Below are 66,931 nucleotides of genomic sequence, written 5' to 3' on the forward strand. Positions count from 1 at the left end.
AAGAAAAAAAGAAAAAAGTGATTCTGGGCTATATGGAGCAGAATCCCTCTCCCCCATTCTCACAGAAGTAGTCTCCACGTAAGCCTGTCAGAATGAAGAACTAACCTTTCTTTAGGCCCCTTCCTAAGATCTAGAATTCCATATTTCCAGGTGATTTTACCTCTTTTCCCAAGAATATAACCAACCAGGTCTATCTAGAAAATGGAAATTTGACAGAATGGGCAGCAGTGGGCAAAGCCTGTCCTGAGCAGACTAAGGTCAACGGAAAGGAATGGGCTCAGTGCAGAACCAGGAAGTTAAAGATTTGTGTTGAAAGACTGTGGCCAGGGTTTGGGAAAGAGGTGTGGCAAGAAGTCTGACCTGGTGGCGATGTCATCATCCTCACCACCCCAGCCCCAATATTCATTGGGGAAGCCATTCATCTTCAGGTACTGGTCAGGAGTGAGGGCCGAAACCCCACCGAAGTACTGGGGGTACGGGAGGCTAAGGAGAAAAAGATCCTTGTAGTTCACAAATTTGAAGCATCAACCCTACCCACAATCCCCTTAGCTCTCATCCTCCTGCAAGGTTGGTCTCCCTGCTTTCTAGTACCCTTCTATGCCCTCTACCTGTATCCAAACTTGTTCATGGCAACAGCAACATGGCGAGGTCCCCGGGGGTCGCACACATACAGGTTATGATCGTTTTCTGGAAGGAGGTCCACATCATGTAAGAACAAGCAGTCCCATTCTTCATCACGCAGGGCTTCCCGCACCCCAACATTCAGAAGCTTGGCTCTGTTAAACGTTCCATTCCCAGCCTGGAAGATAACGAAGGGGACCAGGCTACGCATGGAGAAAGTAGGTAGCATGCATGCTGAAGTAAAAAGAAGAACATCGAAGCCGCATATGGGGCCCAGAGAAGGGAGAACAAGATAAACAGCTGAGTACGTTGGTACCTGACTAATTCTAGCACTCAGGAGACTGAGGCAGGAAGATCTTGAGTAGACTATAAACAAAACAGGGGCTAGAGATGGGGCTCAGTCGGTAGAAGCTTATCCAGCAATCATTAAGGCCTGGGCACAGTCCCCAGCACCACACAAAACCAAGTACGGTAGCATGTGCCTGTAATCCCAGCAGTGGGAAGGTGGATGCAGGAGGAGCTGAAGTTAAAGGCCATCCTCAGCTACACAGTAAATTCTGAGGCCAGCCTGGGCTACATGAGATCCTACCTCAAAAAATAAAACAAATACATACTTGTTTTGCACATACATATATGCAGGCAAAATACACATAAATAAATTATTTTAAAAAAATTGCAGAACTAGTATTTTAGCTCATCCTTGGCCAATTCCAAATTTGCATAAGCCACAACAAAAGAAAAATCATAGAAAAATATAGGAGAGTAGGAATACCCTACCAGAATAGGGAAACAGACCTAACAGAATAAGCATGGAACTAACAAAGTTGACGAGCAAGGCTTCTCCATTATCTATTGTCTGATCCTCTTAACAATTATCCCACAGACCCATTAGATGAGAGAAAAGGCATTTATTTGAGGCTTCCTTAACATCAAAGAAAGAGTAAGGAACTAGGCAGTGGTGGCTCACATCTTTAATCCCAGTACTTGGGGGGCAGAGGCAGGTGGATTTCTGTGAATTTGAGGCCAGTGTGGTCTACAGAGTAAATTCCAGGAAAGCCAGAGAAACCCTGTCTCAAAAAACAAACAAAAAAAAAAAAAAAAAAAAGAAAGAAAAAGAAAGAATAAGCTGGAAAGTGGGGTTACCTGGTGGATGACATAGATGCCATATGCAAGCTGCTGGCGCTGTAGGAAGGGGTGCAGGTGATAGAGCAGCAGCCGCAGGTGGTGCTCCCTGGCACGATGGGGCACAATTATGGCCGTCCGGGAGCGTGGCTCACATTCTGCAGGACGGTACCGGCCCCCTGGTTCCACCCGGGGATTCCGCTCCACAATCTCTGCTAGTGATGGCACTGGGCTAAACGATACTGATACAGGACCCACTGTTGGTAGGAAATGGCAAGTTCAGCAATCGGAGGCACAAGGAGAAAATGGGTATCAGAATCTGAGAACACCTCTGGCCAAAAAGCCTGATTCTGGGCTCACTTCCCCAAGGGCTCACTCATAAATCTACCAAGCCTTGGATTTCCCTCATTAAGCCAGCTCCACAAAGCCTAAAGCCGCAGGCAGGCTCCTTACCTTAAACTACTTACTTTCTTATTTTAGGGTTCTAGATAACTCTCTCTTGTCCCACACTGAAGCTACAGGAGAAGAGCACAAGGACTTCTACCTAATAAAGCCAAGACTCATCTACAAGAGAAGTTATTCCTACCCTGGGGCATGATGAGCTCATAAAACGGGCAGGCGTTGGAAAGCTTGCGACTCAAGAGCCTAATCTGCCCTCTGAATTCACAGGCCACTCTCTCAACATCAGCCCACCTTAGAGCGCATTAATCTAAGTCTCAACCCATGCCAACCCAAGACTCCCTGCCCCCACACCTTGTTCTCTTCTTCACCTTCTTCCCTCTGTACTCACCTAAGAAAGGAGATCTCTCTGGACAGTAAGGCAGAGCTTGAGCTGAGAGAGGCCCTGCAGGGGCCCCAGGCAGGTGACTGAGGTTAGTATAGACATCATGGGGATGAGAATAATCAAACGTTGGGCCCTGGTCCCGACCAAAGAGGGCACTAAGGCTTCGGAAGCCCCCTAGTGACAGATACATCATAACCGCCAGCTGGGAGCCCACAAGCAGGGCCAATGTGCAGGGTCTCTCCAGCAGCCTCCGCAACATCCTGCCGAGGGCTAGGGAGAGAGTGAAGGGATTTCTGGAAGCAAACAGGGAGGGTCAGAGCAAGCCAGCAGAGACATCAGCAGGGAGAAAAGTGGTGCCGGGGAGAGGAAGAAAAACAGGCAGAGAACAAAGTCACAATAAGGAACACTGCTGTAATCAAACAAGGAGGGGGAAAAAAACAACAGAAGGTAACCAACCACGAGCAGTCCGTATACAAATCACTAAAGCTCAGGTTTCATTTTCATCCACTTCACCCGCTTTCAGTCTCCACCCTCAAGAAAGCTTACATCATTCAAGTCCCAAGTCCATTTCAGAAGTTTTTAAAGTCCCTCCAGTCTTATAAAAGAACAGACACACACACCTGTGTTCAAGCTGTCTTCTTCCGGATCATGGGGGCTCCAGGAGGTCCCCGGGGAGCAGAGATGTGAGGCATTATCTAAAATTGGAACTGTCACGGAAGACAGAAAAAAGGCATTCCAACAGCCAATCTGGGACCAGCGGGAACAGAAGTGATCAAGGAGAACCAGTCACCTGTACAGCAGAGATCAAGATCAGGAAGAAACAACTTTCCCATCACCGGAAGTGCGGGGAAAGTGATTGGAAAAAGAGTCGATGCCAGGTCAAGTCTCTCTCAGGCTACCTGCAGTAGAGTAGCAAGTGTCAGGTCTGTACCTAACCCTCTACTTACTCCAACAAAACGAGTTTGTTCGGGGGCAGTGGGGGACAGGGAAATGAATGGAGGCCAAACTATTCAAGAGTCAAGGCAGTTGTGACAGTACCTTGGAGTGGCCTAGAAAACAGAGTAAAACAGGAAACGGGTTCTTTCTGTTCTTCACGTCCCAGGGAGCGCCTCCGCAGGTGCAGGGTGCATGACCACCTGGGAGCTGCGTGCAAGCAAGCAACCCGGGAGCGTGGCCCAGAGAAGGGTGGGGTGGTGTCCTCTACCTTTTCCACCTTTCTCCAAGCCTAGTGGGGGTGGGGAGGAGAGGTCTAGGTGAACTGAGAGGGAGGGCTAGGGCAGAGTCGGCCCAGGACACCGGGGCCGGCTCACCTGGAAGGGCGTGGCCAGCGCTGTGCGCGCGCGGGGGATGGCGATTAGAACCTCATTCTTTGCGGGCACGCCCATCCCACCACCAGTCTCTTGGGTTTATCCCTACCGTGCATCGTGAAGGCAACCGGCCCGCGTCCACATTTCCACCCGAGACCCTGTCTGTGCTCAATCTGGATTTCCAGCCTTTACTCAGAACTTCTCCTCCCCACCCCCCGACCTCCCGAACCTTTCTCCGAGGATTCTCTCTCCAAGGTCCCAAGCCCACAGTACCTGGTCTGCTCCCCGTCGTCACCGCCACTCGGACGGCCGGGCAGGTATCGCCGCCGCCATCTTGGAAGCGGGCGCTGGGGGCGGGGCCCGCGTCACGGGGCGGAGCCTCTGGCGGGCAGGCGCAGGGGCCCGGCACTGCCTAGCCTGCTAGCCCGGTGGCCGGTCACCTGCACCGCCGAGAGGCTCGCTAAGGTCGCAGAGGAGTCCCAGACCCCAGCGCTTCCTCTCCACCTTAGTCTCCTAACGGGGTTCCACTGCTCACCTCAAAGCCCTTGTTTCTCAGTAGGGCGGAGGACCAGTTTCTGATGCATCGGACGACCTCACCCCAGGGTAGGCTGAGCCCTCTTCCCCAGTGTGTCAACGGCGCCCCCTGTAGCCTAGTGCTACTTAGTTTCTCTCTGAGGTTACTGTAACGCATTTGTATCCACATGTTATTATCGCACAGGCCTTGAAATGCAAACTTGGTTAACAATGAAACAGAGCATGTGCAGGGAAAGGCAGAGTCGGCTATGATGTAAACATGCTTTCCTAGGTAGTAGACTAAATTGGATGCTACAACGATGTGCAAGATATTTAATCCTGTGGCTTCTACCAGCCCATAGCTTATTGTTTCTTAGAAGCAAATGTTCAGGCCAAGGAAACAATAAAAGACCAATTATGTACGGTGTTTGCCTCAAAAAGCGCACTGTCTCCTGTGTGTGTTGGGGGGCGGGGGGGACCAACAAATAGTACAGTGATCATGATGACCCAAAAGGACACCTCATTCACATGTGGCTATCCTGGGCAAGCTTCTCATAGTTAGTCATGTCTAACGGGAAGCCTGAAGGACTTGTCTACAGCATACCCGCTTTAAACATTGTTTTCATGAAAGTTATCTTACAACTCCACATAGGTGAGTAACCTGCATGAATTCTGTCTCGTAAACACCACTTGGAGAAAAAAAACAAGTATTTGTCTCTATTTTCTCATTCAATTTTATATTCATCTGTAAACGTGTGTTCTGTAGAGCCAATTCCTTCATGAATTAAACACTATAAACATATGTTCCGTCCCCCCCCCCCCCCCACACACACACACAGGATTTCTCTGTGTAACAATCCTGGCTGTCCTGGAACTCAATTTGTAGATCAGGCTAGCCTCTAACTCATAGAGATCTGCCCACCTCTGCCTCCCAAGTGCTGAGATTAAACGTGTGTGCCACCACCACCCTGCCATGTGTTCCCTTTTTATATGGCTATTAAAAAAGACTTTTTTGGGGGGGTTCGGGACTGGGTTTCTTCGTGTTGCCCTGGCTGTTCTGGAACTCAATCTGTATACCAGGCTAGCTTCAAATTCAAAGATTCACCTGCCTCTGTCTCCTGAGTGCTGAGACTAAAGGCATGCTGCTGCCACCACCACCACCACCACTACCACCACCGGGGACAATTCTCTTCTTAACCAAGAGTTAGACACACTCTGCTAGGCCCTCTTTTTAACTAGATCTTATCTTTGCCCCTATCTTGGTCCTGCCCAAACAGTTTTAGCCAAAAAGAATCCTGCCAAACCAGATAAGCAAGAGTTGTACCACCATCCCCTTGATACCTGATCACCCCCATCTGCCTTCAGCAAGAATCCCGTCAGGTCAGTTTGCCGAGGACCCCTCTATTCGTGATGTCATTTTGAGGCCAAACACAGACTCATTTGACTCACTGTCAAATTCCCACAACTCATGCCGGGCGGTGGTGGCGCACGCCTTTAATCCCAGTACTCGGGAGGCAGAGCCAGGCGGATCTCTGTGAGTTCGAGGCCAGCCTGGACTACCAAGTGAGTTCCAGGAAAGGCGCAAAAGCTACACAGAGAAACCCTGTCTCAAAAAACCAAAAAAAAAAAAAAAAAAAAAAAGGACAAATTCCCACAACTCTGTTCTTCCTGTCTCCCTCATCTTTTCCCTCTTACAGCCATCCTGAATGAAGTCTCTCTTACTGCTTTCAGTGTCAGAACATAGCAAGTATGGACGCTGAGATTGGCGACTGGAGCACTCAGCAGGTGGTAAAATATTCTAAGCACGGGAAAGTAAGAAGACAGGCGACAGGTAAAAGCACTTGATGCCAAACCTGAAGACCTGAATTCGATTCCCGAAAACCACTGATGGGGAGAACTGACTCCCACAGGATATCCTCTGACTCCACACATATACACACACTTACACACATGTGCTCACACATATATACACAATCAGTCAATCAATCAATCAATGTGAAAGAAAACAAAATGGAAAGACTGTAAACCACTTAAAAAGAGTGCAGAGCTGAGGATGTAGGTCAATGGTGGATCACCACAATTCTTAAGGCCATGGTTTTATCTGAAGGGCAAGAAAAAGGCATAAAATTGCTCTGCTCAGAATGTTTCTCTGATGGAGATGTGGAGCATTTTTTTGTTTGTTTGTTTGTTTTGGTTTTTTTTGAGACAGGGTTTCTCTGTGTAGTTTTGGTGCCTGTCCTGGATCTCGCTCTGTAGACCAGACCAGGCTGGCCTCAAACTCAGAGATCCACCTGGCTCTTACTCTTGAGTGCTAGGATTAAAGGCATGTGCCGCCACCGCCCTGCTGATGTGGAGCATTATTAAAGTGGTCAAGGTTGGAACTAGATCTCCATCTCAGTGGTTATTTGTTTAGCCTTGGCAAAAAGTAGAAAGACAAGAGTCAAGAAGGCCACGTAGGCAGTTACTGTAGAAATCAACAGTGAGATAAAGCTTATGCAAATAATGTATTATTAGAGCTAGAGAGAAGGCTCAGTGGTTAAGAGCACTCATTGCTCTTGTAGGGGACCCGGGCTTGATGCTCAGCAGCTTTACACAGCAGCTCACAATCTTCTGTAATTCTAGTACCAGGGATCCAATGCCCTCTTCTGGCTCCCAAGGACACTAGACGTATATGTGGTACACGTATATACGTGCAAGCAAAACACTCACACACATAGTTCAATCTTTTTGTTAAAAATAATGTAAGTGACTGGGTGTTGTGGTACATCCTTGGCTAGCCTGGTGCTTACTTATGTAGACCAGGCTGGCCTCATCTGCCTCTGCCTCCTTAGCACTGGTGTGTTTTGTCTTTTTGAAACAGATAGTGCCATCTGGTCTGGTACTCATGGCAATCCAATTTATTTATTTTTATTTTATGAGCTTTAGTATTTTGCCTGCATGAATGGATGTGTAAGGGTGTCAGGTTCCCTGGAGTTACAGACAGTTGTGAGCTGCCATGTGGGTACTGGGAATTGAACCCCAATCCTCTGGAAGAGGAGTCAGTGCTCTTAACCGCTGAGCCATCTCTCCAGCTTTGGGTTCTATTCTTTCAAAAACTGACCTTCATGTTCTTTCCTTTTAAATTTTCTTGCTTTTTTGGGGTGTGTGAGTGTATAGTGGTACACGTGTGTGCATGTATGTGGAAGCTGTAAGTCAGCTTTGGACATTGTTCTTTGGGAACTTTCACCTTGCTGTTCTTTTAGATATGTTTATTTCTTTCTCATTCTTTAGATTCATTTATTTTATTTTGTGCGTATGAATATTTTGTCTTTATGTATGTATGTGTACCACATGCATGCCTGGTACCCACAGCAAACCAGTAGAGGGTGTTGGGACCCCTGGAACTGGAGTTACAGGTGGTTGTGAGTTGCAGTGTTGGGGGGCTGAGAGCCAAACCTGGTCTTCTTCAAGACTGGCAAGTATTTTAAACTACTGAGCCATCTCTTCAGCCCTTCAGATCTAGAACCTGAGATTTGCTGCTGTTTTTTTTTTTTAATATTTTTTTAAGGTTTATTTATTTATTATGCATACAGAAGAGGGTGCCAGATCTCATTACAGATAGTTATGAGCTACCATGTGGATGCTGGGAATTGAACTCAGGACCTCTGGAAGAGCAGCCAGTGCTCTTAACCTCTGAGCCATTTCTCCAGCCCTGAGATTTGCCGCTTAGGCTAGGTAGTCTGGCTAGCTACTCTCAGAGAACCTGTTCCCACCTCTGTTCTAGGGTTACAAGTACACTGTGGCATGCACTTTACCAACGGAACTGCTTCGGATCCGTTTCTACTTTTTGAGGCAGAGTCTTCTTTTTTCTTTCTTTCTTTCTTTTCTTCTTCTTTTTGTTTGTTTGTTTGTTTGTTTTTTGTTTTTGGAAGCAGAGTTTTTCTCTGTAGCCCTGGCCATCCTGGAACTCACTTTGTAGATTAGGCTGGCCTCAAACCCAGAGATCTGCCTGCCTCTGCCTCCTGAGTGCTGGGATTAAGGGCATGCACCACCACGCCTGGCCTGGGGCAGAGTCTTCTTACATAGCCTAGGCTGGCCTCGAATTCCTGGCAAGTCTCCTGCCTCAACTTTCTGAGTGCAAGAATTATAGTAATGTACCACCACACCCAGCAGGATTTTTTTAAAGACTTATTTATTTTATGTATATGAGTGCTTTATCTGCATGTATGCCTTAATGACAGAAGAGGGCATCAGATCCCATTATAGATGGTTGTTAGCCACCCTGTGGTTGCTGGGAATTGAACTCAGGACCTCTAGAAGAACATCCAGTCCTCTTAACCCCTGAGCCATCCCTCCAGCCCTGCCCCCCCACCCCCGCCCCAAGCAGGAATTTTTACCTTATTCTTGAGACTCATTTCCTGATCTCTCTCTCCTCTCCTCTTCCTCCTCCTTCTCTTCATCCTCCTCCTCTTCTTCTCCCCCCTCCACCTCTCTCATTCTTGTGAATATTTGCATATACATTATTAAGAGAATGTGCCTAACATGTTTCTGTCAGGGTGTGTGTGTGTGTGTGTGTGTGTGTGTGTGTGTGTGTGTGTAAGATGTGTGTCACTGTTTTTGAGAGTTCATGAGGCCTTTTGTTAGTTGAAGACTATAAAGGATGCTTAAATATACTTCCACCCTCCTCTTCTTCCCGAGGCTAATTAAGTACTCGGAGCCTGTCCCCATATAAGGCCCTGTCTGGGGTGTTGTTGAGTATTGTTGCTCCCCCAGCTCCTCTGGCTCCCCTCTTTCTAAGCATATTTAGAAGTGGTGGTTTCCTCCAGCTGTCAGCTGGTTACTCTCACTGCCAAAGATTTTGGCTTCCCCCCAGCAACAGTTAATGGGGAAGGTATTCAATTGGCTCCGAAGCGTCATTCTCTTAGCCAATAAAATGTTAATCCTTTGAATCCACCCTCTTGCCCCTTCCTGACCAGCTCTGACCAATGAGATACTGCTTTATCGCTGTCAACCTACTATTTTAGAGAGAGAGAGAAAAAGTACTGTATGGAGAGGAAAGAAGTGGGGCAAGAGTTCATGTAGGAAAATAAATACCCATTCCACAGCACTCCAGAAACCCTGGCTCTCCCACCACCACCACCAAAATAGGGATTGGACAAAAGCCCAGATTTCCTCTGCTCTAACCACAGAAGCGAGACTGTCAGGGCCAGGCAGGAGGGGTTTGAAGAAAGTGGTCATTCCCGGTTCAAATGAGTCTTTATGTATAGCATTTGCCATCTCATGAAATGAGATAGTCCGAACTCTGTTTGAACTTGTTTAAGGAATACACCCCTTGTCGATCACTACCTCTTCTTTTTCAAGTCTCTCACTGCTCCCTTTTTACCTTTACAAATAGATACTTGAGCAGTTTCAGTGCCTCTTTCTACTCCTACTTCTTTTTTTTTTTTTTTTTTTTTAAGATTTGTTTATTTTTATATACACAGTATTCTGCCTGCAGGCCAGAAGAGGGCACCAGGTCTCATTATAGATGGTTGTGAGCCACCATATGGTTGCTGGGAATTGAACTCAGGACCTCTGGAAGAGCAGCCAGTATTCTTAACCACTGAGCCATCTCTCTAGCCGCTCAACTAGTTCTATATCACATCATAGTTCAAACCTACAGAGGTCATACTTAGACTGGGGAGCTTAAGCTCATCTTGGCCCATATATGTAAAGGTACATTCCCTCACCTCCATTTCTAGCAAGAGATTGTTGGACTCAACTTCAGGATAGGTATTATGTGAAGCTTATATTCTGGGGTGGAGTATGGAAGATTATTCTTAAAAGGGGTCAAGGGTTGACTGACATTGAGGGCTGGGATCCTTATTTTTTTTTGAAGGGCTAGCTCTTTCTGACCCCCTTTCACTATACAAGTCCACCAACTCACTCAATCACAGAAGTAGCCTTTAAACTCAATAGTTTCTAAATTTTATTTGTTTTTACTTATTTATTTTTATTTTATGGATATCAGTGTTTTGTCTACATGTATGTCTGTGCACCACATGCATGCCTAGTACCCACAGAGATCATGTTGTGGGATATTTTGATCGCACTCCTACACTCATGAGACTGCCCAATAAAGTTTTACCTTGAACTAGGAGGCAGAGCCAGCAACTGGTTGACTGGAATTGGCCATGGAGAAGCCAGCAATTTGGATAGAGAAGATGCACAGGAAGGAAAGATTAAGGACTGGAGTTTGAGCTTCCTCTTGGTTCTGGCACCAAAGAGCAAGATCAGCTAGTTGCTACTCAGCCTCTCTGAGCTAGCAGGTTTTTACCCCAGCCTTTGACCCCTGAGTCTTATTGATACATAGAATGATAGAGTCTTAATTTAAACCACATACCACAGCTGTGGCAGAACCGGGGCTGAGGGACTGGAAGACCACTGAGTGGCCGGTGGGTCGCTGACTGAGGGGCTGTGGGGCCACAGACGATAATTAAGATATCAGTAGATTCATGTGCAGCTGCTAAGCTGACAGAAAAACATCAAGACCAGAAGAAAGTATTGGATTATGTGGAGCTGGAGTTATAGATTTTGTGAACTGCCATGTGGGTGCTAGGACTCAAATTCAGGTCCTCTGTAACACCAGCTAGTGGTCTTAACTGCTCAGCCATCTCTCTAGCCTTTAATACATTTTTGGAAAAATAAATCTCTCTCTCTCTCTCTCTCTCTCTCTCTCTGTCTCTCTCTGTCTCTGTCTCTCTCTGTCTCTCTCTTTCTCTCTCTGTCTCTCTCTGTCTCTCTCTGTCTCTGTCTCTCTGTCTCTCTCTCTGTCTCTGTCTCTCTGTCTCTCTCTGTCTCTCTGTCTCTGTCTGTCTCTCTCTGTCTCTCTCTCTCTCTCTGTCTCTCTCTCTCTCTCTCTCTCTCTCGTGACAGGGTTTCTCTGTGTAGCCCTGGTTGTCCTGAAACTCTCTATAGACCAGGCTGGCCTTGAACTCATTGATCTGCCTGCCTTTGCCCCCTGAGTGCTGTGATTAAAGGCCTGAGCCACGATCACCCAGCCCTCCTCTTCTTTTGAAATACGATTCCATGTAGCCAGGCTGGCCTTAAATTTACTATGATGTAGCAGCAGAAGCCGGCCTTGAAGTCCTGATCCTCCTTTTTCCACTTTCCAAGGTGAAAACTTCTTTGTGTCAATCTAGTGAGCAAAGTGGTTTTTAAAAATAGCTTATGTGGGGCCTGGAGAGATGGCTCAGTGGTTAAGAGCACTGGCTGCTCTTCCAGAGGTCCTGGGTTCAATTTCCAGCACCCACATGGTGGCTCACAACCATCTCTAGTGGGATCTGATGCCCTCTTCTGGCATAAAGTTGTCCATACAGATAGAGTGCTCATACATAAAATAAATAAATCTTAAAATAAATAAATAACTTATGTGGAAGTGATTTACAAAGAAATGTGAGAAGGGCTATCATAATGACCTACCTTCCAAAGCCCAACCAAGTCTCCGCCTTCCTGAATGCTCATGGTGCTCAGGTTCCAGGCTCGATCTCTGCAAAGTCCATTTTGCCCTTATCTTATAGTTCCTCTCACTGTCCCATTGTTTCTCTTTGTGCACATGCAATGCACAACCTCCTCCCCAGGATGCAGTGTGAGCTCTTTAAGGACAGGGTCCTACATCATTGGTGTTTTTATTTTGACTTCACTTGAACAGAGAGCTCTGCTTGTACCATGACTTCATAGTATTAAGTTCCATAAACATATGGTCCAATTTTACCAGCTAGACAAAGCAACTGGAGATCACTAGTTTCATCCCACTCTCCTGTCCCTGTCTCCTCCTTCCTGGTTGGTCCAAGGACCGAAAGACCCACCAGAGAACAAGAACAGCAATGGGAGCCATGCTTGTTAGAGAGAGGAGTGTAGCCAGGCCTTCCCTCACTGCTGCAGAGTGAGCAGGCACTGTGCTGGGTGGCGTAAAGAACAGGACACTGTGTCAAGCTCTGCCTCATAGAGAACCTGATCAGCAGAGCCTAGCTCTGTGCGGTAGAGTAACCCTTCTCTACACTGTGTGAATATATGTCACTATGATTGATTTAGTAAACAAGCTGATTGGTCAGTAGCTGAGCAGGATAAAGTTAGGTGGGAAAGCCAAACTGAGAATGATGGGATGAAGGAGGGCCGAGTCAGAGGAGATGCCAGCCAGCCACCAAGGAAGCAGGACGTGTAGAAAATGAGGTAACAAGCCTTGAGCCATGTGGCAAACAAAGCACAGTTAAGAAATATGGGTTAATTTAAAGTATAGCAGTTAGCTAATAACAAGCCTGAGCTATTGGCCAAGCATTTATAATTAATATTAAGCCTCTATGTCGGTGATTTGGGAGCAGGCCATTGGGACAGGAAAACTCCACCAACAGCTCTGTAGCAGGCTTTTTTTGGACTGCCAGCCCCCAAATCATGACACGGAGACTTATTATTAATTATGAATGCTCAGCCTTAGCTTACTTAGGCTTGTTTCTAACTAGCTTTTTTTTAAAACTTAAATTAACCCATTTCTATTAATCTATGTGCTTCCCAGAGGCTCATTTACCTCATCTATATTGGCCATCCTGCTTTTCTGATTCTTCCATGTCTGGCTGGCTGGGCCCCTAGGTGGCTGGCTACTGTGGGATGGTCTTTCTGTATGCTGTGAATATGTGCTGCTACCATTGGTTAATAAAGAAGCTGCTTTGGCCTATGGCAAGACAAGTTATAGCCAGGTGGGAAATCGAAGCAAAGATCCTGGGAGAAGAAAGGCGTGGCCAAGAGAGATATCAGCCAGCTGCCCAAGGAGCAACATGCCAGCAGACTGGTAATGCCACAGCCATATGGCAAAACATAGATTAATAGAAATGGGTTAATTTAAGATGGAAGAGCTAACTAGCAATAGGCCTCAGCCATAGACCAGTTTGTAATTTATATATACACACATATATATATATTGCGTGCACCACCACCGCCCGGTGCCACTTTTTTTTCTTCCTTCTTCTTCTTCTTCTTCTTCTTCTTCTTCTTCTTCTTCTTCTTCTTCTTCTTCTTTTTTTAAAGATTTATTTATTTATTATGTATACAGTATTCTGCCTGCATGTGTCCCTGCAGGCCAGAAGAGGGCACCAGATCTCATTACAGATGGTTGTGAAGAGCAGCCGGTGCTCTTAACCACTGAGCCATCTCTCCAGCCCCCTTTTTTTGGTTTTTTGAGACAGGGTTTCTCTGTGTAGTTTTGTGCCTTTCCTGGAACTCACTTTGTAGACCAGGCTGGCCTCGAACTCACAGAGATCCTCCTGCCTCTGCCTCCCAAGTGCTGGGATTAAAGGCATGCGCCACCACTGCCCGGTGCCTTTCTTTCTTTCTTTCTTTCTTTCTTTCTTTCTTTCTTTCTTTCTTTCTTTCTTTCTTCTCCTTCTTCTTCTTCTTCTTCTTCTTCTTCTTCTTCTTCTTCTTCTTCTTCTTCTTCTTCTTCTTTTTTTTTTTGACTTATTTATTTGTTATGTATACAGTATTCTGCCTGCAGGCCAGAAGAGGGCACCAGATCTCATTGTAGATGGTTGTGAGCCACCATGTGGTTACTGGGAATTGAACTCAGGACCTCTGGAAGAACTGCCAGTGCTCTTAACCTCTGAGCCATCTCTCCAGCCCCTGTAATTAATATTAAGCCTCTGAGTGATTATTTTATAAAGACTAGCTGCTTTATAAAAGGGCTGGGAGGGACCAGAAAACTTTAGTCTACAGCTGGCCCCTTTTCTATCTGCCCACCAGCCCTATGCCTCCTATCCTGCCTATCACTCCTCTGCCTAGCTATTGACCATTCAGCTTTTTATTAGATCAATCAGATGCCTTAGGCAGGCAAGGTGAAACAGCAATACATCTATACATAGTTAAACTAATATTCCACTATAAATAGAAGCAGAGTTTTTTGTCCCAACCACCTTGTCCCAAATAAACATACAGAAGCTTATATTAATTACAAAATGCTCGGCTGATAGCTCAGGCTTATTATTAACTAGCTCTTACATTTAAATTAACCTATTTCTATTCATCTATGTATTGTCATGTGGCATGTGGCTTTACCTATCCTCTAGCATTTTGCTTCTTGGGTGGCTCACTGGCATCTCCTGCAACTGCCTTGACTCTGCCCTTCTCTCCCAGCATTCTCCCTGTGTCAGGCTGTCTTGCCCAATCTCTCTCTGCCCTGCTATTGGCCAATCAGCTTTATTATTAACAATGAGCATAATCCACAGCATTCCACAACGTAGCTCCACTAAATAGAGTACAGACTTACAGCCACAACCTCTGTGCCTGCCTCTCAACCTCAGAGCCCTTGCCCTGCATCTCAAGTCATATCTGGCAGTTCCCACTGAAGGTGGTATGGCAGAGCAAGATGCCTTTGGTTTTACCACGGTCCACCCTGACCTCAGGGTCTTCTTTAACTAGAGCTCCTTCCCACCTCAGCATTCAGTTCCTTCTCCAATCCCTAGCAGTTCTGCACTTGCCACTTAATATTCAAAATTCTCCACCACACCTTTGCCCACCCCTGTCCCATCTGTAACAGACCCAAGACTGACCAGGTTATTCCTCAAGGAAAGGAGATCCAGCACAGTGCTGCTCCTCACATCCTGCCACCACTGAACAGATGGTTCCACTCTTCTTAGTGTCTTCTCCATGCCTTTTTTTTTCTTGCTTTGCTGTCTACTGCGTACCAGACCACATCCTGTCCCTCTCATTGAATTCCATTCTAACCTCACATCTTCCAAGAAGTCGATTGGGTTTACACTGATTGATTCTGGAGTCACTGTCCCAGTCAGTCATCACAAAGGTCACCTCATGTTACCACAGCCTTTACTGTTTGAAAGTCCTTGAGTGCAGAGCATTGCTGTGGGATCAGTTACTATTGACCCACTTCCATATACTTGTCATCCAAGGTCGTGTAAGTGACTTGCCCAGCATCACCCAGGTAAAAAGATGCTGAATCCTAGCTCAAGTTCAGATACATCAACTCCTGGAGTACCAGGATGCTACCGTAACATCCCTTCTCCACCCCTTCAACCATCACCCTTACAATGATCGCTCTAGTCTCATCCCAGCCCTTGTTGGTGTGGAGTGAGTTGGGCTGGTTTTGGTTTTGTAGCTTCACATTCTTGTTGGCTATAGTTGCCAAGTGTTTATTGTGTCTGCTTCAGGTGACTATGTGCCTACAGAAGCGATGGACAGGATGGGCTTTTCTGACATCTCTCCCAATCTTAAGTAGAGCATTACCAACCAACCAGAGCCTGGGGATAAAGATGGGCAGAAGTGACATGGATCCTTGTTGGCTTTAAGTGCCTTGCAGACCCTCCACAGAGGGTGAGTGTGGACAGACAAGGATGACCGTAACAGCAGTTGGCATTTGTTGAGCACCCGTTGAGGGTAAGGCAATATGCTAGTTCTTTATTTACATTACTTAACCCTTATAACACATTTCTAAGGGAGGAATTATTACTGGCAAACAAGAAAACAAACGCTCAAAGATGTGGAGCCAAGGTGCAACCCACATTTGTCTGACCCCAAAAGGAGCATATAAATAGCAGACTTCAATATGTACATTTAAAAATATGATAATCCCTCACTCCCTGAAGGCCAATCCTACCTTTGGCTCTCCCTTTCCCGGTCTCCCACCCCCACCCCCAAAAAAACCAGGGAGAGGAAAGCAGGGCAGGTTGTACCTCATACATAAACACACACACACACACACACACACACACACACACACACACACACACATCACTTATATTCATCACCACCACCCTGGATTTCATAGCTAGGGTGGGGCTGTAAGGGTTGAGTTTCTCCAAGGCCCTAGTCCCCTTCCCTGGTGCTAAATAAAAGTGAATAAATACTAAATAAATACAACTGGGATCCAGGAGTCATCCTGCCTTCCCCTCTCCCTCCTGTGACCTGCAGGGCAGAGGGGGCAGTTTACATAGGGGCTTGTCTCCTAGCCCCTTTCCATTCACCTATGTATCACTGCCTCCCAGGGCAGGAAGCCAGGGCAGGGCCAGCCTGCAGTTTAGGGCAGAGAGACAGGGCAGGTCTCACCCTCTACGGCACTTCCCTACTGTGTTTGAGCATGAGGCAGCTGCAGAAATCCCCTCATTCTCCAAGGTGAGTCCGAGGCCCGGCACCCCAAAAGGGCAGCCGGGACAGTGAGGTTATTTCCTGCCTGCCCAGGGCCGCTTCCGAAGGATCTGCAGAATCTGTGCCCGGCGATGCAGCCAGTCTTGGGGAGGAGGGCGCGGTGTTGAAGGGACTGGCCTTGGGACGAAGAAGCTGTACCGCAGACGTGCATTCTGGGGGTCGCCAGCCACCAGGACTTGCAGCGTCAAGGGCTGGGTCAGTGGCCCATGTCCAGACAGTGTCTCTGAGGCGGCCGTGGCTCCACTATAGCGCAAGCTGACTGCCCCAGGAAGTACCACATCTGTGGGGGAGGGCATCAGCGTGTATTCACCGTTGAGGGCGTAGGAACCATCTAGAAGCTTCAGGGCCAGGTAGATGCTCCTGGGGCCGGAACCCCCCTGCTGCCGTACAAGGATATGGGTGGCCCCAGCAGGGATAGTGACCACATCGCTGTATCCGTACCTGTGAGGAAAAAGTAGTTGAAGAACTTAGCGTCTCCCGAATCCCTTCAGCTCGCCCTACGGTGTTTGTCTGAGTGTGTATGTGTGTGTCAGGAGCTGCCTCTGCAGGTTTACATGAGGTATGTGTACACCTGAGAACAGAGCTACCAGCTGGAGTGCCTTCCTCTCTCTTATCTCTGGACACTTCCTACTGCGCCTTCTTTTTCAAGCGTCTCTCCAGCCTTGGCCTCCTTGGGGCCTGTCCAGGTCCCTACTCTTAGCTCAGAGCTCACCACCCGGGGCAGCCTTCCCTGATGCCGTCAGAGGCTCTCACAGCATCCTGGGTCCTCTCTGTTCAGCGTGTGTCTGCTCAGCTGTCTCCCACTTAGACTCCAGAAAGTGTTGAGTCACCAGGGAAGCCTTGAGCTCCAAGAACAGCGCCCGGGAAAACAGAGGGGGAAACGGAGATCGTGAAAGGACCTGAATTTTTTGAAGGAGCCCGATTGCTTGCTGCAGCTAGAACCATTCCCACCGCACACCATACACTTGTCAAACTTCTTTCTGGAGCCAATAACCCGGTCACAGCCAGCGTGGATACAGCGCCCCTGGACACAGACCGAGGAGCTGTCTGGGGAACAGGGAGTTCCATCTGCCACCTAGAGAACAGAAGAGGGAAACTGTTCAGGGTTCTTGCTAAGTCAGCAGGGGTTTGTAAGCTAAACATCTGGAAAGTGGTATCAGAAAAAAAAAAAAAAAAAAAAAAAAACGGGTAAGGAAGGGGATGTAGAGTGAGCCTTCTTCGCCCATATGATATGATGACGACGACAGTGATACAGTCATTTTTCCAGCATTGACTGTCAATCAGGCGATGTGCAAAATGCTTTATAAACATAAACCTAAGTCCCACAATCGCTGCATGAGATTTCTAAGGGTGAATTTCTGAGGTTTAGAAAGATCACAAACTGAGAAGGCAAGGGTTTTCAGTCTCAGCAACAAACTCTAAACTGAGTGGTACGGCCTCCAGATAGACACTAGAGGGCAACAAACCTGTAGGAATTTTCTGTAGACTACTGGGGAAGGGAGGAGGCCAAAGCTTGTAGGGCTTGTTTTGCCTTGAACAGGTCACTCTATAAGACAAAGGGAGTGTCCAGACGTCAGTGATTTCTGGGAAGTCTGTCCATTGAGGGACTGACTCTCCAAGAGTCAATACTTTGACAGAGGATTCCACGGAAAGGAGAGTCAAGGACCTCTCCAAAAGGCCACATGCCTCCATTCTCACCAGATGTGGAGTAAAAGGATGGAGAAGGAGGGAAGGAAAGAGATATGACAAGCCAGAGCAGCTTCACCGGCCGCATATCCAGAGTCAGGCATCTGTTCTCCTAATGCTGGACACCCAGGGACAGACAAGACCGAGTAAACCTGTAGGCTGGCACAGCGTGATGAACGCCAGCAATGGTCTGGAGGGACTTTTTAAAAATGTATTTATCAGAAATCAGAAGGGTCACTGAGAGGTGTGTAAGCCCTGACTGGGCCTGAGGGTTTCTGGTCCTCACCCGTGGCTCCAGTACATAGTAGTAACCCAGTGCCCGGGCCTGGCAGGTGAGTTTGCACTGGTCTCGAGGGGCTACACCTGTGTAGCGTGGGACCCAGTCCATGGGTCCTGGAAAGCTCTTGAAGAGGTCAGTCCTGTGGTTGTAGGCAGCACACTGCTCCTCACGGAAGGTCAATGCTATAGGGATGAAATGGACAGGCTGAGCTGCTCTCCCCTCAGACTATCCCACACACCCTTCCACCTAGCCCCTCAGAACTTCAGCCAGCATGGCATCTCTCTGCCTCACAGATTGCTAGGGACAGTTCTGGGAAGAGAAAGAAACCTCCCCCCCAGCAGCAGAGTCAACCAGCACCTTCGTTCAGCCCTCAAGGGACAGTCCTTCTTGTCTACCACCCCTTCCCGGGGTCTCCCAGCCTTCCCAACCCTCACCTGAGCCACTTGGGCAGTCCTCAATGTTGCAGGAGCGGAAGCGGGTTCGGCGACCCTCGCAGTACTTGCCGCCGTTCCGGGGGACGGGCCTCGTGCAGTCCCGGGAGGAGAACTGGACACCACCCCCACAGCTCCTCGAGCAGTCACCCCACGGTCCCCAGGGACCCCAGCCTCCAGCCTGTGGAATCTGCAGAGGCACAGAACGGAAGTGGGGTAAGCCCACTCGCCCCTAGGTTTGAGGGCCAGTCTCCTTCCAGCAGGCCTTTTTCCCGAGCCGTGCCCTGAGGTCTCACATTGAAGTCCTTGAGCTGGTCCACGTGAAGACAGCGGCCGCCCATGCAGGCCTGTGTGGGTCCGCAGGGAGTACCATCAGCCCAGGGTGAGTGCTTAGTCTGGCACATAGCATGGCCATTGAGGTGGCCGGAGCACCAGAGGGCAGCGCAGGGGGGTGGCAGCTGTGGACAATGGCGTGAGTCAGGCCCGAAGGTCAGTTGGCACTGGCGGTCAGCATCATAGTCCTTGCCAGGGAAAGTCACGGGCAGATGCAGGGGAGCCTCTGGTTTGTCTAAGAGACAGTGCCCTGAAAGGGGGTTAAGGTACAAAGTTAGCAAGGGCCCGAGGTGGGCACTGAGGATTGCCAGCTGAAAGCTTGGGCTCTGTGGTGGCTAAGGTACCCTCAGCTACACTGCATTGGATGTTCATTATGCCATCAGACTGGCAAAGCCCCGATCCATACTAGCTCATTGACTAGTCACAGTTCTGTGAGGTACTGGCTCTTAGTATATCTAATTTATCTATTGGCTAACTACAAACACAGAGAAGTGATTTTTCCAGACATGTCTGCATGTAGCAGAGAACTCAATCAGCATAGGAACCAAAGGCACGTCTACCTGATCTTACCATAGAATTTATTATTATTATTATTATTATTATTATTATTATTATTATTATTTCTAGTATTTGGGCTTTTACAACTTTTTTCTTATCATAGTCACTTATCTCAGGGGTATGGAGTCTGCACATACCACAGCACATGAATGGAGGTCGGAGGACAACTTGCAGAGGTCATCAGGTCCAGGCTTGGCAGCAAGTACCTTAACCCTTGGAGCCATCTTGCTGGGCCTATTTGTGAACTCCAGGGCAGAGTTTCACTCTATAGCATTAGATAGCCTGGAAGTCACTGTTACCAAGCTTGCCTGGGAGTCATGTGGTAATCCTTCTGCCTTAGTTTCCCCAATACTAGGATTATAGGCATGTTATCATGCCTAGCTCCACTATACATTTTTTTTTCTTAATAGATGTGGTCTCTTTATATAGTCCTGGCTGTCCTGGAATTCGCTACATAGACCAGGCTGGCCTCAAACTCACAGAGATCCACCTGCTTCTGAGTGCTGGGATTAATGGCGCGTGCTACCACACCCATCTATAGAGTTCTTAAGAATGGTTCTAATCAGCAACTTTGGGGAGCTGGAAATACGGCTCCACAGTTAAGAGCATTTGGAGAGGTCAGGAGTTCAGTTCCCAGCACCTGCATCAAGTGACTCACAAACTGCCTCCAGCTCCAGGGGATCCAAGACCCTTTTTGGCCTCCATGGGCACCTGCAAGCATGTACACACATACATATGCATAAATAAAAATAAAATAGAGTAAAAGAGCTTTGTCTGAGCCGGGCAGTGGTGGCGCACGCCTTTAATCCCAGCACTTGGGAGGCAGAGCCAGGCGGATCTCTGTGAGTTCGAGGCCAGCCTGGTCTACAGAGCGAGATCCAGGACAGGCATCAAAACAACACAGAGAGGGGGCTGGAGAGATGGCTCAGAGATTAAGAGCACTGACTGCTCTTCCAGAGGTCCTGAGTTCAATTCCCAGCAACCACATGGTGGCTCACAACCATCTGTAATGAGATCTGGTGCCCTCTTCTGGCCTGCAGTCATACATGCTGTATACCTAATAAATAAAAAAAAAAAAAAAAAAAAAAAAAACACAGAGAAACCCTGTCTCGAAAAACCAAAAAAAAAAAAAAAAAAAAAAAAAAATTTGTCTGGAGAAAGTCATTCTGTTGTCTTGTGTACTTTATCAAATGACAAGGTAATTACATGATTTATAGCCAGTCCATTTTAACATTGGACAGTTCTAGTCCTTAAAAGGTCAATTCTTTTTGTTTGTTTGTTGGTTTGGTTTGGTTTCGGTTTTTAGTTTTTTCGAGACAGGGTTTTTCTGTGTAGCCTTGGCTGTCCTGGAACTCACTCTACAGACCAGGCTGGCCTCTAACTCTGAGACGGCCCCTGCCTCTGCCTCCTGAGCGCTGGGATCACAGGTGTGCGGCACCACCGCCCAGCTTAAAAAGGTCGATTCTAATTGTGTGGAGCCAACAGCTGCCTCCCTTATCTATGCCGTTTGTTTTCCTAGGAAGTGGGAACCACACCAATACAGCAGCATCTCTCACCCCACCACACACGGCAGAGGCAGCACACATGGAGGAGTCAGGGGGACCCATAGAGAACGTTCCAGAAGTGAGAGTACGGTGGGAGAGGGCGGGAACTGAGTCCCACTTTGCTTACCGTAGCCATTGTCCAGGAAGTCCGTGATGAAGCGGGCACTGCACGGGGACCAGGGCTCCTCGGGATCCACGTGAGCCATGACAGGAGCCATGACATGGCGAGAGGAGCCCCCCTGCCCATTCAGATTAACACACGGCTTGGAGTTATCGTGGAGCATGTTGAAGACATGGCCTGTAAGAGAAGAGGTCCCACTAGTGCCCAAGGGTTCCATCCTGTGTCCGCAGGGGGCGTCCCTGCTGGTGATGATCAGCGCCACCTCCCCTCCCCCGTCTCAGATCCCCGGATGGTTCTCTGAAGGGTCCACGTGTAGCTCCTATTGCTCTGTCTTCTCTTCCCCAAAGGAAAGGCACCTTCTGCTTACTTTCCATTGTAGCTAACATTCCCAATCCTCAATCCCCATTCTCTTACTCCCTCCCCTTCCAAACATGTATAGTCGTGCACATATACACAGTCCAAAGTAGTTCCCACTTGCTGCTTTATATAATAGAAAGATCTGTTTGTCTGCACCCAGAACAGAGGAGGATATTGACCTTGGACATAGACCTGGGAGGAGGAGAATACCCCCATTTGCACTCTAGTGAGCCCCTTATCTCCTAGCATCCTCAGTACCCCTCACATCCCCTTCAGGTGCCACACTGCCCCAGCACTTCCTTACCCAGTTCGTGAGCAGCGGTGAAGGCTGACTGGAGTCCATCGTCCTCCACGATAGCACAGCTCCGTGCTGGGTCACACACTGTGCCCACATCTGCCATACCCAGGGTGTCACAAGTCGAGACCCCACACAGGTCCTGTAGAGAAGGGGCACAGAAGATGCTTGGGGCTGAATACTCAGATTAGTGAGGACCTAGATGCTGAGCACCCAGCGTGGTCAAGCCAACCCATGGCAGAATGGCTGGGGCCAGGTACATGTTGCACAACTCTAGGGATAGCCTTTCCGTCATGGTTTGTGCATTGGCGGTGTCTCTTTGGGTTGTGGTTCTTCGCAGGCGGGGCTGACCGGGGCCTTACCTGACGGGTGAACAGAATGGCGGTGTCAAAATGGTCAGGATCTGAGTCCTCAGGGGTGTTGAGGCCCCGCTGCCAGGTGCAGAAGCTGCGTAGGGTCTGGGCCGCACTTGGCTCCACTTGGGGCCCTTCCTGGCCTGACCCCAGGATCACTAGCCGAGTCACCACCAAGCTGACCGGGTTTCGGATGCTTGGGTGCTTAAAGGCCTTGGCTGCTGCTGCCATAACTGTCAGCAGGTAGCGCTTTAGCCCTGTCCCATGAAATGCCGCCATCTTGTCGTCGGCCACCACCAGTGTCTCCACGAATCTACTCAGAGAAGCAAAGCGCTGAAGAGAGAAAAAAAAAAAAAAGAGAGAGAGAGAGAGAGGAGGGTCCTGAAATAGCCTCCCAGATCCATGGATCCCTTCTCCTCTCCCTCTCTTCCTGGGTCTAGAACTCAGCAGAGTCAGCTGGCCCTCACACACCCCACAGGATTCCTGAAGTGACTGCTTTGGACCTTCCCCCTAACCCCAAATCCCAGGGCTTTTGTGGCAATGTTGAAGAATCAGCTGTTGTTCTGAAAGAGGAGAAGGCTTGCCCCGTTTCAGGGCTGGGTGGGCCCCAGAGGTGAAGAGCAGCTGGAAGTGCTTTGGGGAGGGGCGCTAGGGTCTCTGAGGGTGGCAGGGGCTGTGGGACGAGAGCTAGAGGGCCGGGCTGCGACGACAGCACCGACGTGTCTGCCCTGTGTGGTTGGAGGAACAATTCAGTCAGCAGCTAGGGCCACAGCCAGATCTCAGCGTGGCGGGTGTGGAAGGAGCGTCTGGTCTGGATTAAAGCTACAGAGAAGGGGTGGGAGAGAAAAAAGGGGGAGACCCAGGAGTGGGAGGGAAGTGAGGATGGTGCCTCAGGCAGCCTTGCCGTCAGCCCACAGTGTGGGAAGAGGACTGACCCAGAGGTATGGGATGCCTCTCCTCGGCCTGCCTAGCTTGCAGTTCGCCAGAACAATTTTAAAGGCAACGTCAGAAGCCAAAAAAACCAATCCCTCAGGCCTCAAACTTCACTCCTCTAGCTGGGGGTGAGGGTAAAAATCACTGGGGCAGAGAAAAGAGCCTAGGCCAACCGGCTGCTAGGAGAGCTGTACTGCTGGGAACTGTGTCAGCAGGAGACTCCATGACCAGGAAGGGGCGGGGGAGGGAGGGGGAGAGGTCATTCCGGCCCAGAGAATCTGACTGACTTACCTCAGGGAATCCTCAGAGCAAAGCAAATGGCTGAGGCAGGGAGAAGCCAACACTTTCCCAAAGTAGGGGTAGTAGAGATAGGAAAGGCAGAGAAGAGAAAAGCTGGAAAGCGAGAAGTGGAAGTGAGAGGAGAGAGGGCAAATAGGGGTCAGTAGGACAGACATGGCGGGAGGGTGACACAGGACAAAAACCCCCGGGGCTGCCTACCTTGGTTCTCCGGGGAATGGGATTGGGGCTCCCAGAAGGAGCCTTGACGTTGCACATGGGACCTTGGCTGCTGGCAGGACTCTTCCGGCGGAGAATGTGAGCCCCTGGTCCCCCAGCAGAGTTCAGGGTGCCTCCCTCCAGCGGTTGGAGGTGGAGTTCAGCCCCCCGGTACTGCAACACCCCTAGTAGGGCTCCCCCGTCCCAGTGCAGAGATGCCACCGACTCCGGATCTCCGTTGATGGTGCCAGTCAGGTAGGTACCTGGCTCTGCCCCACCCAGCATCTCAGGTGCCTGGCCCAGGTACTGCACCGTCAGCCCCTCTACCTGCACCCCAGGGTCCTGCTCTAGTTCCAGGAGTAGCACCTCCCCAAAGGCTGGCAAGCGGCACAGTAGCCTGGCCGGGGTACCGGAGCCGGGCAAGATGCTGCCATTGAGCTTCTCTGGAAACACGATTTCCTCCTCCCGGGGGAGGGGGTGGGCTGACCAGGCAGAGGGCAGGAGGGAAGCCAGCAGCAGCAGCAGCCACCACACCGGACCAGAGAAAGGCACACTGTGAAGCTGCGAGCAGAGTTGGACTCTTCGCAGCCAGTGCCCAGTCAAGCCCCTCCCGGGATGCAAGCCCATCTGGGACATGGTACCGGTGCGGCAGCTGGGATGGATTGAGGCCATCTGAGGCACCAGATCCTCCACACCCTAACTGTGGAAAGCTCCTCGTTAAAGCCGGAGGGGCTCGGACTTGTGCCAAAATCTGAGGCGAAGTTTTTAGAGGGGCTAGAGACGTTCAGAGACGATGAAGAAAACAGCCCCTGGGCTCAGGAAAAGTGCCTAGGGACCTCTCTCCTCCAAAACTTCCTCCTGTGCCCTTCTCTCCTGGGTCTTTGTCTCTCCCTGTCTGTGTCTTCTTCAGCTTCTCTGGCTTCACCCTCTGCCCAGCTGTGTGGCTCTGTCTCAGTGCCTGCTCTGTCTCTGCCTCCTTTGGCTGTCTCTTTGTCTCTGTCTCTCTCCTCCTCCGTCTCTTTCCTTTCTGTGTATCAGTGGGTCTCCCCCGGGTTCTCCCCAGCCTCTCTCCCCGCCAGCTCTTTTAAGCATCCAGAGCCTCCCTCTGTGTGTGATTGGCTGTTTTGTAAGCCACTCAGCAGAAGCTCGGTCAGTGGGACTCAGATGGATGGATGTATCATTGCTTCCCTTAAAAAAAGACAGGGAAAAAAATAGGAGGGACTTGCCCAGGGGAAGGGAATCTCTAGCAGCCAGATGCATTATAGGCACGGAGCCAGTGGATGACACATCCTTTTCCCAAATCCCACCACCAGCCCTCAGCTGTCTCTTTCCCTTTTTGGTGGGACAGAGCCCCAAGGGAAGTAGGGACTCGGGGAAAGGGCCTGGGCAACACACACACACACACACACACACACACACACACACACACGGATGAGATTACGTCCTGGGAGAATTTATGTCCCTACTGTCCAGTCTGGAACAGCCTATATTCCGTCAGGTGTCACTTATGCTGCCCTCTATCTCAGAGGCTGGTTTCTAGGGCCAAGCTGTCTGGTTTTAAAAGGAAGCGGGGAACAGGTAAGGAAGAATGAAGAGAGAAGAGAGGATGGGACCAAGAAGAAGGAAGGGCCAGGAGAGACAAGAAGGCAGGAGACAGCTGTCAGGACCTTTCTGTTGGAATGGAAATAAGAAATAATCAGACGACAAAGGAGAAGTCAACTACTTTTCTTTTTATAGGAGGAAGACACAGAGTATATCTTTTCTTCTCTCTCTCTCTCTCTCTCTCTCTCTCTCTCTCTCTCTCTCTCTCTCTGCTATGCATTCCTGAGTTACCCTTACCCTATCCAAAGAAATGAAACAGCCATTCCATCCTAGGCCTCCTCCTCCCCGACTGACTTCCTGACTGCCCATTCCCCTGGCTCAGCTCCCAGTAGCTTCCCCCAGGCTTTTGGCTCTGTTCCTACCTACTCCCAACTACCCCAAACCCTCCCCCTTCCTCAAGCCAGCCAGCCTTTCACCTAGACAAGACCTGCTCTCTTGGGAACAGAGTCACTCAGTCAATCCTTGTTCCCTGCCACCCCCATCTTTCGAATCCAATAGTTCCTGGAATATCTAGTAATCGTTGACTCCTCATTCTCTATGGGGCAGAGTGAGAGGGTGCAAATAGCATTTGAGGATACTAAGAGGAACAGGAGCCTAGAACCTGGGATGGGGATAGTGATTGGTGGGTGCAAGTGTGGGGGTGTTAGAGAAGGGAGCTAATTAATGACTTCTCTGATTCAGAACTGGAGGGGACTAAGGAGATAAAAAGCAGTCTGTAGAGGCAAGGGAGCAAAGAGTTCAGAAGTGGGGCAATTTCTGTTCACTCCACCCTGTGGTCACTTGTTTCCCCAGGAAATCCCCAGGAAGGAGAGTACACTCAGCAGTCCCTTCCCTTTCCCAGAGAAGCACCCCCTCTCCTACCCCATCCCCTTCATTCATTCTCTGCCTTGTCACCTCCTGTGCCCAACATTGCATTCATCAGGGGGCTTCCTCTCCCCATCCCTTCCTGCTCCAGTCACTAATACCTGCCCTGGTGCCTATCACTTCCTGAATGACCCACCCTGTTGTGACTCCCAGTCTCACCTCTTGACCTCATCACATGCCCTGACCCTCCCTGGTCCTGAGCGGAGGGGCTGAGGCTGGAGGAGTCACACAAGGGGTGAGGGACCAGAAGGGACAGGGGCAAGAGGAGCCATCACCAGGGTACTCTTATTGCTCCTTTCCATCCCCCCACCCGAGATGAGAACAAAGAGGGTGACTAAGCCGTGGAAGACAAAGGGCCATAGAATGGCAGCAACAGCATGTGGGGGGTGTCGGCAGAAGGGAGAAGGCACAAAAGATGCAGTGTCCTAGGCAGCCCCCCAAGAGCCTTCCTCCCAGTCTCAGCTCAAACTACCCCCAGGGCTAAGCAAGCTAGAGTCTATCTTGACTTCTCATAGGCTGCATTAACACAAAAATGAGTAATCCGCCTCCTCTCATTAGCACATTTAGCGTTTAAACTATATTGCAGGGAAGAAGGCCTAGAAAAGGGAGGGATATATAGAGGGACCAAGCCTCTGCCCTGGCTTTCTGGGGTTTGCCATGTCTACACCAGGTCTTGGTCAGTTCCCACAGCCAAGGGATCTCTGGCCCCACCCTTTGGTATGGTTCCCATTAGGTCAATTTTCAGCCTAGAAATCTGCAGCCTCTTCTTCTGCAGCTAAGAATTCCCAGTGCCACTCCCCTGTCTGTCTGCTCCACCCAGCTGCACCGCTGGTGGGCTATGTCCCAGGGACCCTGTCTGGGGGAGATGTGGGGGAGGCCTCTTTCCAATGAGAAAATTGTAGAACCTCAAAGAGTGGGTGGCCCAGCTGGAGCTGGGCTGGGAGAGAGAGAGAGAGAGAGAGAGAGAGAGAGAGAGAGAAGCAGGAAAACTTTGTCCATACAGAATTAGGCTCAGAGTCCTGGTGTTACTACATTTCTATGTTGTTGTATCCTTCTGAGGACTGTGGCAGGGTGAGACTGTCTTGAATGGAGGTGGGGTGCCAGGTATCACTAAGAATGCTTCCTGAATCTGTGATTCTGTAGGTTCAGGAATCACAGGGATAGAAGGGTCACTGATAGAGGATCTCCATTTGTAAAACGGTAGCTCCACACCCTTGCACCGATTCTGCCAGTGCTGGTGGTCTTGGCCTTCTATTCCTTTTTGTTTTGGCGAGTTCTCAGACTCGCCCAACTGCACTTGAGTCCCTTCCTACAGTCCCGATTCCGGACATCTGGAAATTAACTCTTGGATTCCGTAAAGAAAAGATAGTTATCAAAACCCGAGCCTTCAGTCGGAAAGCAGGAAGGACTACCACAGGAGGATGACCAAGATGGAAAGGAACAGTGAAGGAACACCCATGCAGAGTGTGTGACCGGGCCCTTGTGGGAGGGAAGTTTGTAAGGTAACTTCGAGTGCAGGGAGTGGACTCAGAGCCAAATGTTGGGTTGGGATTCATCGCGGAGTTGCCTCAGGAAAAAGCAGTTAATTTCTCTTTCGCCTAGAAAAGCCGTGGGAGGGACGCCCTTACTAAAGATGACCGCAGTCGTAGTTATTTAAGCCCAAGTGATGCGGAGAAGCGGAATCCGGATGTTGTCGCATTTGCAATGGACCGCACTGCCAGCTTCCAAGATGGTGACCCCCACTGTGCCAATAGCAGAGAAGCCCACAAGGAGGCGCACGGGATTCACTTCCGCCCGGTTCTCCTTCTGACGTTCTGCAGCCTGGGAAAGATGGCGGCACTGAGAGCTGTGTGCTGCCTCCGCGGCGTCGGGGCCCAGGTGCTGCGGCCCGGGTCTGGGATCCGACTGCCGAATCAGCCCAGCAGGTGAGGAGGAGGCCTTTCCTCCATGCGTTCTCTTCAATACTAGAATTTCTCGAGTCTGAGGACATTTCAAGGGCCCAGTGACCCCTTAGGAAAGAATGACCCAGGCCAGTGACCCTCCTTGCGCAGGCCAGATTTCTCAGGTCTCTAGATGCAGTGTGCCTCCTGTAGCGGAGGATGGGGAAAAGGAGGGTGAATTTGTTTTGCCAGAGGCGAAATAGGTGAGGTGGAAGACCCTACCCTTCAAATTAATGATCCGAGCATACCTCCTCTCATCCGAAGAAGGGAGACCCCTCCTCTCTGAGCCCTTTCCCCGAGTTTCTCGCTCTCCCTCATTCGCTCCCATATACGAGTTTGCTCTCTCTCCCCTTCCTCCTTCCCTCTCCCCTGCTCTCTTAGCAATCTTAGGTTTACCATGAACAAATGATGTTCTCAACATTCGTATTCATGCAGGAGCTTGGACCCCAGCTTGTACGTCCAAAACTGCACTATGGTATTGAAGAATACCAGCCCTGCAATACAGGCCATCCTTCCTTGGACCCACCCACATAAGAGTGAATAGATATTTAGGAATATATATATATATATATATATATATATATATGTATACAAATATATGTACGCGTGCAATAACAATTGGTGAAAAAAGGCCATTTATTTGAAGGAGAGCGGGGAGGGGCATATGGGAGGATTTGGAGGGAGGAAAGGGAAGGGAGAAATGTTGTAATTAAATTAAAATCTCAAAAAAAGTTTTGAGAAAAAAAAAAGTGAACGGGAGCACAGGAACCAAGCACACTGTTCATGCTGTTTGTATAGGATCTATCTTTAATTCCTTAGAGGTGCTCGGCAGTGGCAGCCAGATATAGAATGGGCACAGCAGTTTGCAGGAGCTCTCATGTACCCCTCCAAGGAAACAGCCCACTGGAAGCCTCCTCCTTGGAATGGTGAGTTTTCAGAGCTGCTGCCTCAAGTCATCAGAAATCTTTGCTGATTTTTAAGTGCTATTGAGTTCCCTCTGTTTCAGGTAAAAGTGATAATAGCAGGGATTTATTGGTTAGAGACAGAAAGGAATGACAGTCGTCCTCAATTAATACTGAAAGGTCCTTACCATTATTTAACTAATGTCAGCTTTTTCCAGATTCCATACACTTCTATCTCTTTGTGGACAACATCGTTTTCCTAAGAGCATTGGAATGAAACCTACTTAAATACAAGCATCTTTCCCCCATCAAAACTAGGTGTTTTGGGACTAGAGAGATGGCTGAGAGTTAAGAGCACTTGATGCTCTTGCAGAGGACCCAGGTTCAGTTCCCCCGCATCCATATCAGGTGCCTTAGAACCACCTGTAACTCCAGTTTCAGGGATTTACTGGCCTCTTCCGGCAGCTGCATATAGGTGGTAAACATTCATATATAGAGGCAAAGCACTCATACACGTATACACATAAAATAAAATTTAAAGAAGTCTTTAAAAAAGAAGAAGACCCAGAGAGCTGCCTTGCCTTCAAAAACAAAACAATGATGAAACAACACCCAACAAATGGGCTCTTTTGTTTTTCATGTTTTGAAACAGGGTCTTGTGCGGAAGATGTGGCTCAGTGGTTAAGGGCACTTTCTGGTCTTTGAGAGGACCTGAGTTCAGTTTTCAGCACTCACATGGCAGCTCACAACCATGTGTAACTCCAGTTCCAGGGAATCTGATGCTCTCTCTTCTGCCCTCCAAGGGCGGGCACACACACACACACACACACACACACACACACACACACACACCACTCATACACATAAAATAAATAAAATTTTAAAAAGAAAAAAAGCACCAGGGTCTTCCTGTATTGTCCAGGCTGGCCTCAGGATCAAGATCTTTTTTTTTTTTTTTTTTTTAAATCTACATTTCTAGTCAGGACACTTTTTTTTTTTTTTTAAGATTTTATTTTTTTATTATGTATACAGCATATATGACAGCAAGTCAGAAGAGGGCACTAGATCTCATTACAGATGGTTGTGAGCCACCATGTGGTTGCTGGGAATTGAACTCAGGACCTCTGAAAGAGCAGTCAGTGCTCTTAACCGCTGAGCCATCTCTCCAGCCCAGAATTACTCTTCTTGATCTTTCGATTTTGATCAGTGGTACCAAGATTGTCCTTTTTTTGTTGTTTTAGTTTTTTTTTTTTTTTTTTTTTTTGTTTGTTTTTGTGTTTCCCAGACAAGGTTTCTCTGTGTATCTATCCTGGCTGTCCTGGAACTCTGTGTAGACTTGGCTGGCCTTGAACTCAGAGACCCGCCTGCCTCTGCCTCCTGAGGGCTAGGATTAAAGGCATGAACCACCACCACCTGGTTTCCTTTGTTGTTTTTAACAAAATCTCAAAATCTTTCCATTTTTCCTTTGTTGTTTTTAACAAAATCTCAAAATCTTTCCATTTTACCAGTAAAGACTCGGGAGCCAGATTGCTGGGGTGAAAGCCTGCTAGCTCAGAGAGGCGGAGAAAGCACCCAGCTAACCTTCTTCCTCAGCAGACATCCCAGAAGCCTCCTTCCCTCAAACCAAACTCCTCAAACTGAATGTCCCTCTACTTCCTGTGCATCTCTCTCTGTCCTCCTGACTCCTCCTTACTCTCTATGTCTTTTTCTTAATAATCCTATGTTTTCTGTTTGTTTGTTTGTTTTTCCCCTCTGTCAGCTTATCAGCTGCACCTGAATCTACTGATATTTTAACCACTGTCTGCAGCCACACAGCCACCCTCCCCGCCCAAGTCAGTGCCCTACTGGCCACTAAGGCTGCAGCCTGGAGGCATGCAGCAGTGTAGGTTTTAACTAAGTCTCTATTGTTCTATTTTCCAACAAAGACTCGAGAGTCAGATATTGGGGTGAAAACTTGCTAGATCAGAGAGGCTGAGAAGCAACTACCTGACCTCTTTTGGCTGGAGACCCAGCAAGAGAGTGTCTGTCTCCACAGGTCCCTGGTCAAAAAAGACCACAAAGTCTCATAAGTCCCTAGTACTTCCTGTGCATCTTTCTAGCCATCTCCCTCTGTCCTCTGTGCTCTCAATGGCACTGACTCTGTGCTCTACAGCACCCCCCCCCCCCCCATCTAAAGTTAATTTTATTAACACAGTCTTGGAGTTTCACAGTGAGAACAAATATCCCTCAATAGTTCACTTCCTGTCAATTGGTTGCTTGGTCCGCCTCTTGACCTATGGTTGACTTTATTTAATCCTATTTACAGTATTTAAGCAGAAGGGTCTTGGATTAAAGGTGTGTGCTAGGGCTGAGCCACACCACAACTCTTTTTCAGTATGTGACGCAATCTCAGCGTTGACAGTGTGGTCAAATATCCTGCAACTGTCCTTCAAGATGGAAACTTTATAGTTATCTTTGGCTTTGTCTCTCTCTTGCCCTCCATGTCTTTGTCCAATAAGTCATCAAGCCAGGTAGACTTTTTCATCATCTCTTTTAATTAAAAATATTCCAAGATGTATTGTATGCGTCTGAGTGTTTTGCCTATATGCATTTTTTTTTAAAGGCTAAATTCATTCTTTTTTTTTTTTAAAGACTTATTTATTTATTATGTATACAGTATTATGTCTGCAGGCCAGAAGAGGGCACCAGATCTCATTACAGATGGTTGTGAGCCACCATGTGGTTGCTGGGAATTGAACTCAGGACCTCTGGAAGAGCAGTCAGTGCTCTTAACCTCTGAGCCATCTCTCCAGCCCCGCCTATATGCATTTAAATGCGCCACATGTGTGCCTGGCACCCGTGGAGTTCAGAAGAGGGCATCAGATTCTCTATAACTGGAGTTAAAGATGGTTATGAGCCACCATGTAGGTGTTAGGACCTGAACCTGATCATCTGCAAGAGCAACAAGTGCTCTTAATAACTGAGACATCTTTCCAGCTCTCCCTATTAATTTTTTTAGGTTACTTTATACGCATGTGTGAATGCTTGCTTGTCCATATGTGTACCTGGCATTTTTTATTAGGACAGTTGTGTGTGTACAGTGACCTGCAGAGGACATAGGAGACATCATATCCCCTAGAACTGGAGTTATAGGTGGTTGTGAACCAGTCCTGTATGAATCCTGGGAACCAAACCTGAATCCTTTGCAAGAATAGCAAGTATTCCTAACGGCCAAACCATTTCTTCAGCCCATCCTTTTAAAATTTCATTGTCATGGGCAGTGGTGGCACATGCCTTTAATCTGAGCCTTCCTGAGGCAGAGGCAGGTGGGTTTCTGAGTCTGAGGCCAACCTGGTCTACAGAGTTAGTTCTAGGACAGCCAGGGCTATAGAGAGAAACTCTGTCTCAAGAAACAAACAAACAAACAATCACGTAGTCACTTGTTTTTGCTTAATTTTTTTGTTTGCTTGTTTTTCGTTGCCCCCTCTCTTTTGCCATATTGTTTCACTATGTAGCCAAAAAACATAACCAACCAACAAACAAAAAGGGTGTACAGAATTTTTGTCCCATCTCTAAGAATCCTGTATAGTGTCACCCGCTTCTTCTTCCCCAAGCATCATTTTACATGTTATTATTATTTATTTATTTATTATGTATATGGTATTCTACCTGCATGAATCCCTACATGCCAGAAGAGGGCACCAGATCTCATTACAGATGGTTGTGAGCCACCATGTGGTTGCTGCGAATTGAACTCAGGACCTCTGGAAGACCAGGAGTGCTCTTAACCTCTGAGCCATCTCTCCAGCCCCCTTACATGTTATTCTTTTGTTTAAAAACTAAGATACTAACAGTTACCTTTTCAGAAATGCAGTAATGATAGCTGTTTGTCATGGGCTAAAGCAGTCTGTATGCATTATTTTACTTAATCCTCATGCCAACCCTATGGGATATTATCCTAGTTGTGAAGAAATGATGGTACTTGATTAAAACCTGATCCAGGACACAAAGCCAGGTTTCTACTCACATCTGTCAGACCACAAAACACAAACTGAAGACTGTTAGTCCAAAGGGGACTTTGGTTTCAAGTCTTTTGTTTTATGTGCATTGGTATTTTCCCTGCATGTGTTTCTCTGTGAGGATGTCAGATCTTGGAATTACAGACAGTTATGAGGAGCTGCCATGTGGTGCTGGGAACTGAACCCGGGTTCTATGGAAGAGCAGTCAGTGTTCTTACCCACTGAGCCATCTCTCTAGCCCCGGTGTCAAGTCTTAACTCTCCATTTACCAGTGAATTGAGTGCCTACTGCATTTCATGACTTTGTAAGGCAGTGGTTCTCAACCTTCCTAAGACTGTGTCCCTTTAATACAGTTCCTTATGTTATGGTGACCCCCAACCATAAAATCATTTTTGTTGCTACTCCATAACTGTAATTTTGCTGCTTGTAGACGATCTTTCTCATTGGGACTGTCGGCTCACAAATAATGACTTGGAGTCTTACTATTAATTATGAAAACTTGGCCTATAGCTTAGGCTTGTCCCCCTAGCTCTTATAACTTAAATTAACCCATTTCTATTCATCAACATGTTACCATGTGACACATAGCTTCTACCTCTCCTCCTGCATGTCTTGTTCTCTCTCTGAGTCTGGCTGGCAATTCCCTTCTTTTCTTCCCAGAGTTCTCTCTCTGTCCAGAAGTCTGGGCTGTACCTCCCGACTCGTTATTGGCCATGTAGCTTTTTATTAAACCAGTCACAGTGACACATCTTCACACAGTGTAAAGAAATAGTCCACAACAGCTACTGTTATGAATCACTATGTAAATATCTGTTTTCCAATGGTTTTAGGTGACCCCTGTGTAAAGGTCTTTTCACCCCCAAGGAGTTGCAACCCACAGGTTGAGAACCACTGTTGTAAGAATTAAAGGCCTGCGGCCGGGCGGTGGTGGCACACGCCTTTAATCCCAGCACTTGGGAGGCAGAGCCAGGCGGATCTCTGTGAGTTCCAGGCCAGCCTGGGCTACCAAGTGAGTTCCAGCAGGAAAGGCGCAAAGCTACACGGAGAAACCCTGTCTTGAAAAAAAACAAACAAACAAAAAAAAAAAGAATTAAAGGCCTGGCATATGTAAATTCTGCAACTTGTAAGGGCCTAGAATATGTAAATCCTTTGTATATATATATATATCTGTTCACCATGAGCATGCTTTGTGCCCAAGGAAGACAGAAAAGGGCATTATAATTCTCTGGAACTGGAGTTACTAGTTGTGAGCCGACATATGGGTGCTAGGAATTGATCCCAGGTCCTCTGAAAAAGTAGCCATTGCTCTTAACCACTGAGCTATGTCTCCAATCCTGTAAGTCCTATGTAAATATTATTAGCATTACTAATATCGATCCCCCCTAATAATATCCCCCTACTGCCTCCAGTACTGCCTCCAGATATTATTTTTCTGCTACTTAAGAATTCCTTATAAGGGCTGGAGAGATGGCTCAGAGGTTAAGAGCACTGACTGCTTTTCCAAAGGTCCTGAGTTCAATTCCCAGCAACCACATGGTGGCTCACAACCACCTATAATGAGATCTAGTGCCCTCTTCTGGCCTGCAGGGACACATGTAGGCAGAATACTGTATATATAATAAATAAATAAATCTTTTAAAAAAAAACAAAAAACAAAAAAAAACAATTCCTTATAAACAGTTTCTTTGATACTTGCTTCTAAGACTTGGCCTGTACTGATTGTAGAGCCTGGGGTGTTTCATCCCTCTTTTTTTTTTTTTTTTTTTTTTTTGAGACAGGGTCTCTCTGTGTAGCTTTGTGCCTTTCCTGGATCTTGCTCTGTAGACCAGGCTGGCCTCAAACTCACAGAGATCCACCTACCTCTGCCTCCCAGTGCTGGGATTAAAGGCGTGTGCCACCACCGCCCGGCTCATCCCTCTATTTTAAGTTTTCATGCATAATAAGTTTCTCTGTTCTACCAGCCAGCTCCCAAATAACAACATGGAGACTTACTATTAATTTTAAAAGCTTGGTTTTAGTTTAGGCTTGCCCACTACCTCTTATAACCTAAATTAACCCATATATTTAGTCTGTATTCTGTTGTGTGGCTTATTATCTCACCTCTCCGTTCTGTTCATGCTGCTTTTTCCACTTCTGTCTGGCTCCCTGCCTTTCTTCTTCTCTGTCCCCAGAAGTCTCGCTTAACCTCTTCCTGCCTAGCTATTGGCCATTTAACTCTTTATTAAACCAATCACAGTGACACATCTTCACACAGTGTAAAGGAATATTCCGAAACATTCATGATGATCTTTAAATAGTTGACAGCTAAGTCAGCTACCTGGTAACATAAATTCGACCTCATTACTACTTTTCACTTGTAATTGTTTCCCAAGTTAAAGTACGTTTCTCTTTTTTCTTTCTTTCTTTCTTTTTTTTTTTTTTTTTTTGAGATAGGGTCTCACCATGTATCCTTGATTGGTCTGGAGCTTACTTTGTGAACCAAGCTGGCCCCAAACTCAGTGGTCTGCTTGCCTCCACCTCCTGAGCATTAAGATTATACTAACCATGCCTGGCCCCAAAGTGTAAGTTTCTTGAGGGTAAAAAACTGCCATTTGGAGGACAGGCATGGTGTCATATGCCTTTAATTTCGGCACCAGGGAGGCAGAGTAAGTTCAAGACCAGCCTAATATACATATTGAGTTCCAGAGCAGCCAGGACTCTGTAGAGAGACCCTGTCTCCAAAATCAAAACAAAAAACTGCCATTTGGGCTGGGAATGTAGCTCAGTTGATAGAGTGCCAGCTTAGCAATCACAGGGTCCTGGGTTCACTATCCAGCATGGCATAAACCAGAAGTGATTGTAGACTCCTACAATCTCAACATTTAGGAAGTAGGGACAGAAGGTCTCAGAATTTCAAGGTTACTACCTTCAACTGAATAGTGATAGTGAGTTTGAGGCCAGTCTGAGCTGAGACCCAGTCTCAAAAACAATGTCATTTAATAGTAAGTATTAAACACATTTCTCTCTTTTTCCCCCCTTGAGGAAGGGTCTCACTATGTAGTCCTGGTTGGTCTTGAACTCACAGATCTACCTGCCTCTGCCTTCTTTGTGCTGACATTAAAGGCATGCACCCCCTCGCTAAACTGAAGTATGTATTTCAAACTGCTTGTTCATTCCTCATACACATTGAGATGTATCATGTGTTACAGATAAGAAGCCAAGGCTCATTGGTTAAAGGTTCTTCCAGAAGACTTAGGTTCACTTCCCAGTTCCCATACTGATTGGTTCACAGTCATCTATAACTCCACTTCCAGAGATCTGATACCTTCTGACCCCTGTGGGCTCCTGCAAACAGGTGCTGCACATATGTACACTCAGGCACACACATACTCATAAAAAGATAATAAATATCTGTCAGCTGTGTTAGCATGTCTCTTTAATTCCAGCACTTAGGCAGAGGCGGGCAGATCTCTGAATTCAAAGTCATCCTGGTCTACAAAGTGGGTTCCAGACCAGTTGGGGCTACAAAAGTGAAATTCCATCAAAAAAAAAAAAAAAGAATAGTAGCCAAGTCTCATGACACAAGCTTATAAGCCCAACTCTTCAGGAGGCTGAAGCAGGAGGATCATTAAGGGTTCGGTACTAGCCTGGACTACTAGGTGAGTTCAAGGCCATCCTGGGTGAGATCCTGTCTAAAAATTAAAAGGAGGTGGGAGTATAGCTCAGTGGTAGAGTACTTGCCTAGGACAAGCAGTGCCCTAGGTTTAATCCTTAGCACGACAACAAAATAAAAGGTGTTCTAGGGCAGCGGTTCCAACCTTCCTAACACTGCGACCCTTTAACACAGTTCCTCCTGTTGTGGTGAGCCCCCCAGCCATAACATTATTTTATTACTACTTCATAACTGTCATTTTGCTACTGTTATGAATTGTAATGTAGATATCTGTGTTTTCCAGTGGTCTTAGGTGACCCCTGTGAAAGGGTCTTTCAGTTCCTAAAGGGGTCGTGACACACATGTTGAGAACCACTGTTCAGGAGCTATAAACGGACTTCATGATCCCTCATTGGAAAATTTGAGCTTCCTTCCCTTTTCCCCATTTCTTGGCCATCTTCCTAGTTATATTGGAATGAGGGTGGGATGGTGAGCCAGAAGATATGTAGAGAGAACTAATTCCTTGCTGTGTCTTGGGGGTGCCCAAGGGAATTACCATTTGGCTCAGAACTATTTCCCACTTCTCAGATTTGGACATTTTGAAGGACAAAGTAGTCACCAATGTGACCCTGAACTTTGGGCCCCAGCACCCAGCGGCCCATGGAGTCCTGAGACTGGTGATGGAGTTGAGTGGAGAGATGGTGCGGAAGTGTGACCCTCACATCGGGCTCCTGCACCGGGGCACTGAGAAGCTCATTGAGTACAAGACCTATCTGCAGGTGTGGAGGTGAACAGGGGCCTGTTGGTGGGGTCTGAGCTGTAGCTTCAGACTGACGGTTTTGCTGCCCCCAAGCTTCAGGGCAGGAGGGTGGCAAGGGTTAGTCTGTGGTGTACTATCATTTTAAGATATGTTACATTTGTTTATGCTGTGGAATATTTGCTTAATGAATCAAAGATGTGTTGCATTCTTTTATGTTGAATTTGTTTAACTCTGTGAAGCTGTGTTGCTTTGCCTGTCTGTGACACCTGATTAGTCTAATAAAGAACTGAACAGCCAGTAGCTAGGCAAGAGAGGGATAGGCGGGCCTGGCAGGCTGAGAGAGTAACTAGGAGGAGAAGTCTGGGACGAGAGATTGAGGAACGGAAAAAGAAGGCGGGGAGGAGGGTGTCGGGGGCCAGGCACACAGTCAGCCATGGATTAAGAAGTAAAGAAAGGTGTGTAGAATAGAGAAAGATAAAAGCCCAGAGGCAAAAGGTAGATGGGATAATTTAAGAAAAGCTGGCTAGAAATAAACCAAACTAAGGTTATGTATTCATAAGTAAGAGTAATACTCGGTTTATTTATTGGGGAGCTGGGTGGCGGGTCCCCCAAAGAGCTAGGAGTAAGTAACAACCAACTGCATCAGTCCTTTGAGGTCATTGTTGGATAGGAGCTTGGAGAAAGTGCTGAAGGATGCAGGAATCTTTGGAGTTCCTCCAGCATCAGTACTTTATAGCTGGACCACACTTCCAGCTTTTCTCTGTCTGATTTTGGGATGGCCCTTTTATCATTACTTCAGTGCCTCAGTTTCCCTCTTAAGTGAGTGCGTCAAAGCTAGCGTCCCCACAGGCAGAGGAAGAGGAATGAGACGTCAGCTCTTCAGGATTAACAGCGGATTCTTGTGTCTTCCCACTCTCTTAAATCTGTTTTCAAAACACTCAGTGAGTCAGAGTGACCGGAGGAGGTTTGTGACAGAATTTGCCGTGTTTAGAAGAACTGTGTGACCTAAATAGTTGAAGGTCGGATTTGAAGGAGTTGGATCTGGAATACAGTTCCAGATGTTGTTTTTCTGGTTAGGTTTTTTTTTTTTTTTTTTTTTTTTTCTTTTCTTACTGTTATAAAGAAAGGGCCCTGAACAGAATAGTGGAATTAGGGCTTAGACCCAGCCCTGTGACTATAATGTGCTTCCTCCAGGGAGCCTAAGCAGTGGTGGCTTCTGTTCACACTTTTGTGGGTTAACCCCTGTAGCATCATCCTGCGTCACAAATGACATCAGGACCAGAACAGGCTGTCCCCGTGAGAAGCAGTTTAACTCCGCCTTCTTCCTGGAAGCTGGAACTGGCTTGGTAGGCAGCTGGGACTTTGCTTTCCTGACATTCTGGGGGAAAGCTGCTGTAAAACTGACTTTTCTCCTTCAAAATCTCAGTTTTAAGGGACTAAGAGGAAAAAGACATAGAAGTCCAGGGCACACTTTGAGAAAGGTTACAGTGCTGAAGAGCCTTGTAAGAGCCTGAGTTTTAAGTTTTTAGAAATTTTATGACTTAGTTACTGAAGTTATTATTAAAATTAGATTATACATTTTGTGTGTGTGTTTATTTGTTTTGTTTTGTTTTGTTTTGTTTTGTTTGAGACAGGGTCTCACTGTATAGCTCTGGCTGTCCTTGAACTCTCTATGTAGACTCACAGATTTTTGATCTGTATCATAAAGATACTGTATAATGTTGTGCCATGTCCCTCAAGGGTACATTTAGTTACATTTTGATAGCTTAAAATTGACCATGGTGGGAGTATTATCACCATGGAAATTGTCAAACACGATAAAAAAAAGACAAAGGTCTTTTCATCATTTTAGAGAGCCAGTTTTTAAACATTTGATGCTAGTTTTAAATAAGCATGTTATGGGAGTTTTCATTCTGCTTTGCTGGGACTCCTGAGTCTCTAAAGGTAAGTACTGACTTCCAGTACCTGACAAGAAGAAGGTTTCCTGCCTCAGACAGTGCACTCCTGGGCCTGTTAGATGTGACCTTCCTTCTTCCCTTTCAACAGGCCCTTCCATACTTTGACCGGTTAGACTATGTGTCCATGATGTGTAATGAGCAGGCCTATTCTCTAGCCGTGGAGAAGCTGCTAAACATCCAGCCTCCTCCCCGGGCACAGTGGATCCGAGGTATGTTCTGCTCCTTATTTCTGCTGTCCACTGTGAGCACAGGACATCTAAGTGCATTGAACTCAACTTTGATATTTAGATTCCAGATTCCACTCACACGGGTTGAGCCCTGGGCTCCTATGTCCTTCTTTCTAAACACACACACAATATGTATAATTATTCACTTTGGATATTTATTGTGTATGTGGATGCATGTGAAATGGCATGTGTCAAGGCATATGTGGGGAGGTCAGAGGATAGCTTTTGGGAGTCAGTTCCTGCCATGTGGGCTTCCGACTTGTCAGCAAGCCTTTACCCACTGAGCCATCCTTCCAGCCCCGTCCATCACTTCTTGTCTTTCCATCTCACAGTGCTGTTTGGAGAGATCACACGGATTTTGAACCATATCATGGCTGTGACCACACATGCCCTGGACATTGGTGCCATGACTCCTTTCTTTTGGATGTTTGAAGAAAGAGAGAAGGTATAAGGGAGGCATGGGTAGGAATAGGGGAGGAAGTACATGAAGTAAAGAGGGCAGAGAGGGAGACAAATGGAAACAGGGGAAGGGAGCAGTATATTTTGTTGGATTGTATTTGTGGGAATCTTGTCTCATGAGGCGTTTGGCTAGCCACAAGAAGTCAGAGGTAGGGCAGTGGGCTACTGTGTTGCTGGACTTGGGGGTCCCTGGACTTTATTTCTCACCCCTAGTGCATTCTGTCTAGATGTTTGAGTTCTATGAGCGGGTGTCTGGAGCCCGAATGCACGCTGCTTATATCCGACCAGGAGGAGTGCACCAGGTGAGTGGCTCGCCTGCCTCCACACTTCCCGTCCAGGCCGCTTTCCTCTTTGACCACTGGAGGGCAGTGTGGGCTGATGGACCAGGACTCCGGCCCCGTGGGAAGGGGTGCTATGACAAGAATCACCACTTGGTTTCTAGGACCTACCTCTTGGGCTTATGGATGACATTTATGAGTTTTCTAAGAACTTCTCTCTTCGGATCGATGAGGTGGAGGAGGTAAGATAGAAATCAATGGGGAAAAAATATCTTTATCCCCCGAAAGGGCTTGTGGAATTTTAGTGTCCAGTGTTATATAAGTACAGAGGCTTTTGAAGATTGTCATGAAGAATATTAGCACACTGGATTTCTCTATCCATAGATGCTGACCAACAATAGGATCTGGCGGAATAGGACAACGGATATCGGGGTTGTTTCGGCAGAAGACGCACTTAACTATGGATTCAGGTAGGAGAACAACTTCTTTCCGTGGGGGTGGGAGGGGCTGTAGAGAGTTACAGCCCAGTGTCTCGGTTTTAAGCACGTCTGGTACTCTCCTGTCCATGCCTTGAGTTTGTGTTCCATAACCAAAGTGTTGGGGAGGGAGAGGGAAATAGGAAGCATGTGTGTCCTTTCCTGTTTTTGTGGAGGGTGGCCCTTATGCCCATTGTACCCTCCAGTGGGGTGATGCTCCGAGGCTCAGGCATCCAGTGGGACTTGCGGAAGACCCAGCCCTATGATGTGTATGACCAGGTCGAGTTTGATGTTCCTATTGGTTCTCGAGGGGACTGCTATGATAGGTAAGACCCAAATCCTTGCTCAGCTCTTTGTCCTGCTGATTTCTTTGCTCTGTTCCCTAGTGTCTGTAGGAGCCTGTATAATGTGTTAAACTTGGTAGAGTTGTGCTTAGCATCCACAATCCTCAGTATTCTCCTCCAACACACACACACCAAATAATAGAGCTATTTATTTTTTACCCTTATCCTGCCATCCTGCCTTAGATAAAACTAGTTTCCTTGTTTTTGTAGCTGAGAAAGCTGAAGCATAAGTTAGGGATTAGCCTGTTAGTGATTGAGATTGGAATCCTCCTGACCCAGCGCTCTTCCCTCTTGATTCTAAGCTACACAGTCCATTCCTGTTTACTGACCCTGAGTAAGATTAGCTACTGTTGTTCTCTTTGTTTATCTTTCCATTCGACTCTCGGACTCTGCAGTCCAGACTGGGTTTAAGAGGGTAAAAGGAGAAAAACTACAGGCCACGTGCTGGAAAAGAGAGAGAGAGAGAGAGAGAGAGAGAGAGAGAGATTTGGAGAAAGACTCAATGGTCCTTCAAAACACTGCAGGGTTTGTATGGGCAGCCAAAGCAAGCAGAGATTCTGTACGAGGAGAAACAGGAACATTTACCAAACACTTTTCATGTCTCCCAAAGGGCGTCTGTCCAGATTCCTGCTTCTTACTCCTCTCTCTGCTTTCTCTTGTTCTAAGTCTGTCTCATCTACTTCAGGTACCTGTGTCGTGTGGAGGAGATGCGCCAGTCCCTTCGAATCATTTTACAGTGTCTGAACAAGATGCCTCCAGGGGAGATCAAGGTTGATGATGCCAAAGTGTCTCCACCTAAACGAGCAGAGATGAAGGTTGGCTGCGGGGAGAGGGAAGAGAGATTGGGTGTGGGAAAGGGACCAGTGGCCACGGAGAAATGTCCTTGGATTAGATCCTGCCTTTCAGTTTAACTTGTGAAGACTCTGATCCTTTCACCACACTCGTCTTTTATTCCGTCTACTGCTTCCTGATTTACATGTGTGTTGTTAGTCTCCCAAAGGGCAGAGATTGCTATGTGTGCTGGGGGAAAGCCCAAGGGCAGAACTCGGATCTGGCTTCTTCCTTTTTCTTTTATTGGTTTTTCAAGACGAGGTTTCTCTGTGTAACAGCCCCGGTTGTCCTAGAACTCACTTTGTAGACCAGGCTGGCGTCGAACTCCCAGAGATCCACCTGTCTCTGTCTCCTGAGTGCTGGGATTAAAGGCGTGCGCCACCACTGCCTGACTGGATCTGGTTTTCTGATGCTCCCTTTTTCCTCCCCTCAGACGTCCATGGAGTCACTAATTCATCACTTTAAGCTGTACACTGAGGGCTACCAAGTTCCTCCAGGAGCCACATACACTGCTATTGAAGCCCCTAAGGTGAGGGAGGAAGGGAAGGAAAGTGTGTGGAGTGGGGGCTGGAGGTAGAAGTGAACAGAGTGCTCCCTCACTAGTGACCAGAGAGGCTTTGGTAGAAGAGAAGAAGGTTCTTCCTACTAAGGAGGCATCCAATTTTCTTCCTTGGACAGGGAGAGTTTGGGGTATACCTGGTGTCTGATGGCAGCAGCCGCCCTTACCGGTGCAAGATCAAGGCTCCTGGTTTTGCCCACCTGGTAAGACAATCTCAGTGGTTCTAACTGCAGTACATTAATAATTTATTGACCTTGATTGAGGATTTTTGTTTATTTTCAGCAACTTAAAAAATTATTTATTTTTAGCTTTTATATATGTATGTATGTGTGTATATGTTTGGTACATGAGGGCAGGTGCCTTCAGAGGCCAAAGAGGGCATCAGATCCCTGGAGCTGGAGTTACAGGCAGTTGTGAACTGCCTGTTGTTGGTTTCGGGAGCCAATCTCAGGGCCGCTGCAAGAGCAGTACATACTCTTAGCAGCTGAACCACCTCTCCAGGCCTTGCTTTTTGAGGTAGGGCTTTGCTATACAGCCCTGGCCTGTCTAGAGCTCCCTATGTAGCTAAGGCTGGTCTCAAACTTACTATGTCTTTGGACTTTAGCCTCCCAGGTACGAGGATTACAGGAATACACCTCTACACCCAACTCTTGGAGGAGATTTTGTTTTGTTCCATTTGTTTGTTTAAGATAGAATTTTGCTGCAAACCCAAATTAGCCTGGAGATTACTGTATGTGTGTGGGCTTTCCTTGGATTCACAGTGACCCTCCTGCCTTAGACTTTCAAGTGCTAGAATTACAGATAGACGCTCCTGTGCCTGGCTGGATGAGGCTTTGGGCTTGGGGTTTTTGTCATTGCTGTTTTGTTTTTGAGGTGAGGTCTCAGTATGTAGCTCTGGCTGGCCTAGAATGTAGACTAGTCTGGCTTCAAACTCATCAACATCCTCCCATGTGCTGAGATTAGCTGTATATACTACCACACCCTGCCTTTGGATGGGATTTTAAAGAGCTCTCCTGTGCAAACTTGTATTAACGTGCTTCTATCTCCTCTCCACAGGCTGGTTTGGACAAGATGTCTAAGGGACACATGTTGGCAGATGTCGTAGCCATCATAGGTACGAGACCTATTATGCAGTAAGGTGTCAAGACAAGGGGTTTGGGATTCCATTTAGGAACAAAACCAAATACTCAATGTTCAGTATAGACTGTGTCCTGGACTCTAGGCCAGAGTGTCTTGGACACAGTCATGTGCTCTGAACCTCTGGCAATAACCTTCATCCTCTAACCCTCTAGGTACTCAGGATATTGTGTTTGGAGAAATAGACCGATGAGCAAAGGCACAGCCTTTGAGCTCCCGTGCCTGGTAGCTTCCTCTGCAAGGCCTGTCCCTCACAGGAAATGAGGCTGTGTGTCTCCGTGTGTATAAACAAACATACATGTACACGCTGACTTAGCTGTACAGACTTTCTGTGCATGTACTAGAAAAAGAGAAATTATATTAGCCGCCTTGCGGCCCCTACGCTCAAGCTTCTAATGAGTCTTTCTTGGTGTCTTACTGTCTTTCACTTTGTATTTCTCTGTTCGATTTTCCCAGCTGAATCTCCACCCCGTCTCTGACTCTTGCCCTTTCCACTTCTCCATTCCCCATTTCCCCTTTCCCCTCAGTTCCTCCTGCCCAAACCCTCTTAGCATCTGTGCAAACTGTTAAACTCGAGTGAAGACTGGGTATATAAAGTTCCAGATAGGAAGGTAAGGGCTATGGTGGGATCTAAGGGAGTCTCGGGCAGTTTGCCTCATGTATACGACCTATGTCTGAATGGTGGATGAGGGGTTGTTAAACATGGCGGGTATAGACAGCCTTTCCCAAGCATGAAAGAGTCTGCTCATTCTGTGGCTTAGGAGGTTGGTCCCTGAAAGGGCTGAGGCTTAGAGGCCAGATCTTCCAGCTCCCCTAGTTGGCCCTTCCGGGAGCCGCCTGGTCTATAGTGCAGGAAGGGGAAGGGGCCAAAGTGTGGGGGGAAGGCGGGGCAGGAAGGGGGAGCTGTGGTCAGGGAACTGCTCATGGGCACAGCTGCGCAGTTCTGTCAGGGCGTCTGATCGCCGGTTCCCAGCTCCGAAGCCCCTGTCCAAGATGATGCCAGCCGTGGTCTTGCTCTTGCTCCTTCTGGTCGAACAAGCAGGTAGGTGAGAGGGTGTGGTGAGGACCATTAGCTGTACTTGGGTGGGAATCTAGGGCATGAATTGGGGATGGAAAGAAGAAGGCTGGGGCTGGGCCGGTGGGCACAGGGCTTAGGCAGATTCTGAAGTTAGCCCTGTTGGGTCCCCTCCCAGGCACTGGTCATCATTTCCATTTTTATTGTCCCTTTCTTACCTTCCGAGTGACTTCAGGACCAATATGAAGGGTTCGTTTGTCAGGGGTGGGGACTGCACAGCATGAAGAGCTGCTCTGGGAAAGTTCCATCTCTTGATCAGCAATACCATGGATGCTCTCCGTCTCTGTTGGGAGCCGATCTCTAGATAGTTATATATAAAGCCCTCTAAATAGGCTAGGGCCTGTCTGTGAGCTTGGGGGTAAGGCAAGGGAGTCCAAAGAGACATGCGTACTGTTTCTGGGGATGGTCAGGGCCACACCATTTGGTCAGCTGACATCAGTAGGCAGCAGAGTGCTGAGTCCTGTGTTCTCAATCATCAGCTGAGAAGTAACAGCAAAAGCCCTAAGACCCAGCGGCTCTAAGGTTCTAGGCTGCCCAAGAACTCCCCTCAGCTTTTGCTTATTTTGCATTCTATCAGTGTGAGGTGTTTGTCTTGTGGGGAGACAGGGTATTATGTAGCCCAGGCTAGTCTGGAAACTCCCTAACCTTGATTTCCTAACCTCGTGCCTCCACCTCCCAAGTGCTGGGTATTTATAGGCCTGTCCTCCATGCCCAGCAAGGAGTTGAAGAGCACTGCTTGAGGGCTGGCTTGTTACAGATGAGGTTAAACCGTAGGGAACAGAATGCCTGGAAAGGAGGGCCTCCAAATGTGCTTTGGAGGCAGAAAAACTGGGGTCCAGTTCTGTTGCTTAACTCGGGCCCTGAATGTTTCTAAGCTTGTCTGAGTACCTGCATTTCATCATCCGTAAAATGGCGATGTTGATGTTTCTCTCACAAGGTAGTTTTGAGATTTGTGTAATCTCGCCTGGGAGTGTTGTAGAATAAAAAGTACTTTACCAGTCTTGGTAACTTGACTTGTGTGGAAGTGGACAGGGCTACACCGTTTTGTCAACTGGTAAGAGGATGGGTAGCATAAAGTGCCCAATCCTAGAGACGCATGCATCAGATGAGAAATAACGGCAAAAATATCAAAGTCCCAGAGCAGGCTGCCATTCACCGCTTTGGTCCTGATGAAGCTGGGAGCAGTCCCTGGAGCCCAGATCCTGAGTGATCATTGGAGGCAGGATCTCATTATGTAGCCCAGGCTGGCACCATTCATACTCTTCCTGCCTCAGCCACATGAGATTGTGTGCGGCCATCATGTTCAGTTCCTGTGCCCGTCGTTGGTGTGGAGTTTCATTTCTTGGTTTTTTTTTTTTTTGGGAGGGGAGGAGGGGAGGGGGTCATTTGTTGCAAATTATTGTTTGTTTTTCAAGACGGTTTCTCTGTGAAGCCCTGGTTATCCTGGAACTCTGTAGACCACGCTGGTCTCAAACTCAGTTCCACCTACTTCTGCCTCCCAGGCGTGTGCTACCACTACCCAGCCCCCCCCCCCTTTTTTAAATTTATTTTAATTTGACAGGATCTCACTCTATATTCTAGGCTGATCTGGAACACATGGCAGTGCCCTTACCTCAGCCTCCCAAGTGCTGGGATTTTTTTTTTAATATAATTTATTTAATTTTACTTAATGTGCATTGGTGTGAGGGTGTCGGATCCCCTGAAACTGTGGGTGCTGGGAATTGAACCCGAGTCCTCTGGAAGAGCAGCCAGTGCTCTTAACCGCAGAACCATCTCTCCAAGTGCTGGGATTATAGGCATGACCCGCCACTCTCAGCTCCTGTGTGATTTTTTTTTTTTTTTTTTCAGTTGCACAAACTTCCCCTCTTCGAGGCCCAGCATGATTAGCAGGGCAGAGTAGCAGGAGGAAGAATCCATATTTTAGATTTAGTTTGTGGTCATTCCTTTGAGCTGTGGTCACCACCCCGCTTTACAAAGTGCAGAGTCAGCGGTATCTGTAGCGCCTCAAAAAGCAGTCACTTCGGTTTTTGTTTGTTTTTTGATAGAGTTAAGTGCCTTGCGAGGCAAAAAGCAGTGAGTCTGAGAAGATGACCAATACCAGAGTAATTGCCTTCCCCCCTTCACCAGCTCACATCCTTCCTGTCCAGCCCTCAGCCACAGGTCACAGGACCGAGCAGAGACACACTCTTGTGGTTTCTGTGCTGAAATTTGCCACTCTTCTCTCTCCCCTCCCCCTCAGGGCTGAGGTTTTTGTCTCAGCCCAGTAAACGCCGATGGGTCCTTGAGGTAGAAGAAGTGTTCAATGATGCCTGAGGAACCACAATACTGAAAAGGGAGGTCTGGGGCTGACAGGGAAGTCTCTAACCCTCAGTAAAACCAAGTCCTACCACAGCAGAACCCTTCATGGTTCCTATCTGACTCCTACCGTAGGTCTGTGGGGTAAGGGGTAAAGTAAGAGAAACGACAGTCTAAAGACGGAGTTAGTTTCTTCCCTTAGAAGGACCCCCACAAGGCCCTGTCCCACCTCCCTGACCCCTTTCCCTTCCTCTGAGCAACAACCCCCCCTTCCCTGTGCACTGGGTCCCATGGGCACCCTGTATCCCCTCAGCTGCCCTGGGAGAGCCCCAGCTCTGCTATATCCTGGACGCCATCCTGTTTTTGTATGGTATTGTTCTTACCCTGCTCTACTGTCGACTCAAGGTAAGGCGGGCTGGGGCGGTCTAAGAACCGGACCCAGAAGTGGGAGGGTGGTGGCGGGAAGGGGAACCGAAGGGGTTCTCCATGGTTTGGAGGGAAAGGAGATGGGCCTCCAATTTCTCCTTTACTGATTGCCTTTCCCCCACTTCAGATCCAGGTCCGAAAGGCAGCTGTAGCCAGCCATGAGGTACGGAGTCTCCCACACCTGCGCGTCAACACTTTTTTCTAGGCTCTCAACCTTCCTGGGTTGCTAGCCTTAGGTCTGAGGCCTCTGGGAAGGCATGTGTTTTAGGCACTAACCTGCACCCTGCCCCTCACCTCAGGATGGGCAGCAGCCTGCCATCTAGTTGAGCTGCAAATAAAAGGTCTGGACAGGAAAGAATCAAGTAGAGGTAGCAATACATGAGAAAGTTGTGTGCTGTACTGTACTGTGTGTTTGTGGCCATGTGGGCACCCATAGCAGTCATGCAAGTGCTCCTAGCTCAAGGCAGCTAACACTAACCTTGACCCAGATACTCCCTGGGTGGGAAGGAAGCTGATGGGAGGCCCCGAAGAAGGTATTGGTCTCTAATGCCTTGCTCCTTTCATCTCCACAGAAATCAGAGGCTGTTTACACGGTAAGTGACCCTCTTTTCCCTATTTGAGAGGTCAGAAAAGGAGTGACCTGGATAGGAATGGGGTCACCTGTGAGGTGGATGGGGGCCCTGTGGTGAGCTCCAACTCCTGATCATCCTTTGACTCTCCTGCAGGGCCTGAATACCCGGAACCAAGAGACATACGAGACTCTGAAGCATGAGAAACCACCCCAATAGCTTTAAAACATATGTCCTTGGTGGCATTTTTTTTCTGCTTCTAGTTCTGTCTTAGCCTTCATGGTTGACATCACTATGCTACCTCCATGCTTGGGATGCTAGCTGACCTTACTCCCATAATGATGCTAGGCTCTAAATTAATGTACACCAGCAGTTCCTCGTCTCCATTAAAGACTTATTCACCGATGTTTATTGCTTCATTCCTCTTTCCTTCCCTGGTCCCCAACCCTTGCTAAACAGCAGAAAGGGATTACCTTCCAATAAAGCTGTCACAGATCTGACTCCACTCACTTTGTCATTTCTCATATATATTGGTTCAGTTTGTACAAAGCATTAGGGCTGAATGTTGAAGGTGCAGTTTTTGAATAAGGCAAACTCAGCTGCTGAGAGCACAGGACTTCAGGGCTACTTTGCTTTTTTTGTTTGTTTGTTTTTCTTTTTTTTTTTTTTTTTTTGGTTTTTTTTCGAGACAGGGTTTCTCTGTGTAGCTTTGCGCCTTTCCTGGGACTCACTTGGTAGCCCAGGCTGGCCTCGAACTCACAGAGATCCGCCTGGCTCTGCCTCCCGAGTGCTGGGATTAAAGGCGTGCGCCACTACCGCCCGGCGTTTGTTTGTTTTTCAAAACAGGGTTTCCCTGTGTAACCCTGGCTGTCCTGGAACTCGCTCTGTAGACCAGGCTGGCCTCAAACTCACAGAGATCCACCTGCCTCTGCCTCCTAAGTGCTGGGATTAAAGGCGTGCGCCACCACCACCACCACCACCACCACTGACCTGGCTGCTTTGTTCTTCTGGGGTATGAATGCTGACTGTATCTACATGCGTGATAAGACCCTCGGTCTCTTGGTGCTCTGAGATGGAACTAGAGCAGGGAGCATTCTTACACTTTCACTCTGTGTTGGGAGTATAGATGTGTTTGGAGACATTGGAACCTAAAAAATCACACTTCTGTACTCAATGTAGCTTTTTGTGTCTGAAAAATGAATCATGATCGGTTTGTGGAGAAGCCTGTATGTCTAACCCAAAATAGTCACCAATCTAGATAATATCAGTCGAGCTTGTGCATGTTTGAGTTAGCATAGCTGGAAAGCTAAGCATGCAGAAGGAATGTGATGACAAGGATCATGTGACCCTCCTAGTGGAATATTTTATAAGGACAAGGAATTTTCAGGGGATTTGGGAGCAAGAAGAGCCTCAGAGAGAACCTCATAGAGGTTGGGGGTAGGAAAGGTCAAGGGGAACAAGCTGGGTCCAAATGGGAGGTCATTTCCTCCACAGTGGGTAGTCAAGGCATTCCCTGCCAATGACTGTCCTCTCCCCAGACTCCCCAGGAAGCTCTTCCTGGAGATGTTTAAGCCATGTAGGGTGCAGTGAGCTGGTCTCCAACCTGCCTGCCTTCTTCCAGAAAGGGCCAGAGTGTCCAAGCTCACTCCTGGCAATCCCCTGTGCCAGACAACACAGCACAGCATAGTGATTTATATTTTCAAGGTATTTTCCTGTTGTATCTTTTTTTTTTTTTTTTTTTTTTTTTTTTGGTTTTTCAAGACAGGGTTTCTTTGTATAGCTTTGCGCCTTTCCTGGAACTCGCTTTGGAGACCAGGCTGGCCTCGAACTCACAGAGATCCGCCTGGCTCTGCCTCCCGAGTGCTGGGATTAAAGGTGTGCGCCACCACTGCCCGGCCCGTTGTATCGTTTTATCTGCTCACTAATTTGTATACGAAATTCAGACTTCGACATAGTAACTTGTCTAAGGTCACCTTGAAAGTAGAGACACCAACTTTCTTGTCTATATACATTGTTCTACATAAAACAGAAAGTTTTGTTGTTGTTGTTGTTGTTTTTATATTGGTTGTTCAAATGCTGGGGATTGAACCTAGGGCTTCACACATGCTAGGTAAGGGATCTACCATAAACTATATCCTTAGCCGTTTTGTTTTGTTTTCCTTTTCCTTTTGGGTTGGTTTGTTGGCTTGCTTTGTTTTGAGATAGAGTCTATTTTGTGGCGCTGGCTGTCCTGGAACTCCCAGCTCCTGGGATTAAAGGCCACCACACCCAGCTAAATGAGGGGTTTTGAGTGAAGACACTAGAGTGCTCTGGGAGAAAAGGGTTAACCTAACCTTTTTTTTTTTTTTTTTTTTTTTTTTTTTTTTTTTTTTGGTTTTTTCGAGACAGGGTTTCTCTGTGTAGCTTTGCGCCTTTCCTGGAACTCGCTTTGGAGACCAGGCTGGCCTTGGAACTCACAGAGATCCACCTGCCTCTGCCTCCCGGGTGCTGGGATTAAAGGCGTTCGCCACCACCGCCCGGCTTAACCTAACCTTTTATTGTGGGATGACGGAAACACAGTGTTCCCCAGGATCAAAAGGAAAGATGGGCCCTTGAATCACACTGCAGGGTTCTTTTTATTTTTATAATTTTGGTTTTTCGAGGCAGGGTTTCTCTGTGTAGTTTTGGTGCCTGTCCTGGATCTCACTCTGTAGACCAGGCCTGGCCTCGAACTCGCAGAGATCCGCCTGGCTCTGCCTGCTGAGTGCTGGGATTAAAGGCGAGTGCCACCACCTGGCTGCGGGGCTCTTTTTAAACAAAACAAAACAACAACAAGGGGGCTGGAGAGATGGCTCAGTGGTTAAGAGCACTGGCTGCTCTTCCAAAGGTCCTGAGTTCAATTCCCAGCAACCACATGGTGGCTCACAACCATCTGTAATGAGATCTGGTGCCCTCTCCTGGCCTGTAGACATACATGCAGGCAAACACTGTATACATAATAAATAAATAAATCTTTAAAAAAAAAAAAACAAAAAAAAACAAACCCATGATCTTTTCATAGAAAGTTTAAGAAGAAATTCTGAGGGTTACCCTTGTTTCCTATGACCCCCAACTCAAGGGATTTTTGTCTGTGAGTCCTTCATTCCTTTCTTGGGTCCATGTCCTTCACTGATTCTGCAGAGCATCGTGGGGACACTCCTTGGGTTTGGTGACAAATCACAGGCATCTACTCTATCATGTCCATCATCTATTTCTTCAGTCCTTTCTTCCCAGGTCCCACCAAAACTCCCTTTCCCCTTTTAGAAACAGATTGATCTTTTTCTTTCCTCCTCCTCCTCCTCCCCGACTCGCTACTTCTCCCAATCACCCAAAGACACGAGACACAGCTTGATCCTTCTGCATTTATTGTAGAAAACCAGCAGAAGGTAGAGAGATTGGTTCTAGGGCAGGCCAGTAGGGCAGCTGAGGCAGGAGGACTGGTGCCCGGGGACACCTCACTTAGCAGCAGCAGGAGCTGCTTTCTCAAAGTTCATCCATTTGCTGAGGAAGTTCATCAGATCAGTTCCGGCTGTCTTGACCAGGGGGGTCAGCTGCTTCTGTGTCTTATCCAAGTAAGCCCTGGGGAGGGGAAGGACCAGAGGTTAGTGTGAAGGGCCCTAGTCACCGACAGGGTCTTCGTCGGTAGTGAAGGTCAGAGCAGACTGACGTATCCTGGTATATCAAAGTCTGTAAGAGGAGGCGTAGACCTTCCATGCAGCAGGGGATCAGACACTAGAGACGACGGGAGTCCAAGGTCCACTTCCTGCTGCCCCATCTGTCTGAGGAATACACTTAACCTATTGGGTAAGGGGGAATTTTTCTTCCCAGTTTAAACCTAATCTTCTGGAACCCCAGCCGCTGAGTGAAGATTCCCATGAGAATTCCTGTCTTCCTATTTTCTGCAGTCCTGGAGCCCTTGAGCCCTCTCCTGGAGACTTACCTGGCTTGGGTCTGAATCTCCGAGCTCTTGGCCTTTTCCATCAAGTCCTTGCCATAGTCAGCCACGGCCTGAAAATACTGACTGAACATGGTCGTCATATCCGGCTGTCCCGGCTCCTCTGCCTGCCTCCGAACCAAAGCCCCTACACAAACACATTTGCATGAGCTTTTCATTTGGATTTCCAGCAATGAATCTTGGTCTCCCCTCACACCCCACAAGATCCATCCCAGCTTTTAGTTCCTTCCTCACATTGGTGTCCTGCTAGGTATTTGTTTTTTTTTTTTTTTTTTTTCTTTAGAAAGGGAATGGCCGGGCGGTGGTGGCGCACGCCTTTAATCCCAGCACTCGGGAGGCAGAGCCAGGCGGATCTCTGTGAGTTCGAGGCCAGCCTGGGCTACAGAGTGAGTTCCAGGAAAGGCGCAAAGCTACACAGAGAAACCCTGTCTCGAAAAACCAAAAAAAAAAAAAAAAAAAAAAAAAGATAGAAAGGGAATGATCTTCCTCTTGAGTTCTGGTTGGCACACTCAGCTATAGAGGCACAAGAGAGTTGGGCAGCCAAGACCCCCAGCACCTTCTTCGCTTTGGTCTCCTTTCTCCGTGTTATGAACTCACCTTCCAGGCTACAGATGGTGACAAGCAGTGCAACCATTGCAAGCAGCTTCATGATGGCAGCAGTGAGGACGTGGCCTAGGAACCGAGCTGCTGGTGGGAAAGGACACTGAAGTCAGATGGGCTGTAGCCCCTTTCGGGGATCCCCCCACCCCCACCAGGCCAAACCTAAGTCTTTCCTTTTCCACGGTTAAAGTCTCATCCTCTTTACATGTTGCCCACATCTCCCGCTCCCTCATCATACCTGTTCAGTGTCGCTGTCCTTGGCGTCTACACCGGGCCTGACAGGAGGCAGGGGCTATATACACATCCACTTCCCCACCCTGTCAGGTGACACAGAGAAGAGCAAGTCCAGAGGGGGCAGAGATCATGCCGGAGTAAACAAGTTGGAGAGACGGATGGAAGAACAAGCCAAAGGGGTGCTTGGTGTTAGAATGAGAGGCAGGGGGTATAAACTCTCATGAAGACCAAGATCTGCTTATGATTTATTCTTTTGGGGCCGAGGGCTGAAGTTGATGGGTTAATGTGTAGCAGGGACTCAGGATTCTAAGTGGTTTCTCTGGAAAGCTCTGACATGAAGCCCTTAACCCTTGTTATCTTTACCTCATAATGGATGGACTGCATTCCCCCAACCCCACACCCCCTCATAGCAACTTGGCAAAGAGGTATTTGGGAACAAAAGAAAGGAGGAAGAAGCTAGGCATGTGGTGCGTGCCTTTAATCCCAGCACTGGGAAGGCAGAGGCAGACTGATCTCTGTGAATTTGAGGCCAGCCTGGTCTACACAGTGAGTTCTAGGGTTACATAGAGAGATCCTGTCTAAAAAAATTAAAAAATAAAAAAATAAAAAAAAGGAAAGAAAAAGAAAATAAATAAGGGAAAAGGAGTGGTGGGGAATGGGGCTTAGGGGAATACAAGCCAGAACAGGTACAGCTGACTCTGTCCCTTTTTGAGTTAATGTGTAATGAGACAGGAAGAGGGGCATGAGAATGTAGAGTAACACTCCTGGGTTCTTATCGATGAGAATACCCTACCCCCGCAAAAAACAAATTCAGAAAAATAGCCTCTGCCCTCCTGCTCCCAAATGCAATAGTCAAGAGGTTTCTGTCCAGGTCGAAGGTGCCTGGTCATTTGATCACCTTATCAGTGAGGTCCTGGCCCTTGGCCCAGCTCTAATTGTGTGGGAGGACAGAGGCACATTCCCTAGACCCAGAGCTTTCCTGTGGATTAGCTAAGTAGAGACTGAAATCTTTCACCCTTTGCGCGTAAAGCTTACCCTATGTGCACTGGAACATACGGGGTGGAAGTGTGGGAGCTAGTGAGGGGGTGCAAAACCATGACTAAGAAATCGTTCCCCTTTCCAGCTCTCCTCTTGTGAAGCGGTTCTAGGGGCACACTACCGCTTGCCCCTGGCCCCGGGGGGTGGGTGGGTGGGGGAGGAAGAGTGTTAAGTACAGGCTGTAGTCGTCTTCCTGGATTTTATTAGTCCTTTAAGGACTAACTAGAGAGGGCAGCTGCTTCAGAAATTAGTTCTGCCCACAACCCGCCCGCCTCCCTCAAACCTCACAATCATTCCACTTCTAACAAGAAGGCAAGGCATGTGGAATTCCAGAGTCGGGAGGGAGTGGAGGGAGGGTTCTGTTTTCCAGGGGAGAGCTGTGTTTGTGAGCAGCAGTCCTTAGGAGATGTGTGGTGGAGGGCCGTGGGGATTCCCCCAGAGGATTTCAGGAAGGTTGAGAGTAATGGGAACTAGGTTTTCACAATCCCTGAGCGTCTCTTCACAAAATACGTCTCCAAACTCAAACGGTAGTTTCACTTTTCTCGTGTCCGGTTCAAGGAGCTCCAGTGGTGCAAGCGACAAAAATGCTCCCTCTAGTGTCTTGAGTGCTCAAAAGTTTATCTCGACCTTGAAGAGGCTGGGCGATCTCAGTAAGGTGGCCTTCGACTCAACTCTCAAGTACCACCCACAAACTCCCCCTGGCCACTGCAGCGCCGGAGTGAAGCTCTGGGGCTGCCAGGCCTGCCACTCTCCTGTTTCCTCCTCTCCCATTGGTCACTGGGAAATTGAAGCACCTTTTTTCATCATTGGGTGGGTTGGGTCTTGGAGCGCTTCCTTTGCCCATTTCCAAGATGGCGCCCATGGCCATGCTTGAAATGGAGGGTGAAGCTATGGTTCTGCCATTACTCAAGATGGCTGCCCCCATCAAGATGACCGGGGTGTGCCTGGGGGAAAGGGGCAGCAGGATGGTTTGAGATGGTAAGGGCTAGTGTTCCATTGCGGGCAAAACTTTGGGACGTGGGAATGAAGACTAGAGAAACCAGGGAGCTAGTTGAAGCCTGTGGTGGTGGTTAAGAATAGATAATAGGAGAGCGGACAGGGGTGACAGGTGGGGGTGAGGGATCAACGATGGGGCGGGAGTGTGCCTGGGATTCAATTTTCCCATCGGCGCTCTTTCCCCCTACTGTTCCTTGTTGCAGGTCTAGCATTGAACCATATGGAAGTTTCTGAAACTGGGGAGCCTGATGATGGGGGGTGGAGCCCGTGGAGGATAGAGGGAGCAGGAGATTGTTTCCCCAGGCTAACCCCAAACCCTCCCTGTCCCCTGGACTAAAATGGGGAACACCCTGGGCCTGGCACCGATGGGGACTTTACCCCGCCGGGGCCCCCGTCGGGAGGAACCGCTGCCCAACCCCGGGAGCTTCGATGAGCTGCATCGGCTGTGCAAAGGTGAGCACTTGGCATTTGGGTGTCTCAGGTTGAAGGGGTGGGGGGTGGGGGTCTGGAATGTCCAGCTGATGTCCAGTGACGCGAACAGAAAGGAGAGAGCACAGCCGGAACACCCAGCAGTCAAGAAGGATCAGACGTCCACAGCAGAGCGTTTCGTTGCAGGATTTGAAAGGAGGTCATTTCCTCCAGTGCTTCATAAGGGACTGAAAGGGAAGTCTAGCCTCCTTGGTTAGGAGTCCTTATCTGCACTTATTCCTTCCCTTCCCCTCGCTTCTTTCAGATGTATTTCCAGCACAGATGGAGGGCGTGAAGCTGGTTGTCAACAAGGTTCTGAGCAGCCATTTCCAGGTGCTCCCACTTCTCGGGCCCTTCCTTACTTCTCCCCCCTGCCTGTCCCCGGATCCTCTTCTTCACACCCTTTACTCCAGTCTTAGCCAGGCTATGTGGGACAATGAGGGACAAAGGGGTCCCTTCTCCTTTCTTTGCTTGTGGGATTTGTTGCTTAAAATCCAGTGACCCTCTGCATATGCTGGAATAGTTGAGGTTTTTAAAAGAATCTCATGGATGGAAAAAGATCAAGGGTGGGGTAGGGAGTTGAAGTGAAGTAGAATGTCATGCTCTCCATTGTCTCTTCTTTCCTCAGGTAGCTCATACTGTGCACATGAGTGCTCTGGGTTTACCAGGCTATCACCTCCATGCCGCCTATGCAGGAGACTGGCAGCTTAGCCCCACTGAGGTGAGGGCTCCATCACACTTGCGTCAACTCCCTAGAACCCCACAGGGGCGTAGGTCTCGAGAAGGAGGAAATGTGTGTGTTGTCAGCAACTGTGTCCAGCAACTGTGTTCTCTGTGTCTCTTCTGAATGGGAGAGGCTAGAAGAGATTCCTGCGCAAAGATGCCCGAGTTTGTCTTTGACGTCCACCAGGGGGCACTGTGTGATGTTCCTGAAATCCCTTAGTGTTCGAGGTTAGGTGAATAAAACTACCTGCCCATCTCAGCCTTACCGTCTACATTCCTTAACAGGTGTTCCCCACCGTGGTGGGGGATATGGACAGCAGTGGCAGTCTCAACGCCCAGGTCCTGCTTCTGTTGGCAGAGCGGCTGCGAGCTAAGGCTGTCTTCCAGGTGACCCACAGTTCCTGCCTCCATCTACCGAGGCACTCCTCTCTCTTTCATGGGTATCCTGCCTTGGGGGACCCGGGGGGGGGGGTGCAGAGGCAATATTGAACATAAAAAGAGGGAAGGGTATTTTATCTCTTCCTCTCCTCACCAGACGCAGCAGGCCAAGTTCCTGACCTGGCAGTTTGATGGCGAATATCGGGGAGACGACTACACCGCCACTCTGACTCTGGGAAATCCTGACCTGATCGGGGAATCAGGTGGGGGACTGGGACGGAGTTCTTGCTCGTCCATTTGCAAAAAATGTCAATCATGCCGTTTCATCTTCGGTACAGTTTGGGGACTAGAAAAGGAACTTTCTGGGCAGGCTAGAGTGGGGGATGACAGGATGGTAAGGGTGCCAACCTGACTCTTGTCTCCTCGCTCCTCCACAGTGATCATGGTTGCTCACTTCCTGCAGAGCATCACTCATCGGCTGGTGCTAGGAGGAGAGCTAGTTTACCACCGACGACCAGGCGAAGAGGGGGCCATCTTGACTCTGGCTGGGAAGTACTCAGGTACGGCACCAGGGGAGACAGGGGTGAGGAGGAGCGACTCTGGGCTTTTCTGGGGTTCCTTGCCAGGATTTACTACAGTAACTTTCTTTTCCCTCTGTACTTTTCCCCCCAGCTGTACACTGGGTAGCTACGTTGAATGTTGGGTCAGGTGGGGCCCATGCAAGTTACTACCACAGGGCGAATGAACAGGTAAGATTACTGAGCTAATCCGCTATCCTAGTCAGTCAGAAACTCTGCCCCTCAAGTCTCCCCAGGCTGCTGGCCTATTATTCTTCCTACTCTCACATTGGCATATGTTTTCACACACAGAGTTCAGCTTGCTGATGCTCTGTCAGGACTCTTCTGGTAGTCATGGTGACCTCATTTTTGTCCCTGCTTCTCAGGTTCAGGTTGGAGTGGAGTTTGAGGCAAATACAAGGCTACAAGATACAACCTTCTCCTTTGGTTACCACCTGACTCTGCCCCAGGCCAATATGGTGTTTCGAGGTGAGGGTTACTCTGACATTTGGAACTGCGGAGGAATCTGGGGATGCGCAAGGAGAAAGGCTCTACCTTACTTCAGTTGACTCCTTCCTCCAAGTCCTGCAAAACAACCTCATCAGTATTCTTTTCCCTGGCAGGCTTGGTGGATAGTAACTGGTGTGTAGGTGCTGTGTTGGAGAAGAAGATGCCTCCCCTGCCTGTCACTCTGGCCCTCGGAGCCTTCCTCAATCACTGGCGCAACAGATTCCATTGTGGCTTCAGCATCACTGTGGGCTGAAGTTGTCCTGGAGGCAACCTCCACAGCAGCTGGAACCTTTGAGTCCGATGCCCTAGGGCCAGAGACTAACTAGGTCCCACCCCAGAGCCTACCTTGCTGGATGACTTCTAGGTCCCATGGGCAGAGTAGGGGACGGGACCATGTCCTTCTCAGAACTGGAGCCTTGCCACAGGATCACTTTCCAATGAGGCAGTGGTTTGAGGTTCCCAAATCTGCCATCAGCCCCACTATAATTTTCCACAAGCTCTATGGCTCTGGACTGAAGGAGAAGGATTAAGGGATGTATCTGGCTCCCCGCACCCTACTTTCTTCTTTGTTATTTTTGTTTGATTACGATATTAGCTCCTCCTTCAGAGCAGAAAAATCTGCATGGGATCAGCTCCCTGCCCCATTTCTCCCGTTTTCCATCCCTTGGCCTCCCAAGGTTGGGAAAGTAGGGTTAAAGAGCTAAATCTTTGGCCATAGAAAGACAGAAAAATGGGCCCACCCATTCCCAGAAGGAACTTTACCTCCTAGCCCCGAGGCTTCCTTTTTTCCCATCTTCTGTGTCTCTGGAGAACAACTTTGGCCCTATGGTCACCCGAACTCCCCACCCTCTGCCCCCTGCCCTCTCCACGCCCCCTGCCCTCTCCATGCCCCACCGATGACCACACGAAGAGACAGTTACTGTTCAGCATTTCATTGCTGTCACTGAGCTCCTTTAAGCTGGTCCCCATCTTGGGTACAGCAATTTCCCCTTTCCAGTCCAGTGTCTGGGGAGTCTGGGGAAGGAAGCAAGCCTGGGCCTCAGCTGCAGATTTCCCCAAGCAGTGGCATCATAGCAGACAGTCCCTGGATGCGCTGGATTTCATCAGAGTATCCATTGTTTATGCTCCGGAGCTCAGCCAACAGGCCTATCAGCTTTGGGTACAGAAACCTTTGGAGGGAGTAGTAGGGTTACCAGGGAAAGAAGAGGGAAAGGAGGCAGCTGGGAGTCTTGTCCTGAGTCTCCCATCCCCTGAACTGTCCCTCAAGGAGGCTAAGTCTGAACATTGGAGAATCATGCTGTGGATGGCACATACTATATCTGAAAAATTTCAGAAGTCCCCAAGAGGGCTTCTGTCAACATTGTCTTCCTTCTTTGTGCCTAGTTTTTCCTGAGCCCAGGGCTTAGAGGTCAAGTGTAAAGGAATGGCTAGACTTGGCCAGAACTTCAGCTGTATAGAATCTGAAGGTGGGGCCTTCTAGATGGAGTTCTAGGAGGTGGGCGTGTTGTTCGATGGTAAAAGCATCCACCTCTTAGCAAACTGATTTATCAAGGAGTGAGCAGAACAGAAGTGGCATGAACTTCAGAGCCTGGATGACTGAACTAGGGACAGGCTTTGTCCATGAAACTGTGAATGACCGTGACTTCAAACGGAACCGAAAAATTCAAGGAACTGACCCAAGGGAGAGGAGAGGGCCAAAAAGAAGAATGAACAAGACTTTGGAAATTTTGCTTTAGTTTGGAAAAGCTGGAGAGGTGAGGTGATGGATATCACCAATCTCAGGAATGCTATCATACACAGGCCAAGAGCTACTACTTTGCATCTCTACTGAATAAAAAACAAACAAACAAACAAAAAACCTTGGAAAAGTGAGATGGAACAGCAGTATGAATAATTTGGATACTGGAACTATGTGTGATAGGGGTGGCCCAAGGGAAGGCCTGGATTCCTAAGTACTTGGTTTCCCAAAGGAAACAGCAGTAAAATGCATTCATCCTGATCTCAATGTTTCTCAGATCCCTTCCTTCCCCCAAGGCAGCCTCTGAGCCCCCAGTCTCCTTCCTGAGCCCCCAGCCTCCTACCTGAGCCCCAGCCTCCTACCTACCGACTTTGGGGCCTTGACTGCTGTTCCATAATGTAGTTGTTCAAGATCAGTGCCATCTCCTCTTGCCGATGATCAATCTCTTCTCTCTGGGTCAGTCCAGGCCTGTCTGAGATGGAAAACTGGGAAGGACAAGGTGGCAGGGAACACGGGTGGGAACCCTCACATTGTCCAGGGACCGAGAATGGGATAGACCCACTCTCTGGGTTTAGAAGCTAGATGGTCAGGGATTAAAGTTTTGAGTTTTGGTAGAGGTGGCGGGGCCAGAGTCCCTTGGCTTTTGGATGATTCTCACCTGGAGAGAAGAGGGCCATGGCAGCCAGGAGCACGTACTCAGGTTGCTGGAGCTGCAGTCGTTTCAGTGTCCCATGGAAGCGAATGATCAAGTCCAAAAAGTCCCCCTGGAACCCTACTGTGAGAGATGGTGGGGCTTAGGAGCCTCCTGGTCATTGCTTCCTACCGTACACCACAAGGATCCATACCCTGTATGCTCTACCAGCTCACCATAGGCTGCATCTTCCATTTTGTAGCAAAGAGGCCCACAGAAGAAATTCTGTGTTTGAAGACAGAAAGTAGCGTTGAGTGAGATATGCAGTATTTCCACAGCTGCTCCCTTGAGAAGGGAGATCTGGTCCTCCATGGGTAGGGACCTGTGTGGGCAGAAAACAAAGGCACTTCAGACTTAAGTCTGCACGTCAAAAAGGCCTGAATGACAGACTTAAGAGCTGAAAATTTAAGACCCAGTGCTTGGAAAGTTTAAGGGATATGCGACATTATTAAGAGACCGGTATGATTTATGCAGCATTGACTTCCTGAAAGATCATGTGATACTCACCGGAAAAGGGGCAGGTCCTTGGTGAACTTGATAATCTGCTGCACCATGAAAGTGTTAATATCTGCAAAGTGTGTGAGCAGAGGCCTCACGGGGACCAGAGGAGGGAAGGGCCGGTGATGGATGAACAGATAATCTGGAGGCTGTAGAGTTCAGTGCGTGAGTGAGAGATCTCAACCTTGGCTGTCCTTTGGGCCTCACCAGCTTTAGAAGGGATGTTTGGCTGAGGAACCTGCCCACTCTAGGGTTCTGGAGAACTGTCCTCTGTCAGGGCACGGTACATAGCCCTCTCCCTCAGGCCACCTCCTCAGGCACCCAAGGCAGATCCTGTAAGTGCTCACCCTGAACTTCACAAACTGGTCAAACATGGGGACCACGTGGCGAGTATGGGCCCCCAGGAGGGTCCGGACCAGCTCTCTCTGCTCCTGACTCAAAGATGCTTTCTGTGCCCGCCGCTGTGCCTGCCTGGCTCGCCGCAACGCCAAGGCTTCTGCTGACAGTATCACTGCGTCAGGCAAGAGAGAGGACGAAGCTGTTCAGAGCAGCAGAGATACCTTTCTGCCACCCCTTGAGTCGAGGCTACTCAATGTCCCCATGTAAGGAAGGACCGAGGAAGAAAGGAAGGTTTCTGAGGCTTCCTTAGACTTCACTGAACTGGTGTCTTCAGGTGGCAGGGGATCCCTGCACGCTTCTGCCAACTTCATATTTATCTGTGATACACTTCAGCAGAAAACAATGCACCATGGGAAAGAAGGGAAGGGTGGAGAGAAAAGTGGGAAGGGTATAAGAAGTTTGGCTCCTTGGGAACATTGAAGAAGGGTCTTAATATTGAAAATGTCACTATATTTGCATAGCATTGTAATTTCAAAGGTCCTGTGGCTAGATTTCACTGGATACAGCAACTCTAACCTGGGCAGGGCAGGCTTCCTATTTTTCAGAAACGTAGACTCCAGCAACACTTCCACAGTCATAAAATAAGTGGTACAGGCAGAACCCAAATCAATGTCATTTGGCTTGTACAGCATCCTTTCCCCTGCTCCATGTTGAAAGGAGTGTGATATTGTAAAGCAAGAGTTTGAGAGGCAGACAGGCCTGATGCTGAAGTGGGACTCTGCTCTTTAGCTGACTCGAGTTGTGGGAGGCCAGCTTCATTATCTGTTGGGAGCATAGCACGGCTACCTGGCTTAGAGAGAGCAGCAGTGAATAACTAAGAAGTGCCTATGAGATGGCAGGTACTGTGTCCTCAAGAGACGGAAGAGAAAAAGCAAGCCACGTGAATACGAAGGAGAAGGGCATTTCAGGTAGAGAGATTGGCAAATGAGAAAGTCCTGGTGAAGAGTATGCTTGATATGCTCAAGGATAGCATTGAGCCAATGTGGCTGGAATGTATGGAAGGGGCTTAAGAGACAAAGTCTGAAGTGGGATATGGAGGAAATCATTCCCCTTAAAAGAGATTGGAGGGAGAAGACAGACTGGAGAAATGGCTCAGGGTTAAAAAGCACTGGTTCATCTTGCAGAGGACCTGGGTTCAATTCCAAGCACCCACATGGCAACTTAGAGCCATCTGTAACTTCAGTTCCTGGGGACCTGACATGCTCTTCTAGCCTCTGTGGACACCAGGCATACACGTGGTGCATAGATATATATGCAGGTAAACACTTGGTTTTTTTTTTTTTTTTTTTTTTTTGGTTTTTTCGAGACAGGGTTTCTCTGTGTAGCTTTGCGCCTTTCCCAGAACTCACTTGGTAGCCCAGGCTGGCCTCGAACTCACAGAGATCCGCCTGCCTCTGCCTCCCGAGTGCTGGGATTAAAGGCGTGCGCCACCACCGCCCGGCGCAGGTAAACACTTATACACATGAAAAATAAATACATATTTTTAAAAAGAGAGACTGGATATTTTGGAAACAGTGGCATAATCTGATTAGTTTCAAAAAGTTTACTCTGCCTGCTATGTGGGACATGAGAGCTATTAGGTACACAATAAGCAGAGAAGCACACTCCAAGGATTCCTGGGGTAGTAGCGGGCCAACTCACTGTCTTTCCTCATGCCAGCGTTTAGACACTTCCGCAACCTGCAGGCTGGACAGTGGCGTCTCTGGGCTTTGCTAACCTCACAGCTTCCAGAGAAGGGACAGATGGGACCGATGGTTTTGCTGACTGTTCTCCTGTGAGACAGAGAAAGACACTACAGGATTTGAGATGGCAGTGAACAGGCAGGTGGGTATAAGAAGAGGCTGAAAGGGTATGGCCTAAAAGGCGAATTGATTTAACAACAGGCTAATCGGAGTTGTGTCCAAAGGTCTTCGGAGGTAGCTGGAGCATTTTCATGAGGACACAAGGAACCCTCACTCAGGAACCTTCTTTGTATAGTACTAACTTGGTACTTTACAGGTAGTGTGTACTGAACAAGTGCTCTTGACTAATAGGCTGTGTCTCTAGGACAAATGGTTGGCCTGCTCTTTTATTATTGTCACCAGTCTCATGCAGTGTTGTGGTCAGCAAGATTGAGGGTGCGAGACACAGGGTAGTTGAGCTTAGCTCTAAGAGTATTACAGCACGGTAAGCTTGGAGATGTGCCAATGTTTCAAGGCAGACTGATAGGAGTGTGGGGGTTGTTTCTGTTGCGGAGAAAGCATTCACCTGAAGAAGCCTTTGCAGCCCTCACACGTCAGGGCATGGAAATGATAGCCTGTGGCTCGGTCTCCACACACCACACAGTTCCTTGGCCCATATCCCTCTCCACTGGCCATGGTTTCAAGTGTCAGCACACCTGTCATGGTCTCCTGAATGTGGGAGGGAGTTAACAGTCAGCTCCGGCTCACACTAGACTCTCTTCTTCTCCTGGGGAATCCCTTCCCACAACTACCCTCCACCCGATCCCCCAGCACTGTCTATACTAAAGCAAAAATGTTGGTTTCAGTCTCTGGCCTCCAACAGAATACTCACCTGTTTCTCTTAGGCAGAATGTCACATGTAGGCCACAAAATCTGGTGTGAGGTGCCTCTCCCCAAGCCTCCACTCTGACCCTACTTTCCTTGTGATCTCAGGAACTGCAGGAATTAGAGATTGTTCTTGGAACCTTGTTTTCTAGGTCTCATGCATGTGAAATTCAGGTACTCTCTGTGCCATATGTAGGTAGGATGCAGACTTTGGACCCAGGGCAAAGACCTGGGGCGGGAGGTTTTCCTAGCATGCCCCTACTGTTGGTTGGCAGCAGATGGGGATGGACTATGGTAGGTGGGGACCTCATAACTCATTAAAAGCTGCTACTTATCGGGACTAATGGAAGTTTTTCCTATTGGTGAGCTTTAGGTTAAATCTACAGTCCCCTCTTACATGGATCCTGGATAAACTGAGGAGAGAGAAGGAGGGAGAGAGGGCAAGCTTTTTCACATACAGTATGCCAATAGTGAAGGGATAGCTATAAAAGTTACACCAGGTTCCCAAAGGATTCTCTCTCTCTCTCCCTCTCCCTCTCCCTCTCCCTCTCCCTCTCCCTCTCCCTCCCTCCCTCTCTCTCTCTCTCTCTCTCTCTCTCTCTCTCTCTCTCTCTCTTTCTCTCTCTCCTTTCCTTCTCTCTCTTTCTTCCTCCCTTCTTTTCTTTCTTTCTTTCTTTCTTTCTTTCTTTCTTTCTTTCTTTCTTTCTTTCTTTCTTTCTCTCTCTTCCTCCCTCCCTTCCTTTTCCTTCCTTCCTTCTTTCTTTCTTTCTTTCTTTCTTTCTTTCTTTCTTTCTTTCTTTCTTTCCTTTTTTCCAGACAGGGTTTCTCTGTGTATAGCCCTGGCTGGACTTGAACTCACAGAGATCCACCTGGCTCTGCCTCCCAAGTACTAGGATTAAAGGCATGTGCTACCAACTGCCCGGCTCTTTCTTCCTCAAAAAAAAAAAAAAGATTTATTAATTTTTTTCCTTTTAATATGTACACCTAAGTACCCACAGATAATGGAGGACAGCATCTGATCTTCTGGGACTGGAGTTATAGGCAGCTGCGAGCTACCATGTCCGGTACTAGGAACTGAACTTGAATCCTTTGCAAGAGCAAAAATTCTCTTACCCTCTGAGCCTTCTCTGTAGCCCCAAAAATTTGTTTAAAAAGGACTTCAGGAGACTAAGCACTTAGGCAGGAAGCCGAAAGCGATGCACTTCCTTACTTGGGATGACTGAGACGTGAGTAAAAGTGAACTCTAGGCCGTCGGGCGATGGCTCAGTGAAGCACTGGCTGCACAAGCATAGGCCCTGGGCGTAGATCCTAGAACCTGCTTTTTTTTTTTTTTTTTTTTTTTTTTAAATTTACCTTTTATTTTGTGTGCATTGGTGTTTTTGCCTACATGCATGTCTGTGTGAGGGTTCCAGATCCCTTGGAACTGGAGTTACACAGTCAATATCAAGCTGCCATGTGGTTGCTAGGTATTGAACCCAGGTCCTCTAGTGCTCTTAACCAATGAGCCATCTCACTGGCCCCGAACCCACATTGTTTTAAAAGGCACAGTGGGATGTTGTGGAATATCACATCCAGCCACTAGTTCTTACCTCTACGAAATCTTCAGCCTAAAGAGAGTGAGTTCCTGTTTCCTCACACCTTATATACCTTTCTTTGTCCTGCCGTATTACTTCCTGGGATTAAAGGCATGTGTGCTTCCCAAGCAAAGGCATGTGATCTCAAGTGCTTGGATTAAACGTGTGTGCCACCACTGCCTGACCTCTATGTCTAATCTAGTGGCTGGCTCTGTCCTCTGATCCTCAGGCAAGTTTATGAGGGTACACACTATATTACCACATGCCAGGAGATTCAGAGCAAGCAGGATGTGCGGGAGGAGAGGTAACAGCCACGAGTCATGTGGCAGGATGTAGATTAATACAAATGGATTAATTTAAGGTATAAGAGCTAGTTAGGAATAAGCCTAAGCTATAGGCTGATCTTTCATAATTAATGATAAGTCTTTGTATCATTATTTGGGAGCTGGCGGGACAGACAAAGACTCATTACAGTAGGACACACTTGGAATCCCAATGCCAAGGAGGCAGAGACAGTTGGATCCCTGTGGCAAGGCTAGCCGAGTTGGCAAATTCCAGACCAGTGAGAGACTGTCTCAAGAAACAAGGTGGGGCTGGTGAATGACTCAGTGGGTAAAGGCACTTGCTGCCAAGCATGATGACCTCTTTGATACCCAGAATCCACATGGTGGAAGGAGAGAATTGGCCCCTGCAAGTTGTCCTCTGACCTCTATAAATGCTCAGTGGCATATGTGCACCCCTTCCCAAATAAAGGAATGTAAAAACCACAAAAATCCTCAAAAAGCAAAGTGGGTGGCACCTGAAATGAACAGTACCCAAGATTGTCCCCTAGACTCCATAGGTACGCACACACACACACATACACACACACACACACACACACATACACACACACACACACACACAGCCTCTAATAAATTAGAGGTAGTTAAACTTGATTTGGGAACTCTTGTCCTAGAGCTGAGTTCATGGGTTGTAGCTGTGTGATCACATAAGACCTGGTAATCAGAGGATTCCCATACTTGGTTCAATATTGTGGTTGCCATGTTGATATTTGTTTGTTTGTTTGTTTGATTGATTTTCAAGACAAAGTTTCTCTGTGTAGCCTTGGCTGTCCTGGAACTTGCTCTGTAGACCAGGCAGGCCTTTAACTCAGCGATCCACCTGCCTCTGCCTCCTGAGTGCTGGGATTAAAGGCGAATGCCACCACTGCCCGGCTCAAGCAAACTCTTATAAAAGAAAGCATTTAGCTGGTGATGGCTTACAGTTTCAGAGGTTTAGTCCATTATCATCATGGCAGGAAGCATGGTGGTATGCTTGAGAAGTAGCTGAGAGTTCTACATCCAGATCTGCAGGCAGTAGAGGGAGGGAGGGAGAGAGAGAGAGAGAGAGAGAGAGAGAGAGAGAGAGAGAGAGAGAGAGAGAGAGAGGAATACTGGGACTGGTTTGGGCTTTTGAAACCTTTAAAGCCACCCCTGGTTGTGGCAGGCTGTCTTGGACTGCCAGCCCCCAAATCATGACATGGAGACTCATCATTAGTTATGAATGCTCAACTTTAGCTTAAGCTTGTTTCTAGCTAGCCTTTTTTTTAAAAAAAAAGAAAGAAAGAAAAAGAAAAAACAACTTCAATTAACCCATTTCTATTAATCTATGTGCTGTCCCGAGGCTCATTTACCTCATCTATGTACCCTCCATTCTGCTTTCCTCCTTCCTTCGTGTTTCCTCGAATCTCTGCTCTTCTTCCCGGTGTCCTCTGTGCCTGGAGATCCTGCCTAGCTA

At 48.1% G+C, this 66,931-nt stretch overlaps 7 protein-coding genes across 11 annotated transcripts in view; 3 read left to right on the top strand and 4 right to left on the bottom strand.

The window, feature by feature from the left end:
* B4galt3 (beta-1,4-galactosyltransferase 3) overlaps positions 1-4,065 on the bottom strand; it is a 6,004-nt gene extending 1,939 nt beyond the window's left edge. Inside the window, exons 1-6 of the mRNA XM_059281259.1 lie at positions 3,318-4,065; positions 3,148-3,234; positions 2,534-2,797; positions 1,765-2,000; positions 609-799; positions 361-483 (exon numbers count right to left, since the gene is read on the bottom strand). Of these exons, the coding sequence (XP_059137242.1) occupies positions 361-483; positions 609-799; positions 1,765-2,000; positions 2,534-2,797; positions 3,148-3,234; positions 3,318-3,360 (944 nt within the window). The 5' untranslated portion in view covers positions 3,361-4,065. The remainder of the gene's footprint in view (positions 1-360; positions 484-608; positions 800-1,764; positions 2,001-2,533; positions 2,798-3,147; positions 3,235-3,317) is intronic.
* Positions 4,066-15,741: 11,676 nt separating this feature from the next.
* Positions 15,742-24,655, bottom strand: Adamts4 (ADAM metallopeptidase with thrombospondin type 1 motif 4). The gene is made up of 9 exons (XM_059281258.1): positions 23,902-24,655; positions 22,480-22,803; positions 22,127-22,259; positions 21,472-21,642; positions 19,206-19,492; positions 18,913-19,099; positions 18,485-18,660; positions 17,412-17,587; positions 15,742-16,953 (listed from the first exon to the last, which is right to left on the bottom strand). The coding sequence occupies exons 1-9, from the start codon at positions 24,568-24,570 to the stop codon at positions 16,527-16,529; spliced, it is 2,550 nt and encodes an 849-aa protein (XP_059137241.1). The 5' UTR covers positions 24,571-24,655; the 3' UTR covers positions 15,742-16,526.
* Positions 24,656-28,155: 3,500 nt separating this feature from the next.
* On the top strand, positions 28,156-44,247 carry Ndufs2 (NADH:ubiquinone oxidoreductase core subunit S2). 3 transcript variants are annotated; one of them, XM_059281254.1, is made up of 14 exons: positions 28,156-28,289; positions 29,124-29,230; positions 37,424-37,614; positions 39,642-39,762; positions 40,113-40,225; positions 40,467-40,541; positions 40,682-40,759; positions 40,902-40,987; positions 41,200-41,319; positions 42,023-42,152; positions 42,602-42,697; positions 42,847-42,930; positions 43,784-43,841; positions 44,020-44,247. In XM_059281254.1, exons 1-14 carry the CDS (start codon positions 28,195-28,197, stop codon positions 44,055-44,057), a joined length of 1,392 nt encoding a protein of 463 aa, XP_059137237.1. In that variant the 5' UTR covers positions 28,156-28,194; the 3' UTR covers positions 44,058-44,247. The 3 variants fall into 3 exon arrangements, with proteins under 3 accessions (XP_059137237.1, XP_059137238.1, XP_059137239.1); XM_059281256.1 differs by having other exon boundaries at positions 28,200-28,289; positions 29,103-29,230; XM_059281255.1 differs by lacking the exon at positions 41,200-41,319.
* A 97-nt stretch (positions 44,248-44,344) lies between these two features.
* Positions 44,345-48,734, top strand: Fcer1g (Fc epsilon receptor Ig). The gene is made up of 6 exons (XM_059281257.1): positions 44,345-44,475; positions 44,806-44,906; positions 47,548-47,639; positions 47,788-47,823; positions 48,233-48,253; positions 48,386-48,734. Exons 2-6 carry the CDS (start codon positions 44,858-44,860, stop codon positions 48,446-48,448), a joined length of 261 nt encoding a protein of 86 aa, XP_059137240.1. The 5' UTR covers positions 44,345-44,475; positions 44,806-44,857; the 3' UTR covers positions 48,449-48,734.
* A 2,861-nt stretch (positions 48,735-51,595) lies between these two features.
* On the bottom strand, positions 51,596-53,532 carry Apoa2 (apolipoprotein A2). Its single transcript, XM_059280967.1, has 4 exons — positions 53,041-53,532; positions 52,800-52,889; positions 52,188-52,329; positions 51,596-51,826 (listed from the first exon to the last, which is right to left on the bottom strand). Exons 2-4 carry the CDS (start codon positions 52,849-52,851, stop codon positions 51,703-51,705), a joined length of 318 nt encoding a protein of 105 aa, XP_059136950.1. The 5' UTR covers positions 52,852-52,889; positions 53,041-53,532; the 3' UTR covers positions 51,596-51,702.
* A 1,447-nt stretch (positions 53,533-54,979) lies between these two features.
* On the top strand, positions 54,980-59,705 carry Tomm40l (translocase of outer mitochondrial membrane 40 like). Its single transcript, XM_059280291.1, has 10 exons — positions 54,980-55,052; positions 55,274-55,523; positions 55,804-55,871; positions 56,167-56,259; positions 56,547-56,648; positions 56,797-56,902; positions 57,077-57,199; positions 57,312-57,388; positions 57,583-57,685; positions 57,820-59,705. The coding sequence occupies exons 2-10, from the start codon at positions 55,409-55,411 to the stop codon at positions 57,957-57,959; spliced, it is 927 nt and encodes a 308-aa protein (XP_059136274.1). The 5' UTR covers positions 54,980-55,052; positions 55,274-55,408; the 3' UTR covers positions 57,960-59,705.
* Positions 58,724-63,416, bottom strand: Nr1i3 (nuclear receptor subfamily 1 group I member 3). Of its 3 annotated transcripts, none has more exons than XM_059280289.1 (8): positions 63,280-63,416; positions 62,674-62,804; positions 60,981-61,144; positions 60,643-60,782; positions 60,312-60,457; positions 60,103-60,216; positions 59,811-59,916; positions 58,724-58,875 (listed from the first exon to the last, which is right to left on the bottom strand). In XM_059280289.1, the coding sequence occupies exons 1-8, from the start codon at positions 63,414-63,416 to the stop codon at positions 58,746-58,748; spliced, it is 1,068 nt and encodes a 355-aa protein (XP_059136272.1). In that variant the 3' UTR covers positions 58,724-58,745. The 3 variants fall into 3 exon arrangements, with proteins under 3 accessions (XP_059136272.1, XP_059136271.1, XP_059136273.1); XM_059280288.1 differs by having other exon boundaries at positions 60,103-60,219; XM_059280290.1 differs by lacking the exon at positions 58,724-58,875 and having other exon boundaries at positions 59,902-59,912; positions 60,103-60,219.
* Positions 63,417-66,931: the final 3,515 nt, after the last annotated feature.

Source organism: Peromyscus eremicus, chromosome 15 (assembly GCF_949786415.1).
Source record: "Peromyscus eremicus chromosome 15, PerEre_H2_v1, whole genome shotgun sequence".
In the NCBI taxonomy this organism is placed as follows: Eukaryota; Metazoa; Chordata; class Mammalia; order Rodentia; family Cricetidae; genus Peromyscus; species Peromyscus eremicus.

Coding starts and splice junctions, on each gene's coding strand:
- Adamts4 (XM_059281258.1), bottom strand. CDS start 24,570: ATGGCCTCAATCCATCCCAGCTGCCGCACCGGTACCATGTCCCAGATG. Junction 21,643..22,126: donor CACCGCTGCTCACGAACTGG/GTAAGGAAGTGC, acceptor CTTCTCTTACAG/GCCATGTCTTCAACATGCTC. Junction 17,588..18,484: donor ACTATGTACTGGAGCCACGG/GTGAGGACCAGA, acceptor TCTGTTCTCTAG/GTGGCAGATGGAACTCCCTG.
- Ndufs2 (XM_059281254.1), top strand. CDS start 28,195: ATGGCGGCACTGAGAGCTGTGTGCTGCCTCCGCGGCGTCGGGGCCCAG. Junction 40,542..40,681: donor GACCAGGAGGAGTGCACCAG/GTGAGTGGCTCG, acceptor CTTGGTTTCTAG/GACCTACCTCTTGGGCTTAT. Junction 40,988..41,199: donor GCACTTAACTATGGATTCAG/GTAGGAGAACAA, acceptor TGTACCCTCCAG/TGGGGTGATGCTCCGAGGCT.
- Fcer1g (XM_059281257.1), top strand. CDS start 44,858: ATGATGCCAGCCGTGGTCTTGCTCTTGCTCCTTCTGGTCGAACAAGCA. Junction 44,907..47,547: donor CCTTCTGGTCGAACAAGCAG/GTAGGTGAGAGG, acceptor GTATCCCCTCAG/CTGCCCTGGGAGAGCCCCAG. Junction 48,254..48,385: donor AATCAGAGGCTGTTTACACG/GTAAGTGACCCT, acceptor ACTCTCCTGCAG/GGCCTGAATACCCGGAACCA.
- Apoa2 (XM_059280967.1), bottom strand. CDS start 52,851: ATGAAGCTGCTTGCAATGGTTGCACTGCTTGTCACCATCTGTAGCCTG. Junction 52,330..52,799: donor CACCATCTGTAGCCTGGAAG/GTGAGTTCATAA, acceptor GTGTTTGTGTAG/GGGCTTTGGTTCGGAGGCAG. Junction 51,827..52,187: donor GAGATTCAGACCCAAGCCAG/GTAAGTCTCCAG, acceptor TCCCCTCCCCAG/GGCTTACTTGGATAAGACAC.
- Tomm40l (XM_059280291.1), top strand. CDS start 55,409: ATGGGGAACACCCTGGGCCTGGCACCGATGGGGACTTTACCCCGCCGG. Junction 56,260..56,546: donor GGCAGCTTAGCCCCACTGAG/GTGAGGGCTCCA, acceptor ATTCCTTAACAG/GTGTTCCCCACCGTGGTGGG. Junction 57,686..57,819: donor GGCCAATATGGTGTTTCGAG/GTGAGGGTTACT, acceptor TTTCCCTGGCAG/GCTTGGTGGATAGTAACTGG.
- Nr1i3 (XM_059280288.1), bottom strand. CDS start 63,416: ATGACAGGTGTGCTGACACTTGAAACCATGGCCAGTGGAGAGGGATAT. Junction 61,145..62,673: donor CGCTGGCATGAGGAAAGACA/GTGAGTTGGCCC, acceptor TGCCTGACGCAG/TGATACTGTCAGCAGAAGCC. Junction 59,917..60,102: donor CATGGCCCTCTTCTCTCCAG/GTGAGAATCATC, acceptor TTTCCATCTCAG/ACAGGCCTGGACTGACCCAG.